Source organism: Hevea brasiliensis, chromosome 9 (assembly GCF_030052815.1).
Source record: "Hevea brasiliensis isolate MT/VB/25A 57/8 chromosome 9, ASM3005281v1, whole genome shotgun sequence".
NCBI classification, from domain to species: domain Eukaryota; kingdom Viridiplantae; phylum Streptophyta; class Magnoliopsida; order Malpighiales; family Euphorbiaceae; genus Hevea; species Hevea brasiliensis.
This window is the reverse complement of record NC_079501.1, coordinates 97,444,596-97,516,684: the sequence shown is the minus strand read 5'-3', so window position 1 is coordinate 97,516,684 and position 72,089 is coordinate 97,444,596. Positions and strand designations below refer to the sequence as shown.

At 33.5% G+C, this 72,089-nt stretch overlaps 4 protein-coding genes and 1 pseudogene across 6 annotated transcripts in view; 3 read left to right on the top strand and 2 right to left on the bottom strand.

Moving 5' to 3' along the window:
• Window positions 1–18,996: 18,996 nt before the first annotated feature.
• On the bottom strand, window positions 18,997–37,885 carry LOC110639345 (vacuolar protein sorting-associated protein 53 A). The gene is made up of 24 exons (XM_021790248.2): window positions 37,613–37,885; window positions 36,740–36,834; window positions 35,991–36,047; window positions 35,650–35,800; window positions 33,649–33,719; window positions 32,749–32,873; window positions 31,012–31,172; window positions 30,769–30,910; window positions 29,952–30,015; window positions 28,813–28,992; window positions 28,676–28,717; window positions 26,147–26,251; window positions 26,006–26,065; window positions 25,690–25,767; window positions 25,064–25,171; window positions 24,902–24,967; window positions 24,314–24,391; window positions 24,091–24,224; window positions 23,910–24,003; window positions 23,530–23,607; window positions 21,641–21,703; window positions 20,977–21,045; window positions 20,795–20,890; window positions 18,997–19,453 (listed from the first exon to the last, which is right to left on the bottom strand). The coding sequence occupies exons 1-24, from the start codon at window positions 37,659–37,661 to the stop codon at window positions 19,172–19,174; spliced, it is 2,448 nt and encodes an 815-aa protein (XP_021645940.2). The 5' UTR covers window positions 37,662–37,885; the 3' UTR covers window positions 18,997–19,171.
• A 3,649-nt stretch (window positions 37,886–41,534) lies between these two features.
• Window positions 41,535–53,147, top strand: LOC110639346 (vacuolar protein sorting-associated protein 26A). 2 transcript variants are annotated; one of them, XM_021790249.2, is made up of 12 exons: window positions 41,535–41,705; window positions 42,128–42,193; window positions 42,298–42,372; window positions 42,704–42,778; window positions 42,879–42,951; window positions 44,985–45,029; window positions 46,234–46,345; window positions 47,321–47,387; window positions 48,895–48,939; window positions 49,845–49,900; window positions 52,271–52,446; window positions 52,714–53,147. In XM_021790249.2, exons 2-12 carry the CDS (start codon window positions 42,191–42,193, stop codon window positions 52,890–52,892), a joined length of 906 nt encoding a protein of 301 aa, XP_021645941.2. In that variant the 5' UTR covers window positions 41,535–41,705; window positions 42,128–42,190; the 3' UTR covers window positions 52,893–53,147. The 2 variants fall into 2 exon arrangements, with proteins under 2 accessions (XP_021645941.2, XP_021645942.2); XM_021790250.2 differs by having other exon boundaries at window positions 41,697–41,844.
• A 1,000-nt stretch (window positions 53,148–54,147) lies between these two features.
• LOC110639353 (uncharacterized) lies at window positions 54,148–63,577 on the top strand (annotated as a pseudogene).
• An 8-nt stretch (window positions 63,578–63,585) lies between these two features.
• Window positions 63,586–65,312, bottom strand: LOC110639352 (rhodanese-like domain-containing protein 14, chloroplastic). The gene is made up of 5 exons (XM_021790261.2): window positions 64,868–65,312; window positions 64,627–64,766; window positions 64,290–64,428; window positions 64,112–64,214; window positions 63,586–63,930 (listed from the first exon to the last, which is right to left on the bottom strand). Exons 1-5 carry the CDS (start codon window positions 65,091–65,093, stop codon window positions 63,816–63,818), a joined length of 723 nt encoding a protein of 240 aa, XP_021645953.2. The 5' UTR covers window positions 65,094–65,312; the 3' UTR covers window positions 63,586–63,815.
• Window positions 65,313–70,104: 4,792 nt separating this feature from the next.
• Window positions 70,105–72,089, top strand: part of LOC110642016 (uncharacterized) — a 4,052-nt gene continuing 2,067 nt past the window's right edge. Inside the window, exons 1-4 of one of the 2 annotated variants that reach the window (XM_058154067.1) lie at window positions 70,111–70,171; window positions 70,202–70,414; window positions 71,418–71,562; window positions 71,646–71,814. In XM_058154067.1, the coding sequence (XP_058010050.1) occupies window positions 70,264–70,414; window positions 71,418–71,562; window positions 71,646–71,814 (465 nt within the window). In that variant the 5' untranslated portion in view covers window positions 70,111–70,171; window positions 70,202–70,263. Of the gene's footprint in view, window positions 70,415–71,417; window positions 71,563–71,645; window positions 71,815–72,089 lie in introns of both variants that reach the window. The other variant, XM_021793939.2, reaches the window with a different exon arrangement.

Sequence of the window (72,089 nt, the reverse complement as noted above, 5' to 3'; positions counted from 1 at the left end):
ATAGCATGCCATGGCCACCCAATTAGTAATAAGATTTACCTTAAATGAACCTATAATCATATGTTACCATGCACTAGAATTTCTCTGTTGCAAAATCCCAACTCAAGCTGGAGTCATGGTTTATGTCAAACTCCATTTGCTATGAATATTATGTTCTCTTTTAATTCCAGTTCTTGATTAAAAAGATTTTTCTCATCGTAAACTCTTTCAATAAATCTATCTGTCTCCGGCCAGAACTTGAAACATCAAGAACAATTAAATGAACATAGGATTTTATCTCTATTTACTTAGAGGAACAGATTCCATCTTGATCAACACCTACCTCCATATATAACTAGCAAGAGCCAACACATGCCCATATACCCATACATAGTACAAGTATGAAAGCAGTATCAAACTCAAACTACCTATATACAAGATAATCGTGCTATCTCAGGTCTAAAGATTATATGCACTGATATGATTTATGACAAAACATTGACAAGAGTAAACTCCATGTGCTTGTCATAAGTGTCACTGGTTCGGCCTACTTATCATTTATAAGTGCCTATCATGTTTGTTATGTGGCATGAGACTCACCATTCCATCTTATTTATATCTCATATAAATAACTTGGGAACAAACATGAATACAATCTTTCTGGATAAGTCATGTCCTTATTATGAAGTATCCTCGATTGTGAACCTATTTATGATACTTTGTGCTAGAAATATTGTCACTCATATTCTTAACACTTAAGAATAATATTTCTAACAAAATATCAATGGACCTTTTCTATTACACATAAATATATTATGTAAACGGAAAAGTGGAAATGCCTTTTATTAATAAAATTATGTACAAGATATATACTAAATGATATGCTCTAGGGCATACTACTAACATTAACTGTGGAGGAAGCGAACATTTCGCTAAGGATTGCACTAGTCCGCGCCGGTCTGGATCTTTTGCTACATCGGAAGGATCAGACCAAGTCTCTGCACCTAGAGGGTCACTGTCAGCTGCTAGAGGTAGAGGCAGAGGTAGGGTCCCGTAGCACTCTGGGAAGTCGAGCACCGTTAACTGCCAGATCTAGTGGCGCACCAGTCAGAGTGTATACTATGCGTCAGAGGGAGGAAGCTGAAACATCAGATGTAGTAGCTGGTATTTTCTCCATCCTTGGCCAAGATGTATATGTGTTATTTGATCCTGGCTCCACACATTCGTATGTTAGTGCTAGTGTGAGGTGCTCTACTGCTATTCAGTGTGTACCAATGGACTATGATGTGCTAGTAACTAGTCCATTAGGCCAGGAGGTTAGGGTAAATAGGCTATATAGGGATTGTCCTTTGGTGATCCAAGGACACACTTTTTTGTCTGATTTAATTGAAATGCCCTTAAGAGATTATGACATTATCTTTGGCATGGATTGGTTAGCCAGGCATCACGCCATGATTGACTGTAGATTGAAGACAGTCACTTTTGGTCTTCCTCAGTATGGTGATGTAGTAATACATGGGGAGAGGCAGTTATTGCCTTCAAACATCATTTCACCAGACCGCCGTAAAGATGATTAGAAAAGGGTGTGAGGCGTACTTGGCACATGTGATAGACACCCAAGTGGGGAGTCCAGCACTGAGGGACATTCCTACTATATGTGACTTTCCGGATGTGTTTCCTGATGAATTGCCAAGATTACCTCCAGAAAGAGTGTCACACCTTATCCCTCCGTAAGGCATAACATGATCCCGTAGAATACTTAATGAACTACAAAACTTCACATACCGATAACTCATTAAGTACTCTACAAGGGATTTTAAAATAATTTTCTTACATTTTGGAAGTGGTGAGCATTTTAGTGGGAATTAAAAACCATTTATTCAAGTTTAAATACTAGTAAAAAATTTTGTCCATTTTAAATTTTACCGCAAATTTTATAAAAATTTTGACAGAGTTCCCTCTGTATTTTGAGAAACCAGTTCTTCAAAGACCTGTAAAAAGCACTTCCAAAAGTTTTCCACAACTCCCAATCTCCAATAAAACTCAAATCAACCCAATTCAAATCACTTCAAAGCAATTTCCACAATTTAATCAAATTTGGTCATCACAAAATTTTTAATACTTCATTAACAAGGCATAAAGCAGAAAATTCATATTTACAAATATTAAATTTACAGAAGCAACCCAAAATAATATTATTACAATTTATTTACAACTACTCAATTTACATTGATACTTATGACATTACAGTATTTACATCAAAATAACCATAAGGGTATAAAACAATACCCGTACAAAAGGGATCAAGAAGTTCTTGTCAATCCCGTAGCTCACTCTGCTGCTTTCTCCTTGCTCTTATATGCGACAATAAATTAAACTATCGCTGAGTATAAACATACTCAGTGGTGCACAATAAAAATTTAAAATGCGATACATAAATCATTTATTGATGAAACATAATTTGAATATTTCACAATCACATTTCACAAATATCAAAGCTCATAACAACTCATTTTGTCAAATAATATATTAAACACAGTTTAGTCAAACAATTTCATAAACACAGTGTTGCCAAAATCATACACAACTTAAGCCATGACACAAAATTTCAGATCAATGCCGCGTTGTACACCACGACAAAGCAATCTCAACCCCATTAATCGAAATCAATGAGGGAGGTGGCTAGCTAGCTAATGAGTACTCATCCGATCTACAACCTCAACTGGCAAGCCAGAGAGGGAGGAAAATAAACGATCTCAACCCCATAAATGAAGGAGGAAATGTGATACTGTCATGCTAAGTGTGAATCCAAAATCAATTTAAAACAATTATTTTCAATAATTTATGAGAGATCCCAAACAATTTTCAAAGTCATTTTTGTATTCACAAAGTGGCAACACAATTCATAAATAACACAGCGATTTCATAAAGTATAGCAACTCAAATTTTCAATTGAAAAACAATTACATAAATTTATTGTGCACAAACCTAACTGGAGTCGCCTCTAGGCCTTGACTCAGTCTCTCCGAGCTTCCAAGTCTTTTTCAGCTGAGACACACAATTTCATAGTATTTCAGTACCATAACTTAACGTAAGTCCAAAAATAAATTTAACTTCACTTTAACTAGCTCTATTGCGTTAAATTCGACGTTCTCAAAGTTTTTGTGTTTCGGGTTACTATTCACTACACTATTCAAGTCAAATTGTTGACTTTTTAAGGATTAATAGGTATGGAAACTCCAACTTCACCCACATACCACATTTTGGTCACCAAACTTGTTGGTTTTGGTCATTTTCTCAAAGCTTATGTCATTTTGGCAAAATTGCCAATTTTCGGTTTTGGTGCTCCGAAGTTGCACTGTTCCATTGGTCGATCTACTGTTGGAATTTGACAAAACGTCCTTTATAGAAAATGTTCCTTATTGTCTTAAGTATATTCTCATTTTTGGATCACCTCAATCGGAGTTTTTTAGCTCAAGTTATGGCCAAAATAAGTTTACTGTTCACGTTCACTGTTCATACTGGTATCTTGGGTTCTGGCAGATTTTGATCAAACTTTGGTCAGTAATTTGATCAAGTTAAGTTCATAATTTGGTCTAACTTTCTTCATATGAAATGTTCTACTATGTCTTATGTTTCCATCGGTTCAAGAATCGCCTAAATCCGAGTTTTGTAGAGAGAGTTATAACCCTTCAAACATTGCTGCTCAATGAAATTTCTGCAGAGTTGCAGGTTTGGTAACTTAACTTTGCTCAATAATTTGAATGGGTTAATGGCATAATTTGGGGTGGTGTTCTTCATGACAGTTTTAGATCTATGTCTTATCTAATTGCTGGTAAAATTTCAGGTCATTTTGACCCTCCTAACTCGAGTTATGACCAAATGAACAGTTACTGTTCATTTGGTCAGTTTGGTGCAAGAGTACCGCTCTCATTTCACTTTGGTCAATTGTTTCACCAAGTTTTAGTCAGTTTTTGGCCATGGTTCCTTAATGAAAATTGTGCTATTTTATGTCTATTTTCATCTCCAATTGGTGGCATATCAATTGGACTTGTAAAATTTGAGTTTTGGTCCTTCAAAGTGGGTTTGGTCATGCTGTCAGCAGCATGACCATTGGACCTACGAATTTGGTTTTTATTCCAACAATTCCCACACAACTTATTTGGTCATAATTGACCATTATTTCATTTCACAATAGGTCAAACATGCCATTTATGCATTTCTCCAAATTTTGGTTCATAAACCCTAGCATTGAAACCCTAATCTCATTAACTCTTGCATTTAACCATTTCAATGCCTTTAACTAACATCACTTAACTCATTAAGGTTCATATTCCTATCCAAGCCAATCAAGCCATGCAAATCACACTCTTCACAATGCTAGCCAAAAATTCAGTTTGTCCTTCCCCCATATTTTTATTTCATTTCCTTAATCCTAAGTTCATTTCAACCATTAATCATGCATTTAAGTGAAGAAATAAGAAGTTTAACATACTAACCTTAACTTAAATGCCAATTCTTCACTTTCTCTTTTCCTTTCCTCCTTCTTTCTTGTTCCTAGGTTGAGATTGCAAGGTCTAATGAAGTTTTTAGGGGAGTTATGTGGATTGGGTGAAGAAATTCAAGCTTAAAAGTAAGCTTAAATGGAAGAAGCTTTCATGGAGATGAGAGGAAGAAATGGGGCGGCAAAGAGAGAAGAAGAAGAAAGGAATTTTTTGTTTTTTTTTCTTTATTTTCTTTCATCTTTATCCCTTTTAGAAGACCAAAAATTCCAATTTAATAATTCACTTAATTAATTTGTTTATGACATCATTCATGATGTCATCAACTTTGACTTTTCCATCTTTTTCTTTTTTTTATTTATTTTTTTCTATTAGTTCTTTAATTTAATTCTCGATTCTGAAATTTTCTTTTCTTCGATTTTATTGGACAGTTAGGTCGAGTCGCCTCTGGTCAATTGACCAAATTGCCCTCGCGGCTCATCCCGGTTTGCAAATAATCCAATATTTCTTCCGGCTCCTCGACCTAATTATTTGACCGGCTTAACAGCTTATTTTTCGTGATTTTCTTTTCCATCGTGTTCATAAGGGTCCTAAGGACAGCGTCACTTTTTACGGTTCAAATTTGAGTTTAAAATGACTTGCAGCTGCTTCAGGAGGTCACTCATCGCTGTGACTCTCGGCTCGTTTAACCTCTTATGTTCTGTTTTTCTTATTTATAGTTAACTAATTAAACATTACTAATTATTTGTGTTTATGGCTTTTCAAATTGTCTTAAGTGTGGCCCTAATCCCATTAATTGTCCGGACCGACACCGGTCACCGGAACAATGAAATATACCAGGCTATGCAACGGGAGTGTTACAAAGAGAAGTGCAGTTTGAAATTGATGTTATGCCTGGTGTGGACCCAATCTCCATAACACCATATAGAATGGCACCTGCAGAACTAAAAGAATTGAAAGTGCAGTTGCAAGAGCTGCTTGATAAGGGCTTCATTCGCCCTAGTGTGTCACCTTGGGGAGCACCAGTATTGTTTGTAAAGAAGAAGGATGGCACTCTCCGGTTATGCATTGACTATCGGCAGTTGAATAAGGTGATGATAAAGAACAGATACCCATTGCTCCGTATTGATGATTTGTTTGATCAGTTGAGGGGTGCAGCTGTATTCTCCAAAATTGACCTGAGATCAAGTTATTATCAGTTGAAAGTACAAGAGCAGAGTATTCCTAAAACTGCCTTCAGAACCCGCTATGGCCATTATGAGTTCTTGGTCATGCCATTCGGGTTAACTAATGCTTCAGCTGCTTTTATGGATCTGATGAACACTATCTTCAGACCATACCTCGATCAGTTTGTTGTGGTATTTATTGATGATATATTGGTCTATTCGAGGAATGCAGAAGAGCATGATAGACATCCATGATTGTATCGCAGACTTTGAGAGAGAAACAAATATATGCCAAATTTTCAAGTGTGAATTTTGGTTGAAGGAGATATCCTTTTGGGGCACATAGTATCGCAGAGGGTATTAAGGTAGATCCTAGCAAGATTGAAGTCGTCCTTAATTGGAAGCCACCGTAACTGTCACAGAGATTCGTAGTTTTCTGGGGTTAGCTGGATACTACCGTCGATTTGTGAAGGGATTCTCCATGTTGGCATCTCCATTGACCAAGCTACTTAGAAAGGATGTGAAATTTCAGTGGACGGACAAATGCCAGCAAAGTTTTGATGAATTGAAAAGATGTTTGACTGAGGCTCCAGTCCTGACTTTACCTACACCGGGTAAAGAATATACAATTTACAGCGATGCTTCTCACAATGGGTTAGGTTGTGTGTTGATGCAAGATCGAAATGTTATTGCCTATGCATCACGCCAACTAAAACCGCATGAGAGGAATTATCCGACACATGATTTGGAGCTTGCAGCCATTGTGTTTGCTCTTAAGATCTAGAGACATTATTTGTATGGGGAGAAGTGTTACATCTACACAGATCATAAGAGTTTGAAGTACTTGGGCACCCAAAAAGAGCTGAATTTGAGACAGAGGAGGTGGTTAGAGTTGATAAAAGACTATGATTGTCTGATAGACTATCAGCCAAGGAAAGCGAATGTTGTGGCTAATGCCTTAAGTCGCAAGACTATGGCAAGTCTCCAAGTTACTCCTTTGTCTTTGGTACATGAGTTAAGGTCACTGCATGCCAGCTTAGAGATTGATGATGAGGGGCAGACAGCAGTTGCATGGCATGTACAGCCAGTGTTAAATGATCAAATCAAAATAGTCGCCGTAATGATGAAAAGTATCGTGTCGTTGGAAGAAGTCAGCAGGCAAGAAACCGTAATTCTCAATCGAGATGACAACCATCACTACACGAGGCGTAATATGTGTTCCCAATGATGTTGAATTGAGGAAGATCATTTTGAAGGAAGCACATGAGTCTCCTTTTGCCATGCACCCTGGTGGCACAAAAATGTATAGGGGGCTAAAGGAGCATTACTGGTGGATGGGTATGAAACGAGATGTGGCAGAGTTTGTATCCAAATGCCTAACTTGTCAACAAGTAAAGGTAGAGCATCAAGTACCCACTGGGTTGTTACATCCACTACCAGTGCCCGAATGGAAATGGGAAAGAATAACGATTGATTTTGTGATGGGACTTCCGAGGACACAGAAGAGTCATGATGCAGTTTGGGTCATTGTTGACATACTGACTAAATCTGCTCATTTTCTGCCAGTCCGGATGGATTATAGTTTGGAAAGATTGGCCAAGGTATACATCGATGAGATTGTGAGACTGCATGGAGTGCAGAACCATCGTGTCGACAGAGATCCTAGGTTCACTTCTAGATTCTCGGGGTAGTCTTGAGAGCCCTAGGAACTAGATTGAACTTCAAAGATCGCATTCCACCCACGCATGCATGGCCAGTCTGAGAGAGTAATTCAGATCTTGGAGGACATGCTACGGGCTTGTGTGATTGAGTTTGAGGGTAGTTGGGATACACACTTGCCTTTGATTGAGTTTGCTTATAACAACAGCTACCAATCAAGCATTGGGATGCCTCCATATGAAGCTTTGTATGGCAGAAAATGTAGAACCCCATTGTGTTGGGATGACGTGGGTGAAAGAAAGATGATTGGACTCAAATCGTTCAAAGAAATCAAGAGAAAATCGGGGTGATTAGAGGTCGACTTAAGACCGCATCGCACCGTCGAAGTCCTACATTGATTTGAAAAGAAGGGATATTCGATGATGGGTGAGAAAGTTTTCCTCAAGGTTTCTCCTTGGAAGAGGATTATGAGATTCGGCACAAAGGGGAAACTGAGTCCTCGTTTCATTGGGCCATATGAGGTTCTAGAAAGAGTGGGTCCTTTGGCATATCGGTTGGCACTACCTCCAGAGTTGGAAAAGATACATAATGTCTTCCATGTGACTATGTTGAGGAGGTACCGATCAGACCCATCTCATGTATTACCAGTAGAGGAAATTAAAGTGAATCCAGACCTCACAAATGAAGAAGAACCCATAGAGATTCTGGCTTATGAGGTGAAGCAGCTACGGAACAAGCAGATACCATTGGTAAAAGTGCTGTGGAACCATCATTCGGGCCAGGAGGCTACTTGGGAACGAGAAGAGGACATGAGGAGACAGCACCCACAGCTATTCAGAGATTAGTACTAGGTAAAATTTCGGGACGAAATTTATTTAAGGGGGGGAGAATTGTAACACCCCCGTTTGCATAGCCTGGTAGATTTCACTGTTCCCGTGACCGGTGTCGGTCCGAACAATTAAGAAGATTAGAGCCACACTTAAGACAACTCGAGAAGCCATAAACACAAATAATTAGTAATGTTTAATTAGTTAACTATAAATAAGAAAAACAGAACATAAGAGGTTAAACGAGCCGAGAGTCACAGCGATGAGTAACCTCCTCGGGAACGACTGTGAAGTCGATTTAAACTCAAATTTCGAACCGTAAAATATGACGCTGCGGTCCTTAGGACCCTTATGAACACAGTGGAAAAGAGAAAATCACGAAAAAGAACTGTTAAGCCAGTCAAATAATTAGGTCAGGGAGCCGGAAGAAATATGGAATTATTTGCAAACCGGGATGAACCGGCGAGGGGCAAATTGGTCAATTGACCCCGAGAGCTGACTCCTGACCTAACTGTAAAATTAAATCGGAGAAAAGAAAATTTTGGGATCAAGAATTAAATTAAAGAACTAATAGAAAAATAGAAAAAAAAAAGAGGAAAATGAAAAAGTAAAAAGGTGATGACATCATGCATGACCTCATGCATGATGTCATAAACAAATTAATTAAATTATTTATTAAATTGGATTTTTGCTCTTCTAAAAGGGATAAAGATAAAAGAAAATAAAAAGAAAAAAAAATTTAGAATTGTCTTCTTCTTCCATCAAGTTGCCGCGTCCCTTCTCTATAAACCCTCCATGGAAACTTCTCCATTAAAGCTTGCACTCAAGCTTTAATTTCTCCACTTAGTCTTAATAACTCCCTTAAATACCTCACTAGAACTTGTAATCTCAACTTGAGAAGAAGATTGAAGGAAGAAAAGAGAACAAAAGATTGGGATTTGAGGATCTAAATAAAGGTTAGTCTCTTAACTATCAATTAGTTATTTAAATGCATCATTAGTTACTTAAATGAGTTTAGAAGTTAATGAAGTGAAATAAAAATATGTGAAGAGTACTAAACTGAAATTTTGTCCAGCTTGGAGGGAGTATGATTTTTTATGGTTTGAGGGTTTTGAATGAGTGTAGAAACCTTAATTAGTTGAATGATTAGCATTAAAACCATTAAATGTAGTTAAATACAATGATTTAGTGAGATCAGGGTTTGAATGTTAGGGTTTGTGAACCAAAATTTGGAGAAATGCATAAATGATGACTTTGACCTATTGTGAGCTGAAAAATGGTCAATAATGACCAAAGGAGATGTGTTTGAATTGTTGGAAGTGAAGCCAAATTCGGAGGTTGAATGCAGCATGACCAAGCCAATTTTGAAGGACCAAAACGGAAATTTTACAAATCCAATTGATATGCCATCAATTGGAGATGAAAATAGACATAAAATGCCACAATTTTCATTAAGGAACTATGCCCAAAAACTGACCAAAACTTAGTGAACCAATTGACCAAAGTGAAATGAGAACAGGCTGCCACTGTACAAACTGACCAAATGAACAGTATTTGTTCATTTGGTCATAACTCGAGCTAAGCAGATCAAATTGACTTGAAATTTTACCAGTAGTTAGATCACATATAGATCTAAAACTTTCATGAAGAACACAAGTCCAAATTCTGTCAGAAACCAAGCCATTTGGCCACCCCAAGTTGGTGACTCAAATCTGCCAGCACTCAACTTTGCCCAGAAAATCTGGGTTATGTTCCATCCGGCAGTCCTGATTCAAAGGGGCATAACTTGAGCTACAAAACTCCAATTGGGGTGATTCAAAAATGAGAATAAACTTAAGACAATAAGGAACATTTTCTATGAAGGAAGTTTTACCAAATTCCAACAGTAAAATTGCCAATGGAACAGTGCAACTTGGAGCACCAAAACTGAAAATTTGACAATTTGGCCAAAAGGATTTAAGCTTTGAGAAAATGACCAAAACCAACAATTTAATGACCAAAATGTGGTATGTGGGTAAAGTTGGAGTTCCCATACCTATTAAGCCTTAGAAAGTCAACAATTTGACTTGAATAGTGTAGTGAATAGTAACTCGAAACACAAAAACTTCAAAAACGTCGAATTTAACGCAATAGAACTAGTAAAATTGAAGTTAAGTTTATTTTTAGATTTATGCTAAGTTATGGTATTGAAACACTGCGAAACTGTGTGTTTCAGCTGAAAAAGACTTGGAAGCCCTTAAAGACTGAGTCAAGGCCTAGAGGCGACTCCAGTCAGGTTTGTGCACAATAAATTTATGTAATTGTTTTCCAATTGAAAATTTAAATTGCTATACTTTATGAAGTCGCTGTGTTATTTATGAATTGTGTTGCCACTTTGTGACTACAAAAATGAATTTGAAAATTGTTTGGGATCTCTCATAAATTGTTGAAAATAATTGTTTTAAATTGATTTTGGATTCACACTTAGCATGACAGTATCACATTTCCTCCTCCATTTATGGGGTTGAGATCGTTTATTTTCCTCCCTCTCTGGCTTGCCAGTTGAGGTTGTAGATCGGATGAGTACTCATTAGCTAGCTAGCCACCTCCCTCATTGGTTTTGATTAATGGGGTTGAGATTGCTTTGTCGTGGTGTACAACACGGCATTGATCGGAAATTTTGTGTCATGGCTTAAGTTGTGTATGACTTTGGCAACACTGTGTTTATGAAATTGTTTGACTAAATTGTGTTTAATAGATTATTTGACAAGATGATGTTATTATGAACTTTAATATTTGTGAAATGTGATTGAGAAACATTTAAATTGTGTTTGGCAATGAATGATTTATTTATTGCATTTTAAATTTTTATTGTGCACCACTGAGTATTTTTATACTCAGCGATAGCTTATTTTGCTGTCGCAGATAAGAGCAAGGAGAAAGCAGCAGAGTGAGCTGCTACTGAGTTGAAGATCACATCAAGCTTTTGTACGGGTATTATTTTATACCATTGTAGATAATTTTGATGTAAATATGGAAATGTTGTATGTATCAATGTAGTTGAGCAGTTGTAAATAAATTGTAATAATATTATTTTGGATTTTCTATGGTAATTTAATATTTGTACATATGAATTTCCTACATTATATTTTGTTAATGAAGATATTAAATATTTTGAGATGAGAAACCTTGATTTGTATTGTGAAATTATTTTGAAGTGCATTGAATTGAGATGATTGAGTTATTGAAGATTGGAAGTTGTGAAAATATTTTTGGAGGTGTTTTTTTTAGGTATTTGAAGAACGGTTTTCTCCAAAAACAAACAGAACTCTGTCAAAATTTTTATAAAATTTGTGGTAAAATTTAAAATGGATAAAAGTTTTTACTAGTATTTAAACTTAAATAAATGATTTTTAATTCTCATTAAAATTCTCACCACTTCCAAAATGTAAGAAAATCGTTTTAAAATCCCTTGTAGGGTACTTAATGAGTTATCGGTAGGTGAAGTTCGGTAGTTCATTAAGTATTCTACGGGATCATGTTATGCCTTACGGAGGGGTAAGGTGTGACATAGCCGAGCAAGAAGTGTCACATTCGGTGTCAGAGCACCCTATCTTGTCTTCTCATGTCTATTGTAAATTTTAATGTCATTTAGATCAGGTAATTTATGTGTATAATTTTTTTTTTATATATCTTATTTCTGTGGAGACCCGGACAGATCCTTTTCTGTTTTATTAGCATCTAGCGGGTTCCACTATCACCTGTTAACATATTTCCATATCATATTCTCTTTTATCATATCATTCACAACTATTTATGGGATCTCAAAATGAAGTGTCATCTATTACATTCATATAGAAATTCATAGATAATAAATTATAAGTTTTCATTTCAAGTCTAAAATGAAATACATCATAAACTAGTAATTACATCATGACTAAACATAATGAACCAAAATACTAGTCTATACATGGACCCTACCAAAATGCAAAAGACTGGTGAGGTGACTTTGGACAATAGCAGATCCGATCGCACTCGCTGCACTATCGGTGCCGCCGCGCGGCCGGGACCGATCTCCGCACCTACTGATAGAAAACCAACGCGCTAAGTATAACGCTTAGTGGTGCATAATTTATAATAATAATAATTTAACATTTGAAATAATATCTTCAACTCATAATTTCTGGGTCTTTTATATTTTTGTTACTCTTTGGAAACAATTAACATTATCGGGATCTTTTATGATTACTTATTGTATTTTAAGTCTTAATTAATTTTTATCAGTGCCCAAGAAACCTATAACAAATTATAAAAGCTGGATGCACGGGTGTATACTGGTTAAACAGCCATATGTCTATCCAATATACGCTGCCGTGCACAAGGCTATCGGGCACGAGACTCACGTCGCTTGTAAAGCCAGAAATAAAGTAGGCACAATGGCCAGTAAGTAGGCATATAGCCTGTAGAACAATCATACCAAACATATATTATCAGTTCATGATTTTCTCGGTAGGCAGTACTGCTATCTATAGTCCCTAATTGGTATATCAATTTATCCAAACTAAATAAATAAGTCTAGGTATACTATGGGCAATTAAACATTTTTAATTAATTTAGTACTATTCACTATTACTATTTTCTAATACTGCTCATTGGTACCATTAATTTCATATTAATAGGACATTAGTCCTAATTTACATATTCATATCATTTTTAATATTAAATTTTCCTTATGAGTATTTTAATTTTCCTATATAGCATTTTTCCCATGAACCTTTCTTTAGGTTCATGTTGATGTGTTATCTTTATCTAGGAATTTGACTAGGTTAGGATATCTATTTAGTCACACTTCCTTCATGACAATTTCTCCTCTATGTTTAAACTTGAATTTCAGTTTTTGAATCACTGAATTTGGGGTTATAGAGCTCAAGTTATGGTCAAAATACCAAAGGAATAGTATTTTAGGACAATTTTTGGGTTGGCAGTTTTAGTGACTAAACTTTTACTAATAATTTGAATTGTTTAAAGGCAAAACTGGATTAAGTGGTCTTCATGAAAAGTGTAGCCCTATGTCTAAACTTTCCATGGGTGAAATTTTAGGTCATTTGGACTAGTATAGAGAGAGTTATTGGTCATTTTCTGGGTTGGCAGTTTCAGTGACCCAAATTGTGCTAACAATTTGAATTGGTTAAAGGCAAAACTGGGTTAAGTGGTCTTCATGAAAAGTGTATCCCTATGTCTAAACTTTCCATTGGTGAAATTTTAGGTCATTTGGACCAGTATAGAGAGAGTTATGACCAAATGAACACGTACTGTTCATTTAGTCATTTTCTGGGTTGGCAGTTTCAGTGACCCAACTTGTACTAACAATTTGAATTAGTTAAAGGCAAAACTGGATTAAGTGGTCTTCATGAAAAGTGTAGCCCTATGTATAAACTTTCCATTGGTGAAATTTTAGGTCATTTAGACTACTATAGAGAGAGTTATAACCAAATGAACACGTACTGTTCATTTGGTCATTTTCTGGGTTTGGTGCAGGGTAGTCCGAATTTGGGCAGTATTTAGGTCAAGTTTTGGACAGAATTTGGGCATGGTTTCTTCATGGAAAATGAGCTATTTTGGGTCTAGTTTCACCTCCAATTAGCCTCATACCAATTGGGGTCACATAGTTTCATTTATGGCCTAAAATGTATACTGCCCTCAACAAACACACCCTACAGAAAATAGCACTTCCAATAATTCATTTCTCCCCCAACTTCCTTACTTCAATTTGACATTCAAGGAACTTCTAAATATCATCAACACATCTCAACAATCTCAATTGCATGGTATAATACAAAAATACCAAAGTTAGGTCAAACCCTAACTCACAATTTCAACCTCATAAAATCTCAATGTAAATCAACTTCTAATACTTATAAATGCATCAACCAACATCATTAAATCACTTTATATACATCATAGTCATCAAAAACCATCACTCACCATGGGTACCAAAAATTCACTCCCCTCATAACTCACCTATTTTTTTTAATTTCTTACAAATTTCACTTCATTTAAACTTTTAACTCAAGGATTAATAAAGGAAAAAAGGAAGATTAGGCACTAACCTCTTGTGACCCACTTCAAACTTTAACCTTTCTTCTTTTTATGGGTATCTAAAGCTTCCTTATGGTGTGAGCTAAATTTTTTGTGAAGTGAGCTATGGGTTTTGGGTGGATTAAGCTTGAGAAATCAAGCTTGGAAGCTTGAATATCAATGGAGGAAATGAAGACCAAGGGTGTCGGCACAATGGAGAAAAAAAAAAGAAGAAGATGGAGAGAAAATGTTGGTAGGTTTTGTCATCTTATGATATATATATATTCTATTTGTGTACTTTAATTTTTTTTTTTTAATTTTTCAAAATCCATTTTTTTCTTTTCTTTTCTTTTTCTTTCTTTTCTTTTCTTTTCTTTTCTTTTCTTCTTCTTTATCTCCACATTTCCCTAATTCAAATTCACAAAAATATTTTATGTTAATTATTTTATTTGTCAAAAATTTAAATTTGACATTTAGGTCAAAATTCACCTCTGGGGGTAAAATGACTAAAATGCCCTTCATGGTGCATATCGGTTTATTTTTATTATTTTATTTTCTCAAAAAATTTTTTTCTATAATTTCTTAACATTTATTTCATCAATTTATGCCTCCTCACTATAGTCTAAGCGTAGTTTCAGACATTTTTGAGTGTCCGAACAGACATTGGTTGTCGGAATAGTAAAATGTACGGACTACCTATGGTGAGGGCGTTACATGATCTTCTTTTAACTGCTGCTCGAGCCATTAACACTTCAATTCCACTCTTGAATCTTCCACTAGTAGTCTCCTTGCAAACTTTTTTCTTTCGACCATGAGGATCACCTTTATTGAACGGTGTGAGAGTATTAGTAGGCTGAATATCTGTTATCTCATCCAAGTCTCCTCTAGAACATTTGACGTTCATCTTGTCACTCTCTTCACCTATGAGCATTTGACTTTCCATCGTTAAAGCTTTCGCAAGTGTCATCTTCAAATCATTAATAATGATTTTGTAAATCTCCTTTTATCTTTCAGCAAGATGAGACAATTGATTCATATAGCGGTAACATGTATACTTTGCAAAACTCCTATCACATGATTCTCCCCCCTAGAAATAAATCCATCGTCACAAATCTTCATGCCCTTGTTTGCTTCCTTAGTCCAACGCTGTAAAATGTAGTAATCTGGGATTTCCACAATGTTTTTGAATTGAAAAATTGCCAATAAATGCCTGCACAAAATACCCATAAACTCAAAATATTGGCATTGACAATTGCCAATTTTTGAGTTTAAATCCAAATAGACAATAAAAGTGTCACGAGAATCAAAAGAATTTGATACTTTATATTGAAGACAGGCACCATTCTTTTCAATCCTCTCTTTAGTGAAGTGATTGCTCTTCACCAATTGCTCTTGAAACAAATTAAAAATGTTTCTGGTGTAAATCGATGCTGCATGATGTTCTATCTTTGACCCAATCTTCAGAATGCGTGACTTATTTTTTGACTCAAAATCTTCTCTTCTTTCTTTTTCATAATGGCTATCCACTGCTTTATCATACTTTATCACAAACTCTTGCAATGAAGTCTTTGCATCAACAAAAGAATAAAAAAAAAAAAAACATTTATGCTCTCACTTCTTTGGGTTGTATTCATTCCTGCAAAAAAAGTGTTCATGTTGTAGACAAGAATCCATGACTCTCGAATATTGTGCAATGTTTCAAGCCATTCATTTTTCTCCAAGCCATATCTGACAATCAAATCTCGCCAATCCTCTTCAAATCGATTCACTGTAGTTTATTCACGAATGCATTTCTTTAATTCATGCTTGAAGGCTGAATTTTTGTGATATATATGTGCAAGTTTTTCAGGAAACTTCTTTTTGATATGCCATAGACATAGGCGATGACGAGCTGTAGGGAAAACTTTTTTCACAGTTGCTCCAATAGCTAAATCTTGATATGTGATAATAGATATTGGTCTTTTCCCATACATCGCCTCAAGCCATGTTTCAAATAACCAAATAAAAGATTGTTCTGATTCATCTTGTAATAAAGCACAACCAAACAAAATAGATTGACAATGATGGTTCAATCCTGTGAATGGGGCAAATGGCATGGCATATTTGTTGGTCTTGTAAGTGGTATCAAAAGTAATAACATCCCCAAAATATTGATAAGCTAATCGTGAGCGTGCATCCACCCAAAAAAAATTTACCATTCGCACATCATCGTCACATTGAATTGCATAAAAGAAATTAGGATTCTCAACTTGTCTTTTCTTACAAAAACTCAAGACAGCCTGAGCATCTCCAACATCTAAGTTCTTTTTTCTTAAATTCCTAAGGTGATTCCAACAATCTCTATTAGAAAATTGTTGGTCATCACCACTAAACATTGTTGTCACTTTTCCTGTTGGAATTCCTTCTTCATTAAATTTTTCAACAAGATTCTTTGTAGCTGCAGACATCTTTTTATGACATCTAAGGTAAGTTACACTCCTAGGACTTATCATCACATGATTATGATCATTGTTAAATGATTTCACTACCCAAGACTTCATTTCTTTCCCCTTTGAAACCTTAAACATTGCTCCACAACCCGTTCTTAAAGTAGAGCATCTTTTTCTGAGATTTATTCCCTCATTTTTGCTCTCTTCTTTATAGTGACTTTCATTACAACATACATAAGTACGACTTATTACTTCATTGCTTCGAGAGCCTATAACACTTGATCGAATACGAATTCAAAAAACTTTTTCCTTTGCAAATGATTTATAAAATAGTTCAGCAACATCCAAAGAATCAAATTCCATTCCCACATAAGGCAGAGATATGATTTCACTAACCTCTCTACCTCGATCATCATTATTAACATAAATACTTTGGGAAGATGTATTTTTCATGTCCACAAGTGAAGATTCAATGTCAACCTAATAAAAATTAAACAAAATTAGTATCTTTTTCTGTATCTAATCATATAATAGTTATTAAAAATTAGAAAAAAAAAACAAATAAGCAAATTTATACTCACCTAAAACTATGGCAAAAAATAGTATAAATTACTCACAACTTCATCAATTCAATTTAAATATTATAAATGCAAAGTATAAATAAACTTTAATAAAAGAAATTGGCTTACCACATAATGAACTCCATCATTATTTTCCTCCTCCATTGAAAAAATTGGATTTGTAAGAGTTTCTTTTTATCAAGGATATGAAAAGCCAAAAAGAAGAGAAAGGAATAATGAAATAGGATCCAATCAACAGAAAATTTGCTTATAGGTATTATAATCACGTTGCCATCATAAGAGAGGATTGGCATTTTTTGTAATTAGAGATAAATATAAATTTCAATAAAATCATGAACTTGACCAAAAACCCCATGGGGGGACGGAAAACATTTTGAATGAAAAATTAGAGAAACATTTTATTGATTTATAATTTAAGTTATATTTGTAAAAATATTTTAATTTTTCTTAGAAATCTTTTAATCAAAATAAAATAAGAATAAAAAGAATAAAATTAACTTATTTTTAAGAAAAATTTAATAAGCAAAGACTTGAACTTATTAAAAACTAGAGATGAAATTAATTTTAAAAAAAATTAGAAAAAGGTGCATGAACTTAATTTTGCCTATGTATCCCTTTAGGATTTAGATGAATCAAAATTTTTAATTATAGGTTGAGAGAAGGGAGATTGAGGTGGTTTGGTAATGTGAAGCATAGATATAGGAAAATTCTAGTTAGATATGTAGAGCACATTGAGTTAGAAAATAGAAAGAAAAGAATAGGTAGACCTAAACTAACTTAAAGGAGAATAGTACAACATGACCTAAAAGTATTAAGTGGAGAAAGAGAATCCATATAGCCAATAAATTTTTGGGATAAAAGCTTAGTTGAATTGAGTTGAGTTGAGTATTACTTGCCCTTTTTTAAAAAATTATATGATAATTGATAATTAAAAAAATATAAAAGAAAAAAAAATCAAAATAGAGGGTATTGAAAATTTTATTGAATATATAAAATAATAACAGAGTAATTGATATAGTATATAAAATAATAAAGTAGGAGAATTATGAAAGTATTGAGAATTAAAAAAAATAATTATTTAGAAAATTTGAGAGAAATTAAAAGAGTATTGAGAATTAAAGAGAGTGTAGAAAATAATTGTGTAGAGAATTAATGATATATATATATATATATATATATAAATGAATTAGGAGTGGAGTGAGGTATTTATTGAATTTTTTTGTATTTAAATCACTAGAAAAATATGAACCTGAACCAAACGTAAAAAGGGCGGTTTTTTGACTAAATATAATTAATGATGTTATAAATAGGAGAGAGAAGATACATTAGTGTATAAATTAATTCTGCATATAAATCATTAGATCTGATTCAAATCAATGGCTGAAAAAATGTGTAAAACTTTTAATTTTACACGTGTAATTAGATTCTATCTCAATTTTTAATGTTTAAATAAATAAAAAAATTTATTTATTTTTCATAAATAAATTTTACTAATACTGCTTAAAAAAATATATAGAAAGAGAAAACTTTTTTTTTTATTATACTAATGTAAATATACATTTTACAATTGCATTAAGAAAATATTAATTTTTAACTATCGTAAACATTAATCAACTAATTATAAATAAAATAAACATATAAAATTAACGATAGCTGATTAAAAAAAAATGAAAAATTTAAGAATTCATGTTTACATTTTAACAAAATACTAGCTTTTTTAAGTTGTTTAGTGCAATTAAAAATGAAAAATTACCAACCAAAAAAAAAATCCCAAGGGAACTATGGGGGGCAAGCAGTTGTAAAAGTAGCCTAAAGGGCAACTATTTGATCATTGAATTATTTTATATTTTGGAATTGTTGTACAAAATTTTTTTCCTGGTTATTGACATTGTAATATAAAGTCAAGAAGAAACCCATCTGCTTTCAAATGAATAAAGAACCAGCACATAAGATTACATTAATATGCACATCTCAAGCATTGAAGAGTTTTCTAAAAGGTCCATCCTTCCTGTCCTTAGCAGCTTCTGTTAGAGCAAGGAACCTCTTGAACCCAGTCGTTGCAGCACCTCGTCCAAGTGCAGCTGCTCTGGTAAGCACATCTTCTCGGGAAGCAATAAATCCAACCGTCTGATTTGTAATTGCAGGAGCTGGAGCAGCAGGTACAACTGATGGTGCAATCGAAGGCTGTGTAATTGCTGGCCCATGTTTGTTGAAGTCATCCAGTATACTCTGCTGATCTGCCTTTTTAAGACCCTGAGCAAGTGATCAAGTCGCAACAGTTAAAAGCGCAGAAACATGTGTAAAATATATATGTTTGTGTCAAAAGTTCAACTCATAAATGTTTCAGAAACCTAAAATTGATCTTCACAAGCATTAGCATTTGAACCTATTTGATTGTTATTGAATATTCATACCAATGTGGAACAGGTTAACACATTTAAATAGGTTTCTCAATCAGTCTAATGAATACATTTTCCTTAGGAGTAATGCAATTGCACTCGATATCTCCACTATTATTATTATTTCAGTTGCATAAAAAGTGATGCTGAAGACTAGGTCATCATACAATTTCATTGTAGGTTCAATGTAGGTAAAGATGAAAAAACAGTCAACACATACATTGGGATGAACTCATTCTGCGCCTGATGACACTTCCATAAGAATGTGATTTCACAGAAAGTATTCAATTAAATTTCTTTTAAAGACACTTTACTAGGCCTTTGTTTGATTCCTTAATTGTGCAATGGAAATGAAAGGAAATTCTTTTCTTCTCTTTTCCATTCACTTCCCTCAAAACAAACAAAAGCATAAAGGTAATCAGTTCATCTATACGCCAACCTAAACTACTAAAGCAGAAAAATTGAATTCAATGCTTAGCAAACCTAATTCCAAACCACATGGAGCATCAAGCATGTACAAAAAGTAGCTGAACATGGCCAACGTATCTATGATAAAGATGATGAAGGGTGACAAAAATTCATGCTTAATTGAAACAAATGATAGGGAGAGTTGGTAAAGCCAAGAATCAAGCACAAAAACCATTTGGTGCAAGTTGTAAAATTTGGAACAAAAAGTTTATAGAATCATGGTCTATATTTTAAACAAGGCTTACTTTCTTGTTCTTTTATAGGCTATACATATGCTTATTGCCCGTCTGGTATTTTGTAACTTTAAGATTCCCAAGTATTTGGGTATTTTATAGCTTTGCTGGAATGGGCTGGTGGTGATGTATTGCAATCTTATTTAAGTCGTCTACTTTTAATTTTATTTATAGCACAAGAGTGATTTAGTAATTATTTAACCTTATTTTGCATTTAGAAAAAAAGGTGACTTGTTAGAAAATAAAAAGTACTAGCAACTTTTTTTTTTTTTATGAAATAGTATTCAAAAATTATTTTTGCATTGGAACAGGCAATTTATTTTCATTGTTAGTTCTGCGAACGACGGCAAGCAGTTGAATATTCTGTAAGAGTTAGTCTTAAAAAATCAGAGTGTTTTAGTTGTTTTGCTTGTTCTAAATGCAAAATTAGCAGAAACTGACTTGTTAGAAAAGAAATCTTAAACCAACAGAAAGAAAAGGAGAAAAGCAATAACCTTAAGCTCCAGAATACGCTGAAACTCCATTGGTGTTCCCTCTGGTAGCAATGCCCTATATGTATCTGCCACAGAATCTATGGGGGAGAGTATAACCTGTAGAAACAAAATGATGCTGCCTCAGAAAAGGTAACCTGTACTAAGCAAGACAAATTGAAGCCTAAAAATAACATAATCAAGACCTTCAAAAGTGCTTCAGCTTTACTCATTTCCCGGCTTACAAACTTTGAATAGCTAGCAGCACCTGATGTCTGTTTCAGTTTTCAGTAAAATAAAATAAAATTGTTAAAAAGATTACTTTGGGTAATGATAAAGAAATCAAAAGGAGATCAGATTTCATATAGGAAATAATAATATAATAACTGAAACTTGTTCTTGAAATACTTTGTTGCCGGACAAGCATTAATTGGCTTTTCTTGCCTCTCCAAGAAAATATAACATGTGCCCAAAGTCATCAATACTGGCTACTGTAACACACCAGCTTTGTATACCATTACCATATCAGTGGCAGGTAAGTTTATATGGGCCAAATCCAACAGTTAAGCTACCTTGAGCTCGCTTCTCTTGACTTAAGCAGGCCATATGGGCTTCGGCTGTTACAGTAATCCATAAATCACACTTGCATATAATTCCATATATGGCAGGCATTTCACTAACTACTATGAGACCAGGTGTGGGGCACAAATAAAAGCTTCGCTGATCCAAGGAACAAGTTCCAAAAATCAGCTTCATTTCAAACACTATTCAAGTGTAAGAGAGTTATTTTTGACTGAGAATGAGAAAGAAAGTAAATATTATTCCACGATATTTGATCACTTGAATAGGTATTTGCAAGCATCGACTCACCTGCCGACCGAGGGAAGGAATCTCTAGAAGAATCGTCTTTACAGCTTGAGTATCTAAAAGCATCTGCAATAACATTAAGCCATTTGTTATCTCCAAGCTACACGAAACAACCACAAACAACAGTTCCAAGGAGAATGCAAATATATAGAGCTCTTATATTCAAATTTATAATAATTATTTGCTTGCTTTCATCAATGTAAAATTGTGAATTGTTTAAGGTCATTTTCAAACTCAACTAAAACAAAAAAAGTTTTCTACACCTAATTGCATCTCAAAGTTTTAGATGTAAATATTATTATAGCAATTTTGATACTTCAAGTACATCAGCAAAGCCGTAACCATGTCATGAAATGATACTTAGACATTACAAAATAATGTAGTGCTAAACAGTTAAAAATTTTCAACAATTTTTTTTTTTTTTTTATCAGTGATAGAAAAGGAGAAGGCTTATGATAGTGTTCCAAGAGAGGTCTTATGGAATGCGTTAGAACAAAAGAGGGTATCTATTAGGTATATACAAGTATTGAAAGATATGTATGGAAGGAAGCACTACTATTATTTGGCGGGGAGGGGAGAGGAGATTTCCGATCTTTCCGGATTTTTTTCAATTACCAAGGATCAGCCCCCACTTTACTTTTTTTTTTTTTTTAGATGAAAACACTTACAATACAGATAAAGAGAGAGCATTCCTTGATTGTGGATGATGATATTGTTCTGATGATAGATGAGACACGAGAGAAGGAAGGGAAGGAAGAACTTAGAGAAGTAGTAGTCTAGAGTTCAAAGTTTTAAGTTAAGAGAAGAAAGCATTACATGCATTGCAAGTTCAAAAAGGTGATAGGGAAGGCCAGGGAAGGAGTTAGGTTTGAAGGGGGGGGTAGCCCAAAGTAAATCTTCTTAAATCATAGGGCTCACTTCAGGGGATGGGGAGGATGAGGAGAGGATGAGGAGGGAGGATGGGATTAGATGGGAGATGTGAGGTTGCCGGAGAGTGATGAGTGATTCCCAATAAATTAAAAAATAAAATAAAAATTAAAAGAAAAATTTTACCCGGCCGATGCATATGCTATATGGTGTTGATGGTAGTAGTGCTGATGCAAAAGAGAAGAGTAGAAGAGAGAGAGAGAGAGAGAGAGATGAGGATGTGTGGTGATGAGTGGATAAAGTCTACTAGATAGAGTAAGTGAAAAAAGTATGAAAGGAGGGAAGAGGTGGAAGATGTGTGAGTTGGAGAGAGAAGGAGAGAGGTGGGTCATTGGAGGTTGTACATACGAGGCTCTCAGAGAGAGGAGTAGAGCACATTAGGCTAGAGAGAGCAGAAAAAAAAAAAAAAAAAAAAAAAAGAAAGGAGTAAAGTGGAGAGTGTTCAGAGTGTAGTATTAGAAGATTACAGCATTATACATTTATAAAATGAAAAAAAAAGCAAAAAAAAAATCAAACATAAAATTTTTTTTTTTTTGGAGTTGAGTTGAGTGATAGAAAAGGAAATAGCCAACCAAATGAACAAATTGCAGGCTAGCAGCTTCAGAATAACCAGTATCACGGAATTTTCACATGGGTTGCATGCTTACAAATTTCTAATATAGATGCACAAAAAAAAAAAACAGGATTTTAATATTTTGAAGTACAAACGATAATTTTCTTTGTGCATGAGACTTAAATCAACACAAGGAAAGCCTCATGAAAGAAATCATGCGAAAAAGGATCAATTTACACTTTCATACATGATTTAGCAATTTTAATTCAAAGTAGTGTTTTAATAATCTGTACCTTAGTAAATGTCATTTAAACACACCTTAGATGCCATTCATTTGACTTACCAGTTGATTTTTCTTTAACCAAACACAATTATTTAAGAAAGAACAAAAGAAAAAAATGGCATTTCCTACTTGTTGGGCTCCAGTTTCTGATATGTGCTTGCATTTGAAAATGTTGGCATAAAATCGTGGACCAAGAGAGGATGCCAGCTGCACAAGGTAAGAAAAAAAAAGAAAGGCACAATAAGGTATATGCTATTAAAGCATTTGAACCAGTTTGGCTCAGAATTCCAAATTTTAATGCAAGCAAAGAAAGTATGTAAATGGTGCCATGGCTCAAATAATGATGGGCAATTAGATATTTACATTGGTTATTAAAAAAAAATGATTGCATTGATAAAGAAAAGAAATTGAATGTTAGTTCAGCAACTTTTTAGGTCCAAGATCTACATCTGGAAGCAAACGATTAGCCCTACTCAACCCCCATGGGCTAAGATCATCTTTGTAATCACCTTGTCCAAAAAGTACTGGAAATGAACTGGAGATAAAAGACTTCCGAGTACAGGAATGCTGCTTGTAAGTATCATATTTATGCCGTTAACATACCTGCAAGAAGATGATTATGGTTACTTTATGGTATTTACATCAGACCCTAGTATCCATGACTAGATTGTTAACAAAGATATATCTTACTCTGATTGGTCACCAACACTTTCAAGTGTACCCCATGGAACACGTGTCATCGTTACCATTTCAGAATCAAATTTAGTCTCCAGGCCATGCACTAGGGTCATTAATGCTTCTGTAATAAGGCCTGAAAACTCCTCCTGCAAAATTGCATGACTCTCAAAGATATATAAACAGAAGAATAGAAGAATTTTTTTGACATTAATCTACTGAATAAAAATGATTGTACCTCAACAGCTGACATATCCACCCCTGCTGCTAATTGAGGATCAATTATTTTGGATACACTTTCTGCCAGTTCACCTGACTGTCAGAAAATTGAACCAAGTTTGCAAATACGTCATGTAAGTGTATTACCATTAGCAATGATGTTTATCAAAAAGTGTATGGCTAACTAAATTATAATGTTTCACCTCCCACAGCCTCATATAGTGCTAATAAAACATTGTGTAATAAATAATGTAAAAAAATTTATCCACATATATATAAAAAGCAAGACTAAACACAAAATCAAATTGCCAGTTATCCAAGGATAAGGATCACACTTATTTTAAATGTAACAAAAAGGGTGCTTTGGAGTTAAAACATATCTTCTGTCATTCTCCATAAGATGCTGATCAATTCAGCTGCAAATAGGCACAACACTATAGACAAGGAATCCTAGAGACCAAAGTTCCTTAAGAAATTCAAATATGGGACACAAATCTGACTTATTTAAAATTACTGCTAACCACTTGACAAGGAAATAGCCTAACATACACACAAATCAAGCAAGTATTAATTACAGAAAATTTCATATATAGAGAATCCAACTGACCGTTTTTCGGCAGTATTCAGCTGAATTGATAATATAGCAAATCACCCTTTCATCTCTGTCAGACATCTGCCCAAAATTGCCATATAATTAGCACATATTGAATTATAGTCAGCTTAGAGGCAACTTTAGTTCTTTAGACAGAAGAAATAGCCATGCTGATACCTTTATTTGTCCATCCATGCCTGTAGCAGCAGCAACAATACCCACACCACCCTTTGGTAGTCTTGCTTTAAGCTTCGCAACATATGCTTTGAGAATTCTTTCAAATACCTAATAATAGAATAGAGCATATGGTAAGACTCTGAGCTTGGTTCATATACCTGTAGCACTGTAGTCAGATAATCAACTTGACGATCCATTGAGCACATCACATTACGTTGTCATTTATTTCGTCATTTATTTGAAATCACCTGTCAATATAGTGCCTACAGGCAAAAATAACAACTACAATAACAATATTGCTACTCCTACTCCTGCTGCTATTGCTAGTACAAATAAAACTTTAAAGGGACCATTCTTTACTGGGTAATGTCCTTTTTCTATGTTAGAAAAGATTCTTCCAATAGTCCAGAGTCTAAAAATTAAAAATGAATTTCTATCCTTAACTTATGTGCCTGACATTTATTTCCCTCATCCAACACTAATCACTGTAGCAATGCACTACCATGCATTATGTTGAAAAGAATTCAGGTTATTCAGGTAAGCCTCATAAAATATCAAGATATGAGGAAATGCTGCAGGAAGTCCAACCAAAAACAAAGATTTAAATATATTTTAGAAAAAGGTACCTTAAACAAATTAAATAATGTCTGGTTCTTTGTCAGGGCACTGCACCTCTTTAAGCTCCGCTTGATTATAAGAAACAACTAACACCACAAGAAAGGACATTATCATTCCAATGAACATACCGCAACAATTATGATATAAAGAACCAAGCTTTGCTTAAATCTCAAGCAGACATGTGACATGTGCAATAGTGCTGGTTTAAGCGCCAAGATAACTATTTCCTCTCAAGCCAGGTGGGGGGCCTCCATGGGACCCTTCCTCCGAGAACCTAATAACAATGGTGATGATGCAGAATAAGATGCACATCCAGTTTCTCACCTGCATGCTACTGGATAAAACATTATTCTGACTGCCCTCCTCAATATCCCATGTTTCCTCCTGTTGAAAAGAAATTACAGTTTATGGGACAATTAGCATAAAAATAAATGCAAATGTTGAGGATTTAGAGACACATACTACCTGAACAAGTTTGTCGAGATTCTCCATCAGAGTTTTCTGTTCCAACTCAACATAAATTGTCAAGTGAGGCTCAAAGCAAGATGAAATAATTCCGCGGAAGTTGAACTGCAAAACCAGTGAGCTCAAATAATTACCAACAACTGATATTAGGTCTATAAACAAGAAGCCTGAAACAAGATGAAACCATCACTAAAAATCAAAATCCAATAAAAAGGCCATAAGAACCCTCTAGTAAAATATATATATATATATATATATTCTTCAGAACAGCATGATGCGTCCACGCATAAAGAATCATTCTGTCATTCTGTTGGAGCTTAATAAAAGGTTAATCCACAAAGTCCTAAAAAGCAATGCAACAAGTAATGCAGAATGGGAAGCTTAGAATTTTATTTAAAAATTTTAATTATTATAGAATTAAGAAATTTAAAGAGTTTTTATTGTTTAAGAATTTTATCATTATTAGGTCTATTATTTCTTAATTTATCTTATTTAGTATTCTTAATTAGAGTTGAATTAAGATTTCTATTGCTAATTTGATTAGGGTTGTAAGCTCTATAAATAGAGCTAATTTTCTATTATTCAATAGCTTTGGATTATGATTATTATTGAGATTAAATAAAATTACTGAGAATTAGTTCTCTTTTTCAAGGATTAGTCGTTATTTTGTTCTTTGTTCTTGGCTGTTTTACATCAATTTTGGTATCAGAGCCTAAATTCAATCCAAATTTTCACAGATTCCACAAACTTTCAAAAACCTTTCAACCTGTGTTCTAACCTCTTTCAAAATTTTCATTCAACCTTCAAAACATATACCGCCTAGTTTACTGTTTATTAAAAAAAAAAAAAATCCAAAAGCCAAAAACAGATTTTCCTGCCATCTGACTCCCAAGCCCTTCTCCGACAGCCGATCTACCCATCCCTGTTGTCGGAAGTACCGTCAGCGCCAATTCCTTTCAGGTCGGGTCAGATCCAACTCCTGAACCCGCCACAACTTGAAGTAGATCTCACGCAACTTACTCTAAGTTGTGTTGCACTGAATTCCATTCTCTGTTGCTCCCTTCCCTTTGCCTCTCACATCACTCTCCAACAGCAAATCGTGTCACAACTAAAAGGAAAAGTTGGGAGTTTTCTTGAATGAGGTATGCTTCTTTAATTTGAATACCATGTGGTGGACCGACAATGAAGGACTACATAATGAAATTACTGATTCTATGGTACAATCAGATGAATTATGGTATACAATTCAAAGAATACAAGCTGAAATCGATAACTATTATGAACAACTTAATGAAATATCTTATTTGATAGATTTATTTGGTAGTCCTAATTATGTTCCTTACAGTTTATTTGATGGGTATCAAGATATACAAATAATCTTACAAAATAGGGAGAGAGCACTTGAAGAAAGTAAGAATGAGTATCATGGTCGATAGACTCATCAACAAGTTAAGGATAAAGAAGTTCAACGTTTTGAAGCATGGAAAGAAGTACAATTGTTTCAATTGAGAGAACAGTTGGATACAATAAAAAGTACTGAAAATATAAATGCAAAAAGTCTTCAAAAAGCAAGGCAACACAAGAAGAACAACAAGAGAAGCTTGAATTGGAAAAGCAACTTGAGGTTGAAGATGAAATTGAGAAAGAACAACTTGACGATTCTAAAATTGAAGAATCTGAAAATTTGAGTATTGAACATACACCTATTGAAGAGCCTATTCTAAAGCAAGAAACTAATTAGGCTATTCAAGCCATGAAAACTTTAATGGAGATTGAAGAAAATCAAATTACTAATGATTTGAAGAGCTTTTCAACTATTAATAAGCTTGATTTTATTTGTCCAGATCCTTTTAGAGATGCAAAGGAAAGCATGAAGTGCTTGATTTCAAGCTTGTTACTAGCATACAAGAACGAAGAGTTGATTGTTCTCCTAATGCAGATTCTTATTCTCTCGCACTTCAAGACTCGAGATCGAGTTTTTTCCAACCAGGGGAAAATAATGCAGAACAGGAAACTTAGAATTTTATTTAGGAATTTTAATTATTATAGAATTAAGAAATTTACAGAGTTTTTATTGTCTAGGAATTTTATTATTATTAGATCTATTATTTCTTAATTTATCTTATTTAGTATTCCTAATTAGAGTTGAATTAGGATTTCTATTCTTAATTTGATTAGAGTTTATAAGCTCTATAAATAGAGCTAATTTTCTATTATTCAGTAGCTTTGAATTATGATTATTATTGAGATTAAATAAAATTACTGAGAATTAGTTCTGTTTTTCAAGGATTGGTCCTTGTTTTGTTCTTCGTTCTTAGCTGTCCTACATCAACAAGGACAGGGAAATTATGATCAACCCCAATTTACAATTGATTGGAAGATTGGAAAATCAATTAATGCCCAAAAACAAGCACAACACAGGACAGATGTCCAGAAAACATACACATCAAGCAACTAAATGATATATTATATAATAAATACCATCAGTAACTGATATGAAATAAAAATATAAAAAGAGGAAAAATCTACCCCAGCTCCTGGTACTGATAAATCTTTATTTTCATCCTTCTCCTGCAAGCACAAAACCAGAAGTGGTAATTTTGACTCAAATCATATATCAATTAAGAAAATTTTTATCATTCTATCAGGAAGACTAATATACATACTTCAGGCTCTCCTTGATTAGCAGCAAGCTTTCTTTCATACTTTTTTCGAATATCTGATACACTTTGACTATTACTGTCCTTGCCAATTTCTTCTATCTCATTCCCAATCTCTCTACTACTAGAGCCGCCTCCAAATTTTTCAGCTAATTCATCCTCAAATTCTAAAGTTCGTTGTAGTGCCTGGACACAATTGTAGAAACAAAAAATAGCATTAGCAGATGTCAAACTGGTATCCAGAAATCAAAGAATTCTTGAGACAGGAAGACTAATCATACTGAACACTGAACAGTCACATATGATTAACATCACCAAAGAAAAAGTAGAGGATATTTCATAGCACAAAGGATTCTCATGGCTACTCCAATTTTACTAGGTTGAAGCTTAGTCAGACAAGTAATAAATAGCAATTACTCAAAAAAGAAAAATCCAAAAACCCAAGAGGAGTGCTAGGCACACTCCTTCGAGGGAATCCCATAATAGAAATATGCAATATGCAGAACAAAATAATGTTTAGCACAAAATCTAGAGCAATTATGCAATTGGCAACTCGGATACAATGTTGACAATGTTCCATGGGGCTCATATAATGCAATATAATTCACACACGCATGTATGCCATAGATTGTCTTACTTGACACGAGTAAATCAATTGTCCAGGTGTAAGTCAGTTTGCAAAAGTTAATAGTGAAATTAATTAAAAGAATTGATCCATTGTCATCCAATGATTTCCATAAAGGATCCTTGATCTTTAGATTAGCATGTCATGTTTCATCTTTTCATGCGCAATGAAAAACAAAAAAGTACAAATGATGAGTTGGAGAGAAATTAAACTTTTTGATGGTTGGACCAACAGAATCCAATAATTTAGGACCCACGAAAAACAAATCGCAGACAGCCAAGAGTGCACAAGTTAAGGTGATTCAAAGATATGATTTGAATTGCACTTAATCTAAATTCCAAGATCAGCAGAATGGTCAAACAGATATTCCCCTTAGATGAAGCTTCAACATATTAGACATGCAAACATAGGTTGTGTACAATTTACTGCAAGTTTCACTGCTCAAGTAGAAAGGAAGGAATAGAGTGATTAAAATATTAAATACTAAAACTCATAATAAAGGTTCTCCCAAAGTCTTTACCAACAACAAAGTTCCAACGTCCGGCTTCTCTTTGACATTATCAAGTATTCCCTCTAGTTGTTTCCTGAAAAAACAGACCATGTGAAACCTTTTGCAGCATGTACCATATCCTCCTATAGAAATTATGCTATTCATGGTCCTTCCAAAATTAATTTCTCAGATGCTAACCCGATGGCCTACACCTTTTTGGCCTTATTTTTTTCTTTTAATCTTTATAACAGAGAATATATATAATATTTTCAACTTTAACATTACGGTAACATGTATAAGCCTACTGAATATATTTAAGTTGGTACACAACCTGGATAAGATGAATCTAACATGTACAAGTCTATTGGATGTATTTAAGTTGGTGCACAACCAGGATATGATGAACATAAGGAATAAATCCAAAAGTCTCCCAAACTAAATGAATACGGAACAATTACATTTGACTTAAAAAACACATGCCAAAAATATTATAAGCACTTTGCATCAAAGAGAGTCTAAATTGATTTCTGTTAACTTCCCTATGCAAACTTAGGGGGTTAAAACCTCAATATCATCAACTCCAAAATATCTTATTTCCAAATTCTGTAACTGGTCAAAGCTAAAACACAAGTATGACTCACTAATTAAACGAATAGCACAGCATAAGATAAGTACAGACTTTAACTTCAGTAACTTGTCATGACCCAATCAATAGGCATTCAACACGGTTCTTCATTGCTTTTCATTTCTCTATTTTCTAAAATAAAAAATTTAACCTTAATCACACTGTTCAAATTATTCAATCATCCATGTAGTTCCTAGATTTCAAAAGAAATACACAACCTACCTTGTCTTCTTACAGAACTGAATACAAAGCCGATAAGGAACGTGCCACGAGGAAGGAAAAATCCTCCATATCTCCTCATTTGTTCTTATTCGACGCTTGATCCATGCATATCTTCGTTCAGTTTTGTCAAGCTTAGCTAGCTCTGTTACACAGAAATTCCAAAATTTAAAAAAGAAAACTTGTGCAATAACATAACAAAGATGCATACATATAAATAAATTAAATGAAGCAAGTATGACAAACCAGCTCCTTCAAAGATTTGTTCATATGAAGTAAGCTCCCTGCTGCAAAAATTATTTACCAACTCTTCCCTCACAGATGGCTCCAAAGCATCAACAACCAAGCATGCCTCAGATAAGTGCTGCAGTAAATTAGTTTCTTCTGTCTCTTTCCCAGTACCTAAGCTGAGATAAAATTTGAGGGATAAATTAAAAAAAAAAAAGGTTAAAACACACACACGCACACACACAGCTGGAATGTCCAAAAGAGTAAGCAGCTTAAACTAAATATCTTTGAAGTATTATTTATACATTCCTCCAAACAAGCTATCAGATACGTTGGATCATGACAATTTATTAGCAGCTTGAAATACCCACATGCTCTCCCCGCAAAATCAGATTTACTTAAGACTCTCTCTTACCTTCTTTCTAATACCCTTTTTTTTCTAGAAAACTCCAGTCAAACTTAATAAACAAATGTGTAGAACACAGATGAGTTACAAGTGAAAAATCTCAAAAACACACACAACACATAAAAAAAAAGGGGGTTTTGTAAATTTCATATATACTCTTGGTCTTCAAAGCATAAGAACCACATACATACATGTGCATGTAGTAAAATTTGATTATTAATTGAATGATCTTCTTATCAAATGTTGATATGATAAAGAAATGATAGACAACTTCAACTTAAATCAAAACATTTTTTGGCATCAGCTGTTTACCTTTAGTATTTAAAATCGATTAGTTATTATTTATTCATATCAAAATCATTTAGCAATAGGTTCATTAATATTAGAAGCCACAAGTCCTGCATATAGATATAATATTTTTCATATTTATACAGCCACATGTAAGAATAAAACTCAGATACTCATAATAGAGGTCACATAAAATTAAGGTCCCCTTAGAATGGCTTCAATAACTGGAAGAAAGATAAAAGAAATAACGCTTCAAGAAGAATTTGAATCAGAGAAGTAAGTTTGTCATCAACAAGCTTTTGGCACTGCATGTTTTGCTTGAGATATTAAGTTACAAAACATAAGAGGCAGCCTTTGCCCATGACATTGAGCTCCAGTAAAACTGGATGGTTATAAAGTTGGAGGCAAACAAAATTAAAATTTTCAGCATTGTGACTACACAAGTACTGTATTTATTTGATGAATAAAAGTTGAACAAATATCTTTCACATTGAACATTTCTATTAGGTTTCCAGCAATCAATTTGTCATAAATTAGTCTATTCATCATCCTTAAGAAATTCAAATGATAAAAATGTGAATATTCTGGATGACAATCATACCACTGGTAACATAAGGTCCAAAAACTACACGACTCTTGAATAGGTGAAAATCTTTTTTAAAATTCAAACTTTAATCACCTTTGATTACTCAATTTGTCACAAAACCCAGCAATTTGAATGATTTACAGAACTAGGATGACAAAAGCAATAACATTCTAGTTACCAATGACATCAAAAATCAACATATCAGTTAAGGTTAAGGAATTATTTCTAAGCTACCAAACAGACAGTAATATATACCGACAAAGCTACAAAAAAAATATGGCATTTTTATCCAGCATCCATAAAATCTCAAGAACTGGTGACACAAGTATACATATTCTAGCAGAAAGAATTGAGACAGCAGAAAGTACATGTAATCATAATCATTAAAAATAAAATAACCTTTACTAAGAACAAACACTAAAAATAATCTTATTGCTCTCCACAAAAACAATATGATTATTACATAAGTACGTACCTTGAGAAATCTGAAAACACATGTGACTTGAGTATTTGTTTGATATTTTTAAACTTCTCTCTGAGTTCTGTAATTTTTGGTATATCCCTATAGGCCTCAAAATGACTACATAATTGGTTCACTGCCTGGAATATATCATGAAACATCATTATTAAACAAAATGAATAGCATAATTATAACATAGTTCTACAAACACCTTCATTGAGAAAAAAATTAAAACAGAATCTAATAAAAGAACCCATATTTTAGGAAGATATTAATATTTGCTTCAGTTCTTTGGATAATTTATCATTAACAAAGAAGAAAGCACTCTACCTATAAAGTAGAAAATGAAAACAAGATAAACACACTAATGATATAAATATAATGGAATTTTCAATGGGTAAGGACTGCAATGCCATTTAAGTCCTAAAGTAGGATTTTGAATAAATCCCAGTCCATATCAAAGCAATTCAACTTGACAGAGTCAATTAAAAAATCCATACAATGAGAAGGCCCCCAAGCCTCTAGTCTCTTAAATATCACATGCAAAGCTCAGATTGAAAGTTGAGAAAAATCATTACTGATAGAGAAATAAACAACCCTTTTGACACATCTAGAACACCTTTACATTACACATGGTTCTAAAAATTCACAAATTCAGATCCAGTAATAATGAAGTTTTAAAAAAGAAGCAATTTATCATTTACAAAAGCCCTAACATAACTCATACCAGTGGCCAACAGAAATATAAAACAAAAAGGGACAGCAAAACCACAGATTACATTTTGCTTCTAATACAAAAGAAAAGGTATAACCAAACCACAAATCATTGAAAATGATATCCAAAGGATATAAAATATATTGCACACTAATCATTTAAAAAAAAAAAAAGAAAAGATCCAATAACAAATAATGCACCTCTAGCTGAGCAGCTGCCTCTTTATACTGTCGTTTAGAAGCCATTATCTGAAGTTGCTCAACAGCAGACACTGCCATAGCACAGAAAGGCATGTAGAAATTTACAAACCAAAATATACATTTAAAATAAAAAAATAAAACTTTATGTGTTTCAGATTCCAAGGCAGGATTGTCACAATAACGAATACAATAAGGGTGGATTGAGTACAATTCAAACAATATTCAATGACATTTTGATAAACAAATCACAGAAAATAATGTTAGTCTTAAGAAAATGAGCCCGGCCTAACTTACCCCAAAAGCTAGCTCAAGAGGGGAGGAGTGCCCAAGACCATATAAGGAGCATATTACCCTCTCCCAAACTAATGTGAAATCTTAACACGCCCCCCCACGCCCGGGACTGAATACCTAGAGCGTGAAATACTTATAAGAGGCCCAAACATTAGTTAAGGAGGCTCTGATACCATCTTAAGAAAATGGGCCGAGCCTAACTCATCCCCAAAAACTAGCTCAAGGGGGGAGGAGTGCCCAAGGCCATATAAGGGGTACATTCTTCCTCTCCCAAACTAATGTGGGATCTTAACAGCTAGAAACTTAGAATGCCAAAGTAACGGCCTTATAGATGAACGCTAATGACCACAAAGATTAAAGAAAAGCAATTAAACCTGACAGATAAGGAAGAAGATCAACAATTGGTATGTTCATCAAATAAATTTATTTAAGAAATCTGGTCAGAGGAATTCGAATATATAATTAAAGTAATCAATTGTGATTTCTAAGGTGCATTTACTTTGTTTTGAAGCCGTGTCAGGCTTGAAAATTAAACTAGAGAAGAGATTGCTCCAGTTAGCCAAAGTGAGGCAATAGTCACATAATTCAATTTTGATGTAAGGTCAGTTCATTGGATGTTCGCTACTTACAGCCAACTGCCCTTAGATTCTCCTTTCAAAGTCATTGTTGTTTGGGCTTATATTTTCAGTTTTGAGAAAAGATGTCCAGGATGGAAGAAATAATATGTGCTCAAGGGTGGATGATTGACTTTTACCAAAAGTGGACTTTCTAGCTTTCTTATTTGTCTCAGGTTACTGTTCTTCATTCCAATCAGCTTGGAGAAATTTTTGGGAGATAAATACAATAACGAGTTTTCCTTCACCAAATGGGACTCAGGCTCTTTTAGATAAGTAGTTGAGCACTCATGGGGATCTGCACGTCAGAGATTTTTTGAGATGGGTAACTGAAGGACGGTGCGGTGCAAGATGATGGGTATTCAGTTAGAGCAAACAGGCTGCATGGAATGGATTTATACAAGGCAATAAGGCTGGGAGCCTGGGACTGCAAAGGTTTATGCATTAAATTGTTTTCACTCTGGAAAAACAGCAGGTGGATACAGTTTTGGAAAGACAATTGATGTAGTTAAGGACTATTCCCGTATGCTCTTCCTAGTTTAATCAACATTACCAAATATAGAGAGACTGTAGCATACTTATTTTTCATGGTCAGAATAACCGTATAATTGGCATCCCAAGTTTGTTGAAGCTTTACAACATTGGGAACTGGATTCTTTCTGGGACGAAAAAAATATATAATGCATCTTCTAATGTTGGAGTGCATAAAAAAGTTGATAAACGGAAATCTTTTCAATAATCAAAGGATGCTTGAAATCAAAGTAAGGTTTGAAATGGGATCTCCAACCTAAAGACATCATGGGTTCAGAGTAGTGTCAGTTTCCCAAGTAACCCACAAATCCACCACTCATGTTTATTAAACAATTCTGCAAACAAGTTTTGCAGAAACAGGATTACCCGAAAGAAGCTTAAAATTCAATATATTCTGAACTTACAAGAATTCATATCAGAATACCTCTATCTAGAATCTTGATTACATGCTTGTCATAATGAGTTATAGAAATAAATAAATAAATAAAAAGAACTTTTGAATAGCAAGGAAAAAATAAGGTCTTAAGACATCAGCAAATGCAAACACAAAAAGAAGACAACTAACCCAACATGGTCAGACGATGAAGAGCAGTAATAGTAGTTGTTATATGCTTCTTTGCAAAGTCCAACTTCTTAATGTCACGGCATATTTCCTGAACCATTGTCTCACTCTGCTCAGCTTTGGTTTTTATTTCTCGTATCTTGTACATGAGTTCCTGTTTTCCAAGAAAAGAAAATAAATTAACTAAAGAATAGGCCTTGAGAAGCATAACTGTCATGGGCAAAAGCAGTATGATCAACCATGCAAGTCAAGCAAAATAAAAAATCAAAGCCTAAGATATGCAGAGTATCCCTGAGACCAACTTGGATGATTACATAAAAACAGCTTGCGTTATACTTGCTCACCTCTACAGCATGAGTAGCGGCAGCAAGATCTTCCTTGGCCTTGGTTCTGGAATTGCTCTGAAGCACAATAGCAGCCATCAAAGACTTAAATAAAACTATGTATTGGTATGTGTGCAAATGTCATGATTGGACAAGACACAAGCATATTTCTACTGCCTTAATTTAAACAACTTCCTGATTGATAGAAAACCACTTTTCTCAGGGGCAGCTTTTTAATATCATTAGGAGTTTGGGACTGACAGCTAAAGAGGTCTTTTAGAGAATGATTAATGGTTAAAGCTCTTAATGGCAATAAATATAGTTATAATTGTCAATGATCTCTGTGTCTCTGTGTGTGTGTGTGTGTGTGTGTGGGGGGGTGGGGGGGGGGGGGGTGGTGTGTTGGGTTGTGGTGGGTTTCTTCACGTGTTGTTCAGCTTGATTGGAGCATATCAGCGTATTACGCTTTTAGTCTTTTCTTTATGCATTTGATTATAGTTGTGTTAGGTTTCATAAGAAGAAAAGATAATAGCTGATCCTCCACAATGCAATCTCCTGTCTTTCTTTCTTAATAAAAGTTATATTTTTCTAACGAAAGAAAGAGAGAGAGAGAGAGAGTGTGTGTGTGTGTGTGTGTGTGTGTACTAGGAGAGACAAGTGATAATGCAAAACAAGACAGTGTAACATATAAATACATCCAAATTTTGCTTGGGTTGAAATTATAAAATTATTTAATTTCTACACGCATATCATGACAAAAAGATCATAACCTGTTGGCGAACAGCAGCTAGTATTCCAGCATCAACATGGCGTATCTCACTATGTATCTTTTGCATAAGTGGCTCAACGCCAGATAAAGATGCCTCTGGACATCAACCATACTTCATAGTGTCAATATGATCATAAACATCAAAATGGACATGTAAATTACTAGCAAAATTCTAGTTAGTTATAAAATAAATCTACTTCAACTCACCAAAAATCTCAAAATTGTCTACAATAATACATTTGATATTTGCACCAAATTACTAACTACACGTCTCCATAAAAATTATAACTCAAACTCACTTTTGCATAATCCCTTCTAGAATCTACAACTTTTGCCTTTCCTATTCCACTTCCAATAATAGCTGTGACATAAGGAAAAAATCCAATCCCAAAGCAATTGAATTGTTAACAAATCCAGAAACAATTATGTAATCTTTTTCTTTGGGTTCATTTGACTCCAATTGGGAATTGAACTAGAGACCTTAGAGTCCTGCATACGAGTCAGTGAGACACTAAGTGGTACAATTTTACAATCTATTGATGTTGACGCTTTTTTCATTTAATAGCCTACCCAAAGAAGGTTATAGTGTGTTTTTTTACAGCTGCTGATCTACGTGTGTATTTAGGTGTTGCCATCTTCTGCTGTAGTTGCTGTCCCTAACATCAATTCTGTTTTTTCTTCCCTCTTTCAAATCTTGACTAAAAATCACCAGTTTCCAACTACTTCTACCTTACAAGCTTCAGATCTCCCGGGAGTGCTATCTTCTAATAATTCAGTGTTTAACAAATTGGATGCAAATAAGGAATCTTCAAACTCAATACAACTAACAACAAAAAAATGGTATGAAAAATGAAAATTGAAGGCAACAACAGACCAGTAGGGAACATCTGATTGATGTACTCCAATGCGCTGGCTTTGTCCATTGCAAAGGAAAATTAAGAATGCCAATTGATAGAAAAAGATCTTGCGTCTGTTGATGGTGTAAATTTTCGGGCTCAATTGGATTCTGCTTGTGAGCGAGCGAACGAGAGCGAGAAAGAGAGAGAGAAACAGAAGCTCATCTGCTGGATTCAGACCTCTTCTTCCCCTAGCGTGAAGTAGACCGGGGCGTGAAAGAATCCGGTCCGATCAAATTCGGTTATTTGATAAAGGTGAATCGGTCGAATGGGCATGCACCAGTTTTAATGCACCTTCTAGTAAAATATATTAAATAAATTTTAATGATAAATGCAAATTTGTAATTTTTCCTATTGGTAAAGTATATTAAATAAATTCTAATGGGCAAATACATTAAATGAATTCCGACGAATGAATATTTACACTAAAAAAAAGCTAAAGATTGATTCTTATAAATTTTGGGTTTTTCTAATTTTTCCATAGGATTTTTTAATTAATTATATAAAAAATAGTTTTAATTAATATTATTAATTATAATTTTATTAACAATTAACAATACATTGTATGTAATTATTTTTATTAATAAAATTAAATTTGTAACTATTTATATTATTAATATATAATTAAAATTATATTTTTATTAATAGCTTTTAGTCATATTTTTATTTTGTTAATAATTAAAAAATTAATATCAAATAATATATAAATTATATCAAATAATTTAGTTAAATCAAATAATCAAACTCAACTATATTTGGTTATTTATTAAAATTTATTTTAATCGATTAAACTTTTTATTATTAAGAAAAAGGTAGAAATTAGATTAGCATTTTAGAAATACAAACAAAAAAAAAAACAATTAGAAATTTAGTTTAATTCGTATTCAAATTAAGTATATGCATTACATGAGAACTGAGGAAGCTTGTTTTATAAGAAGAGAAGTTAAGGAAGATAAAGCGAGCAAAATTATAAGAAAGTAAAATTTTTATGAAAAATAAAAAATATTTTTTTTTATAAAAAAGAAAATAAATGAAGTTATTTGTGTATTTTTTATATTTCGCTGAAAATAAAAATCAAGAGATAAAATTATTATATTTTTTACAATTATACCTATATTGAATAAATAAAAATATATTAAAAAGACTACATTGAATAATATGATATAAATTTATAGTTGAATAATTATTTATCATATAATTTTATAGTTGAATAATTTTTTTTATTCAATATAGTTATTTATAATATTATTTTATTTATAAATTATGTGTGTATCTCCTTTAGATTTAAAGTTGAACTCTAAATAAATAAATTTTATCGTGTGATTATTGAAAGTATTGTTAAATCGATGCAATTAAGAGTCAATGATATTATATTAAAAAGCTAAAATGTCACTGAAAAAAATCATATTTAGATTTTAGAAGTTTAACTATGTATAGAGATATTTTAAAATTAATTATTTTTTGAAATAATAATTTATAATTATTACAACAATTATAAATTAACATTTTTGACCTTATAGGGAAAAATAAATAGAAATAAATTTTAATGAAAAAATAGATTTTTTTAACTTAAATATTTAATCTATTTTCATAATAAAATGATACTAGTTGAATAATAATTTATTCTCACATCAAATTTATATTTTATTATATATATTTAAATAAATAATATAATTATGTGTAATTTTAATTAGAAATTAAAAATGAAAATAAAATAGTTTATAAATTTAAAATAAATAAATTAAAAAGGATACAGAGGAAAACATAAAAAATAATGTTGTTTTCCTTTTTGTTTCTGCCCAATTTGGACAAAAATAAAATGACTAAAAACAAATCCTCATAACTTCAATTGTCCTTCAAACAAAACAAAGGAATTTTCAAACAAACAGGGCATTAGTATTGATATGCACCTAACGCGTAAGCGTGGGACTTATTAAAAATAAATTTTATTTTGGAATGCCCAATTCACTAGCCAGCCTACACACGTACTAGCTTTTTTATAGTCATGCTGAAAACGAACCACCCAATCCTAATCCAAAAGGGCAGTAATAGAGTTAACAAGAGATTGACAACTCCTTAGAACAACAATGTCTAATAACATACTCACAACAAAGACGTTATCTCCCTCCACCAATAATTTGTGCTACCCTTCTCTCCAAAATAATTTTAACAAAACAACGAACAATGTTTGAGGCAAGTCCACCATGTAAGTGGCCATCGGCATTCCAAATTAAATCACACCAAAGGACATTACCATATAATCTTTAATAGCTTCATGAGTGTTAAGCTTACCCTAACCACAATCCAACCTATCCATCTCTCTACTTGAGTCTAAGTTACAACATCATTAGTCTCCAAAATCATAGTCAACCTAACATATTTAGAAGTATGTTAAATTATGGAGGACAAAAAGCTCTCCAACTCCACATGCATGTTAGCAAATAGGATATGATTACATTGCTTCCATATAGACCAATAGACCGATGCCCGGGGAGCATCATGAAAGCACACACCCTTAAGCCCAGGATTGAAAGGAAACCATGTAGGCACAGGCACGTTAGATGCCATTAAATTTGCATGCATGTGTGAAGGAATAAATTGGTATCACACCCCTCTAGCAAAATCAAAATCCTTAGAAAGTATGTAAAATCAATTCCACATGTCCTAAACATAGATCACAGGCTGTTGAATTACATAAATGCCTATGAAAGACTCATTATTTGTAAGGAGTTTCCTTGAAGCTGCTAGCCATAGAAAACCATAATCATTTGAAGTCCCTTCCACTTCTGGACAAAATTCCATAATGGATCCTCATTAGCACACTATCCCTCCATAATAAAATGATTAGTGAAACCAACACTAAACATACTCGAAAAAGGACTTTGCCCAGAAAAACTCCATCCTCTTCTTGGTTCATCGAAGGAGGCGCCACTGTTGATAAAAAGTATATTTCTTAAATATATTAATTAAATAATATTAAAAATTAATTAAAATTAAATTTAACACATTTTAATTGTACAATTACAAAATAACTAAATAACATAATTCAACCATATTTAAAGCATTTTCATTTTTTTTTAAAAAGCACTTTTTTTACTTGTAACTTCAAATGAAGCATACGTCATGATTGATATTAATAAAATTAGAGAATTATTTGTACTAATAATTTAAATTTTTATATTTTTTAATTTTAAAATATGAAAATAAATAATGTCTTATTTTTTTATTAATTATTTAATATTTTATTTTTTTTATATTCACTAAACTTTTTATCTATCTAACTTTTTTCTATAAAAATTTCATAATAAAAATAAATAAAATATAGTAATATAATATGAATATTGATTAAAATTATGGAATTATTTGAAATTAGTTTAATTATATATTTTTTTATCATTTTAAATATTAAAATTTTATTATGTCCTCTTAATATATTAAAAAAATATAATACATTTAAATATTATATTTACTAATATTAATATTAGCCTTAAAAATAATATTAATAATATAAAAAAGTATAAATACAATACAAAAGAAAAAAAATGCAATATATAAAATTATAGATAAATGTAATAAATATATATTAATATATTATAACATATATATACATAATTATAATTTAAAATAATTGAATAATTAATTAATAAAAAAATTAATAAAATCAAATAAATTATTATATTTTATAAATAAATCGCCGTTTGAAATAATTTCATAATTTATATGTAGCATCGGGAAAACCGTGTGCTATATATGTTTATAAAAGATAAATTTAACATTGATTAATTTTCTTGGAAGGTAATAATTTTATTTTTATTGTACTTTGTTATCCTTTTCCCAAATATCCCGAAAAATAAAACGACACACAGGGAAACACAACGACATCGCTTCGATTATATCGAATCAAACGATAACGGTCAAGGACGTGCGTTCTCCGTCAGATTCCGAAAACAGCGTAGGGATGGAGTCATGAGCAGAAAAACCACCACCGTCACGACGACCATCACACTTCTCTGCGATCGTATACTCCAATTTCTCCCCTCTCTTAACCCCAAAAAGCTCCATATTGAACAGGTTAGTTCTCTCTTCTTCGCCAAATCTCCACTCTCAGATGAGCAAGCTAGGGTTTACTTTCTTTTTTCCTTTTCTGTCCTTTCTCTCTATGCTCTGGATCTCTCTGTCCTCTGTTCTTTCTCTATGCTAATATCTGAAGGTATGGTGATCTGTTTCCTAATTCGAATTGCAATTTCAATCTAATTTCTTGATTTCCTTTGGTCACAAATTTGTTTTTCTTCTGCATCTGTGCTCATTTTCACATGATTTATCAGTAAATAATAGCTTATGATGGTAATATTTTCTATATGTGTAGTTTTAGATTATGGTTTAAATAATCTGAGCTTAGTTTTGGCTATGCAGTTGTTTTTTAATTTGAAATTTGAGTTTTGATTCTGTCATTTGCAAAACACTAACTCAGGTAATTTGTCCTTTCGTTGCAGTAATACTGAGTTTTGCAGGCGTTATCATCAGTACTTTAGGATTGGGCTTGGACATTAAACAACATGGTGAGGTCTCATTGTGTTTGTAATTATTATTTTCTTGAAATTTCTTTTTCTGGGTTTATCACAGTTTGTAAGCTGCTGATTTTTTCTTCTTTATTTTACCATAGAATTACCTTATTGGAGCTTTCAAGCCAGCCTGTAATATCTCCATCACATTTACTGATGGGAAAACTCGTAAGCAGGTAACCTACTCAATTTTTTCCTGTGCACTGTAGTTTTGTTTCATATTCAGTTGCTAATGTAGTTTGATAAAGTGAAATGAAACATAAAATAAATCTGAAAATTAATGCACTCACTGTGTAATTATGCTGTGGAATGCATGTGTAGTTTTGGGAGGAAAAAAAAATGGATTAACTTGTGGATTCTACTTAAATAAAAAATTGCAGTTGCTTTAAATGTACGGAATATTAATGTGCTGTAGAAATGGATCATGCTTCGCAATGCTTTAGGCTGTTTCTTAACGTATTTGGTTGACATTTCTAATGATGTTACTATCTTTATGTCTCTGTATAGGTTCCGATGAAGAAGGAAAATGGTCAGACTGTTATGGTTCCACTTTTCCAAAGTCAAGAAAATATTGCTGGAAAGGTGCTCTGTTTGATAGTAGTGTTGTTTATGTTATTGATTGTGGTAAAACATCAAGTTGGTATTGTTGACATGATGCTTTGAACATTTTTCATTATTTTAGATTTCAATAGAGCCACTTCAAGGGAAGAGGGTTGAACACAATGGCATCAAAGTTGAGCTTCTTGGTCAAATTGGTGAGTTTACGTTCAACTTCTCCTCATGATGAATTTCTCAGTAAAGGGATGGGCATATGGTTTCTAGAATGCTTTGCATTTTTCTCTGATATCTTGTGTAATTCATGCCTTTAATAAATTCTAGATACTTTTGGGGGAATGTATTGTTGATGAACCAATTGTGAATGTTTCCTAACACCTTCACTCTTTTAAAAAAATTTTTTTTTATTGCTCTAGTTGTGTGTGGATTGAAGTAGAATTTACTAACAGAAAGAAGGGGCATAATAATTACAAGGAGGATATTTAAAATGCATTTAAAAGAAAAAGGAAAGATAAATGAAGTAATGCTTTCTAATCTCTTTGAATATCATCAAGGGAAGCCCCTTTAAAATCCCTATATTTAAAAAGAAGTTAGAAAGATAATCCATCCCATAAATTTTGGTTAAATAGAACTTGTCATTGAAATAATCTTGCCATTCCACTATAGCAGCTTATCCAAATGACAAGAAGTTCAACATATCTTGGAGCTTTTTAGCTGCCTCTTGAAAACCCTATGATTCGTAAGTAATAAATCTCTCAAGCCTCAACGTAGCAGGGCAAAGCTTATGCTTTTCAGCAATTCCTAAAAAGTTAATTTCATATTTTCAAAGATGTGTAAAAAGAGGCAATGCTGAGACATGCTAATTCTGCAACATAAAACCCATACTTGAAGAGGATAGAGATAGTGTCTTATTAGCTCACCTCGTCTACAAAGGTGACCGCACAAAAACCTTAACTTTGGATGGTACTTTAGCCTCCCAAATAAGATTTAGCTCAAATCAATTTGACAAAGCCTTAATTCTACCCATTTGGTATTTTGGTATTAGCTATATGGACTAGGGCAGTGGCGGAGAAAGGGGGGGGGGCCCCTAAGGGGAGCCCTCCACACAAAAAAAAAAAAAAAAATCATAATTTCCTTAGATATATGCTTAAAAAAATATTTTATTTTAATTATTGGCCCCCCAAAAATAGTTTACATTGTTTTATCATGATATGTGTTGTGACATATTAGAACCATTTATTTTCCTTATGTTGGCCCCCTCAAAAAAAATTTCTGACTCTGCCTCTGGACTAGAGTGCTCACTGTTTTAGCTGAACTATGAGTAGATTTTGTAGGCTGAATCAAATTGATTTGCTCGACAAATTATTGAACTTCAACTGGTCCAAAGTCTTCAGTTAACTGATTTTACTGATCGGTTTGCCAGTTAACTGATTATGTTGCTGCTCTAGGAACGTGCCATATTCACTCAACCTAGAAAACAAGAAATTGTGCTTTCATAGTGTCTCTTGCACTTGCCCACCACTTAAAGTTACTAGAAAAATCATAATTGCATAAAGCATGCAAAAGTCATGAGTTCCGAAATAGTAATAACTAATAAGAAACTAAATTTGAAATTATGGTTCGGATTCTATTTTACAGAATCTGATTCTTTTACATCATATATTGTCTATCTATTTAGTTCTGAAATAATAATTAGAAACCAAAAGTATCAGATTCGTTTACATCCTATATTTTTTGTCTAATTTAGAAGAGACCACAAAGACAAAACAGTTGAGCCTCAACTTAATTTAACTTAATTATGCTTCTATTCCATTCTGGCTCAGATAACTGTATGAATCATTTTCCTTTATTCTACTTGGTTTAGAATTAAATCCATAAAAGATTTAATGCTGCTAGTCCTTCTTTACTAAATTCCAAGTCATCTTGGGTGACCCGGTCTTTTAAACTACCTGGAGTCTTTTATGTTAGATGAACGGTTGTTAAAATATGTTTGATCATATTCATGAATCATATTATTTTTCATTCATGAAGTGTGCGAGAATGGTTTTCAGTTTCACCAACAAAACCATCTGTGTGTGTCTAGTTGATCGAGCTGCACTATTTTTACCACAAGCAGTTGTGTTGATTATCTGCATTCAGTTTCAGTAATTATTGTTTTATTGCTTTCAAAAGATTTAAGACCATTGCGCTCTTGTGTAGTGAAAATTCATAACAACTTTATGCCACTTTGCAGAGATGTATTTTGACAGAGGCAATTTTTATGACTTTACTTCCCTTGGTGAGTATGCTATGGCTTTGCAATTGCTTTTATGATATATTTCTTTATGTTATCTATTCATTTTAGGAACTTTATTTTGACTAATTGAAATTTTTTTCGAATCCTAGACTGGATTGGCCAATTAACCAAAGAACCTGACAAACTGTGAACTGACTTTTAATCTTACTTGGGTTACTGTTTTAGTTCCTTATTAAAGCCTGGGCTATCATTTTGGCCAAGTCAGGCAGTAGCAATTAGGAAACCTTGTCAATAATTTTATGGTTTCTATTTAACATGAAATAGATTGAGCATACATTTTTATGGGCTTCAAGTTTGATCCTTCATATGCTATCTATTGGAGAAAGGGATACTAAGGCAGTGAGGCCCTATTTAGGGCTACTATTAATTGCTTTAGGTATCTTAATCCCAAAAGCTACTTGCTTTTCTTTAAAGCATTTGGGAGTTTTTCTTTTCTTTTTTTAATCTCTAACAAACCCTAAATTATAATTTTGTTTATTCTTTAATCTCTTATAATTATTATTAACTGGAAAATTGTATGCTAAATATCTTGTTGTGTTTTAGACACACACACACACACACATACACACGCACACACACACACACACACACACACACACATATATATAAAAGAACAAATCTTACCTTGAATTTCCTTTCTTTCTTTTTTCGTGTATGTCTATTTTCTCCTATTTATCTTTACAATAAAATTGATTTTTTATCACTGAAAAATGTGCATTATATACAGCTTCTTATATATTATATATAAATCTCTTACATTGTTTATTTTTCTAGAAACGATCAAGAATTTAATAAAATGTTGAATTTGGCTCTTGGTTCTTAAGTTTGTTCTTAGTTGAATTTCTAACAGCTGACCTCTGTCCTCTTTAGTTGATTGACTAGATTGATGTTTGAAAAATCAATTAGTTGTTATCATCGGGAGTGGAGGTTAGGAAAAAAGGAGGCAGCAAAAATGGCCTAAAATTTTTATTTGCTTTTGCTTATAGTTAATGACCATTGTCATTCATCATTTTTCTTTTTAGAGATCTAAACATATCCTGTTTTTGCAATTAGGAGTGAATTTAAATGTTAATTTTAGCTCCAATTGTGTTTTGAACTTAAACATTGGCAAATGTTAAGCCTATGTATTTTGCAAGAGGAAAAAATGGTTTTATTTTGGTCATGATTCTGTTTCTCTTTCTTGCAGTGCGTGAATTGGATATTCCTGGAGAAATATATGAAAGAAAAACATACCCATTTGAGTTTTCTACGGTAGAAATGCCTTACGAGACATATAACGGGGTGAATGTGAGGCTTAGGTATGCAAGTGTTTAGCTTTAATGTTTCATGGTCTCATGTTTTGTGGACCAGCTGCAGTTAGTTTGTTGTTACAAATCAGTTTATATTTGATTCTGACAGTTTGATATTACATAGAGCTAGTTTTAGATTCTTTCTGGCATCTGGATTGGCGTGAAGTTCTTCATAAACATTGTTCCTTGATTGTTAATGGTTTCTTCTGCTGTTGGCTGATTTTTTCACTCCTTCCTTGTCTAAGTAGATATCTATTGTTGAACTGTTTACTAGAAGTACCAATAAATTGTAGTAGCTGCTTTATTATTATTATTATTATTATTATTATTATTATTAAGGTCTGCAAAGTGTGATTTTATTCTGGGTATTGCATGATTTTACAGTAAAAACCTGTTTTCACTCATTGCAATAATCTAGGCCTGAAGCATATTCCAAGAATCTTTTACTTTATATGTTGGTTCTCAATTAATTCTGTCTCAATCATATTTCTATCAAATAGCTTCATTGTGCAAAGATTTTTAATTTAATTGTTTAATTTGAATTGAATTTAATTATTTAATTCAATTTCTTTTTTATTTGAAGAATATAATTCAGTTTCTAAATTTGTAAGAATTTAGAAATTGAATTGAAAATATCTTCAATCCGTTCTGTTGCTTAATCGATAATGTGTCATCTCTAAGGTTTGGTCCCTACCAGTTCCTTCTATTGTGCATTGGCATCGGTTGTAATGACATACTGGAAGGAAATCTATCTCTACTACCACTCTGTTTCTTAGCATCCTGTACATTGCAATTCATAAAGATCAATACAGCGAAAGGGGATCACTGATAAGAGTGCCCAAATAAAAATAGGAATCTTTAGCCATTTACACAGTGCTTATTTTGAAATTCTAGAATAATGAAGTCTTTTGAGATGGAAAAGGTAAATACGATGCTGTAATAGACTACTCGTGTCACAACAGTGTGTCATTCTCTTTTTAACAGGTATGTTTTGAAAGTGACCATCAGTCGTGGTTATGCAGGAAGCATCATTGAAAACCAGGACTTTATGGTAACGATTTTGCTCTCTCTCCCTCCTCGCACTTATACTCTCAATGGTTGATGCTTTTCAATTTCTGTAGCAGATGTTGGCTTGTCTTTTACAAAAAGCACAGATGAAGTTCTGCCTCATTGTTTATCAGTTGATGTGCCAGTACCTATGGAAGAGGGTACTGGTTTGGAATTTGCAGTACCATTTTGAATCATTTTAAGTAAAGAAAAAAGGCCTAAGTGAACAATAAAAACATGACCTCTGCAAATTATCAATTTTAGCAATTTTAGCAAATCCTTTTAATTTATCAATTCTACTCTCATCCTTTAAGATTGGTTGCAATTTTATCAATCAGTTTTGTAAAATTCAAAAATATATATATATTTTATTTCCGAATCAAATAAGATATTATTTATAAAAAAAATGTATATTTTTAATTAAAATTATATTTCAATCCTTTTCTCTCCTTTCTTCCTTCCTTCTCTCTATCTCTCTCTAAACTTGGCTGCCACTTTAGTAGATGAAGAGACCAACTACCACTCTCTACCCAACCCATGAATTCCCTGCACCCATCCATAAGTTTCCTTTCAATTCAAAATTCCATGGGAACTGAATTCCCAAGCTTGCTATCTCATTTTCTGTCCTCTCCAAGACACCACAACGCTGAACTCTGATCAACTCTGCCCCTCCGAAACACTACAAGATTCTCAAATCTAGCTTTGATGCCAAATCTCATCCAAGTGGCCGTCACTCTATCCGACTTCATCAGGAATCTCCTCAATCTTGGCTCTGCAACCAACCTCGGTGAGCAATGAAGATATGCTGAGGATTTTTTCATGATAAAGTATGAACTGGGAAAGTTTTATGGAAGAAGGAATGGTAGAGTGTTTTAATGAGCGGCATCTGGATCTTGATGAATTAGGCTATGGAATGGCTCTCAGGTTACAGATTTGAGGGTTGAGAGAAGGCAAATGCCCTCAGAAATAAGAACCTCAACAATTCTAATGTCATTGTGATACTTTTTCCTTTGCTTACAGAAATGATATTATTTTTGTCTGAGATGTTTCTCAGTTCACACACTCTGGAGTCCGGAGTGTGGAGTGAGGCAATCATTGGTGTATTTGATGGTATCTTAGTCTGGTCATTAGTTAAATTTTTGCTTTGGAGCTGTTGTATAATTAAATGTTGATTACTTGTAGAATGATTTTGACTAAAAAATTAATATTTTATATGATGCAATGATAAAATAACATTTTTTTTTGTCAATTTGAAATTACTTGATAAAATTGAAACCAATCCTGAAGGGTGAGGGTAGAGTTGATAGAATTAAAAGATATGGATAAAATTGATTATTCACACGAAAGTAATGGTTTTTTTCATTAATTAGTCCAAAAAAAATCCTACGTCATAGCCGTAGCTGTTGTGTGTATGTATGTTTTGAATAGAGTAGTAATTTTTTCATCCTGTTCCGCTGTCGCTACATAGCATCTCTTCTAATATTTTCCTTGACATCATTGTCATGTATCAGGTTTGCAACTATTCTCCACCTCCATCAATCAACAATAGCATCAAGGCAAGTGCAGCATTTTTATATTTGTAATGTGAACCTGGGTTGCGGTATTCATTTCTTAGTTTGCCATTGTGATGGCTATAGGTGGACAGTTTCTGAAATTTAAAAAGGAATCAACAAACTGGTATGATAAGTCCTTGGAAGATATCCTCTTGGAAACCCCATCGCGCTCTCCTATAACCATTGATCCTTCTGCCACAAAATGAACTTTAGAAGCTTGATGAAATTTCATTTCTTATTGTCATGGATTTTCCTTCATAGTCTTGTTGAATAACATTTTCGAACTTACAGCTTTAGAATCCAAACCTAGAAAAATTCTAAGCATGACAACTTGTTAAGTTGAAGTTGATTGAGGAAATTATAAGTTCCCTAAGGGAAAGTAAAAAATGTAAAAAATATATATTTTCCTCAATTTTGATTAGTTGGCTAAAATTGTAAACAGTTTCTTATATTAACATAAAATAGCAAAAATTAAAAGATCTGTTTAAAATTGAAAAAAAAAAAAATTTACAACCCTGGCCCCCCAACCATTGCCACTATAAACTGTTAGATACACTGGAATGCTAAGATATTTAGTTAAATTCATCTAATTTTTATTTTTGTTGTTTGGCTATATTTGTAGAACAATTCACAGTAGCAGTGTTCTGTTTGGTCTGATTTAATCTGCTTCCGTGACACCATTTTCAATTTTAAAACTGTTTCTGTTACTAAGATTTTTGGTCTGACTTTTGAAGTACCATATTCATGTAGAGTTGGGAAAAAGAAAAAAAGAATTGGCTATAATAGAAAAAAAATGCAGGGTTAAAATATTTTTTGGTACCCCATTGAAGTGACATATTCCCATGTAATGCAAAATAGGCAATTATTATGATATTGTTGATCTTTTTTAAATCTAATGAATTATGCAGATGGAAGTCGGAATTGAAGATTGCCTACATATTGAGTTTGAGTACAATAAAAGCAAGTAAGTCTATTAGTGAGTAGGCTTTTGACCAATCTCTTCTTGATCTTTTATGCTCTTGATTAGGCACCAGTTATCCAATTTGTGGCATATTAAGATCTGAAAGTAACAGGTCTTTTGTTTATTGGGTTATTGATGTAGAACAAACGAGAACAAAGAACAAAATGAGTACACTAATCCTTGGAAAAGAGAACTAATTCTCAACAATTTTATTAATCTCAATAATAATCATAGTCTAAAATTTGTCTAATAACAATAGAAACCCTAGTTCTTATTTATAGAATTAGGAATTCCAATCATATTAGAATTTTAGAATCCTAATTGAATTCTAATTAGGAATACTAAGTTAAACTAAAATAAATTAGGAAATAATAAAATTCTTAAATAAGAGACCTAATAAGATAAAAATTCCTAAATAATAAAACTCTTAAATTTCCTAATTTTACAATGAGAATAATTCCTAAATTTTATCTTTCCATACTTTATTATTCTCCTGTGGTTAAAAAAAACTCGTCCTCGAGTTTTGAAATGTTAAAGGATCAAGAACCAAGCAAAGAGAACACACAGTACAATCTTCGTGGATGATAGCAATAAGAATAACTTGAATAAGTTTGCTCTCTCTTTTGTTTTCTTACAAATATCTGGGCAAATAAAATCAATTAAAACAACAATTGAGACTTGATTAACTTTTTGCTCTAAAATGAACTCTTCGACAGGTGAAGGCTCAACAACCACAATTTTGGATTCTTCAATTTTTATTATCTGCTTTGTAACTTGGTCGTCTTCAATTACAAGTTGCTCTTCTTCAATTTCATTTTCAACTTGCTTTTTTTGTTCTTCAATTTCAAGTTGCTTTTCTTGCTCTTCTTGTAGTTTCTTTGCATTTTCAAGACTTCTGTGCTTTTATATTTTCAATACTTTTTCTTGTATCCAACTGCTCTCTCAATTGAAACGTGTGTGCTTCTTTCCATGCTTTAAACTCTTCAAGTCCTTTATCTTTAACTTGTAGATGAGTTTTTCGAACATGGTATTCATTCTTACGTTCTTCAAGTGTTTTCTTTGTATATTGTAAGATTATTTGTATATTTTGACTCATCAAATAAACTAAAAGGAGCATAATTAGGACCACCATATAAACCTATCAAATAAGATATTTCATCAAGCTATTCATAATATCCATCAATCTCAGTTTGTATTCCTTGAATTGTATCCCATAACTCATCTAGTTGTAACGATGAATCATTAAAGTAATTCTGTTGTCCATTATCAAACCACATTATGATTTCAATTTAAAGAAGCATACCTTATCGAAGAAAACTGAAATTTCAGCAATTTAGGAGTAATAATCTAGCAGATTCCTTTACCTGACCCAATAGATTTTTGTAGCTGTGAAGTCGGACAGCAATTTTGACAGCAAAGATAGGTAGATTAGCCACTGGAGAAGGGCCGAGGACGATCAGATGGCCAGAAAATTTGAAATTCCAGCAGGTTGATATTCGGGCTGAAATCCGCCCTAATTAGATCTGGAGTTCCGACCAATTTCTAGCTACCAGAAGGGCAACTTTGGACTTGCCATAGGCTGACGAGTATTCTCATAGTGGTGTGGAGCTGTTCTGATTGTCGGATGGTGGCTAGTGAAGGAGTAGGTTGATTGGTACTGCTTGGTTTGCTTATCGGTACTTCTTAGTTTCTTTTGAAGACTCTGTTTCTAGTTTTGTAAATTTTTTTTTCAAACAATAACTAAGGAATTTCGAGATGAAGAAGGCGAAAGCAGAAGGTTTGAATGTTTGCAGAAGCTTTAGGTTGAAGTTGGTCTCTGATACCAAAATTGACGTAGAACAAATAAGAATAAAGAACAAAATGAGCACCAATCCTTGGAAAAAAGAACTAATTCTCAATAATTTTATTAATATCAATAATAATCATAGTCTAAAACTTGTCTAATAACAATAGAAACCTTATTTCTTATTTATAGAATTAGGAATCCCAATCACATTAAGATTTTAGAACCCTAATTCAATGCTAATTAGGAATACTAAATTAAACTAAAATAAACTAGGAAATAATAAAATTCTTAAATAAGAAACCTAATGAGATAAAAATTATTAAATAATAAAACTCTTAAATTTCCTAATTTTACAATGAGAATAATTCCTAAATTCTATCTTCTCACACTGCATTAGTTATACTGGAGTTCCAGCTGCTCATGCAATCCAATGTGCCTTTATCAGAACTTGGACTTGGCATGACCTGGCTGATATAGGGTGTGTCATAAATTACCTTGGTGTGGGAAGTGCACGACTTCAGTTTTATGGTTTGTAGCTTTGGAAGGGTACATCTTTTCTGCAGCTCATTGGAAATTAAACTGTACAGGTACCATCTCAAAGATGTGATCATTGGCAAGATATATTTTCTTCTTGTAAGAATCAAGATAAAGAATATGGATCTTGAGATAAGGCGCCGAGAATCAACAGGAGCAGGGGCCAATACACATGTTGAAACAGAGACACTAGCAAAATTTGAGTTGATGGACGGAGCTCCAGTCAGAGGTAAGTTTGGCATTCCTACTGACATTTATTGAATAACCTAACCAAAAGTACAACTGTATATGCAAATCAAAGAAATTCATTATGTTACATTGTATGCCCTTAATTAGTTTATATAGATCCCAAGATGGTACAGGTCCCAATTTTCAAATAAATTTTGATTATTTTTAATTTGAGTAGTCTGGTTGCATGCATTGAAAAATAGATGGGATGTATCCTTGATTTCCATAGCAATGCAGCAGCCTTACTAGCATTTGCCCATTGGCACAGGTGAATCAATTCCAATCAGACTCTTCCTTAGCCCTTATGAACTGACACCAACACACCGCAACATTAACAACAAATTCAGTGTGAAGTATTATTTAAACCTTGTCCTGGTTGATGAAGAGGATCGACGCTACTTTAAGCAGCAAGAAATTACAATATACAGGTTGCAGGACAATTCCTGATTAAGCATATCATCCCATTCCCATGAGAAGAGTCTAGAAGATAATTGCATTGTGACACATTGTAAAATCTTAAAGATTAAAGATTTAAATTGTTGGAGCAAGGGTCCTGTTTCTTGGATCGGTCTCGAATGTCTTTGTATACTTGCACAGTCATTGCCTTGACTTTACAACTGCTGAAATTATGTAAATTCGCAAAGTATGGGTTGTGAAAGATCTGGATTTTCTTTTACGATTAAACAGCTGATTATGACTTGCCATTGCCACGTATGCCTGCTGTCCCAGCAAGGCTATGACTTGTTTTCAGCTTTAAGACATGATTACAGTTTTTACCTGTTTTTATTGCCCATCTGATATTTTTCATGTTGTCCTGGATTTTCTTTGTCCCTGAAACATTGTCATGAATTGAGATATGCAAATCAATTGCCAAATAATGGGTCTTGTCTGCATTATAAAATGATACCTGTTGGTTTTTTTTTTTTTTTCTTTTTTTTTTCTTTTTTTTCTTTTTTCTTTTGCATCTATCTGCAAATATATGCTGCTGATTACAAAATCCAACAGGTGTGGATGTTAGACCTGGCCAGCAGATCGGTTTTGGTCTTTGGAACTAGGAGTTTGGGATCGTTACTGATTTGGTTTTGGTTTTGGTTTTAATTTTAGTTTCAATTTGGTCTTGATTTCGATTTGATTTTAATTTCAGTGTTTTTTTTGTTTGCTTTGAAGTTTGAAACAACTGAGTTGTTGAATTTTTCTTTTCAAAATTTCTTTCTTAAAAAAAAAAAATCCAATTTGAACTAGATTAAACTGATAGAGAAAATAGTCTATTTTAATTATTCATAAAATTTTGGGTCAATTTCAATTTAATTCAAATAAATCATTTGGAATTTATAAAATTTTAACAAACAATTATTAGAAAAATTCTTGTCATTTTATAAAATTACATTCTAATTAATATATATATATTTTTAATTTTAATCAATTTTATGTAACTGATCAAATTGGTTAAAATTGAAATAATTTTTTTTTATTATTATTATTTTTCTCTTTGAACTACGAACCACCAAGTGAAAATGTTGGAGAGTAAATGAAATTCTCACTCATTTTTCTATTAACTTTTTTTCTATTAACTTTCGATTGTAGGGAAGTTATATATTTCTAAGAAGAGAAATCAAGAATGTTAAATATCAAAACGGCATCGTTTTCGTATTAAAGCCTTTCCTTTCCTTTCCTTTCCTTTCAATTTTATGCGGGGCGGTAACCAAGGGAAAGAAAGTCCTCTTATCACTGCGCTCTGAGCGCAGACGCGAGGGAGAGGGAAAAACATGTTAGCGGTGCGCGAGGCTTAAGCCAGAACCTCAAGCTCTCCATTCTCTACAAACATCGTCCCTTAACAACATTATCTGCAGCAAAGCGAGTGGGCACTCACGATGGCACCTTTCACTGCGACGAAGCTCTCGCCTGCTCCATCCTTCGCCTCACTAATGCCTTCTCCAATGCTCAAATCGTCAGTACAAGGGACCCCCAGGTATTCTTTTCTGTTTCATTTTCATTATCTATTTGGTTCCTGAGAAAACGTTCCATTTTCTCATTCCTTCTTTTTTTTTTTCCAATTTTTTTATTTAACTTTGTTAGAAATTTTTCAGGTGCTGGACTCGCTTGATGCGGTGCTTGATGTTGGAGGCATGTATGATCCAAGTCCACATCGTTTTGATCATTACCAGAATGGATTTGAACAGGTGTTTGGCCATGGCTTCACCACTAAACTTAGTACTGCTGGCCTTGTCTATAAGGTGATTGACTCTGTTCCGCTCTTCTGTAACCAAAGAACGCAAGACAAAAAAAAATGCAATCTTTTTTGGGTTTTCTTCAAACTTTTATTTATCAAATAAACATGGCTTGGAAGATGAAAAAGGGGTTATGATATTATAATTTACTGTGTACTTCTCTAGTATCCAAAAGGAGAAACAGGTTTCAAATTACTGGATAAAAATTCTCTCTTTTTATTTTACAAATTTTTAGAAGGTTCACAAGTATTTAGTGTTGCTATGAAACTTAAATGTTACAAGTTACCAGATTCGCTCAAACCCCCTGGGAACCGCGATCTGGTTCTCCAAAATGGAGGTTCCAGCGAGAATAAAAAGGAGAAAGGAAGGAAGAGAGAAAGAAAGAAGAAAAATCAAAAGGCATGCACATGTGTAAGCAATAGGCACAAGAAGAAGAAGAAGAAGAAGAAGAAGAAGAAGAAGATAAGTCGCAGAAACGAAGAAGAAGATGAAGAAGAAGGAAAAAAGATATGCGTTTAGAGAGACTAAATTTTGTAGGTGGAAGACTTGTCAGTGGGTTGGTAATGTTAGGTGTCAGTATATTCTTTATTTTTGGATTGTAAATGAATAGTTTATTGAGAAAAAATTAAAATTACTTCCATAAATAATTATTATTAATTATTTATTATATTAATTATTTAAAATTGTATTATTTTAATATAATAATAATTAAATAACTTTTCTTAAAAAAATAAATGAATAATTTTGAATTTTATAAAAATATATATTATGTTAAAAAATTATCATATTAAATTAACATTTTAATTTATAAATGTAATATGTTAAATAAAATTAAAAAATAAGTTATTTATTAAATAAATATAATTAGAATATCTTAAGTCAAATTGACATATCAAATAAACGAATTGGGAATCGAATTAGCGTACCAATTAAGATTATTCCTTACGAATTCTATATTTCGTTTAGTGGGGGTATCGTGTACCAAGCACCCGTACCACGTGTCACAGCGGAATTGTTTCACTACCCCAAAACTACTCACAATCGTGCGGCACTTGTCCACCACAAGTCAGCCTCTTAAAGTCCCTAGGACCACGGTAACAAGTTTTCTCACCCAAAACTCACAATGGCCGAATCACAACACAAGCAACCAAAGCACAAATAACACCCAACACAAACACGCACAACATGCACAGGTAAAAAAAAGGTAGAAGGAGAGAAAGATGATGCAAATGACTCTTGTATTGCACTTCAAACGGCTGTACAATTACAAATGGTGCATCTTTCGCAAATCTCTTTCATGTGTTTACTCTCACCTCTCACCTCTCACCTCTCTACATAAAATGGGACCAAGTCCCTTTATATATAAGAATCGGCTGCCTATCATGATGCCCAATGTGTAGCCAGCTTTGAAGCAATTCAAAATATTTCAAATTACAACAATAAAATAATCAAAGGAGAGGGAGTAGGTAGTGTGATGGACATGAGGAATCGGCTGGAGTTGCCACATCACCAGCGGCAATTGCATTTGAATTGGTGGGAGGGAATTCTTGGCGCCTCACCATTGGTCCTACATGGCTGGCCCACTCCACACACCTCACATGGGTGGCACTCCTCCAAGCTTAACGCTGCATGGTTTTGGCCTCCCTTCATGCACGTAAATGTGCTTTGTCCCATTAGCCGCTTCACATGCACACCACTTAGTGCTTAGGTCATCAAGGTGCACTCCATGTCCATGTAAGTGTTGGCTCTTCTTGCTGTTGCACATGGTTCCCACTTGGTAGCTTCATGGCCCATTTTTAGTGGCTCATTTCCACGTCCATGCATGTATGCCTTACGTCTCACTCACAAGACTTCACATGCTCTCCACTTCGGCCATTGTGGTCACCATAGTGCGTCCTCATTGGTGCACTTCCCATGCACATGCAAACAGCCTCACATCCTCCTCTCCAATGTTTCGACTAGCTTTAGTCCCATGCACAAAAATTGGTCTCATGTGGGCAACCTTCAAGCAGAAAATTATTGGACATTCGGGAGTAAGAATTTTAGGGGTGACACTCTCCTCCATTCAACCTGGCAACACCCCCGTTGCCTCAAGTTGGTACTGTCTTACAATCTCCTCATGCTGCCACAATTTCAACTCATGTTTCCAGTTAGTTTCCTCAGCTCCACGCCCCTTCCATCTCACCAAATATTCTATGTCAGCGTGGTATGGGTTTAGGAGACTAACATGGAACACTGAATGACACTCCAAATGTGCGGGCAGTTTCACACGGTAGGCAACATTTCCGACCCGTTGCTCTACTGAAAAATGTCCCTCATACTTCTTCAAAAGTCCCTTATGCCGCTTGCCATGAGTGTGGTGGAACATCCTCACTGACACCAAGTCGACTTGTTGAAATTCTAAGTGCCTTCTCTTGGTGTCGGCCCACTTCTTCTTCTTCGTAGCCCTAGCCAATGAGGTCTTTGCAAGCTTCACCTTTTCTTTCCAATCCTTAGCAAACCTGAAAGTAGTAGGGTTATGACCTTTATAAGGGATCATTATCGTGTGTGGTGTGAGGGGCTACTGTCCCATAGCAACCTCAAATGGGCTTGCTCCTGTTGCCTCACTCCTTTGCAAATTGTAGGAGAATTGGGCTGTTCGGTAGGGCACACCTGCGGGTGGTTTGGCACTGGGCAACAACTCAATGGGGTGGTCCACTTCCCTCTTGGGCGGCATTTGTTTGGGCAACTCCTTAGGCATGACATCCTTGAATTCTTGCAATACATTCTGAACCTCATGAGGCACCTCCACGGCATGAACACTCTCTTCAGCTTGCAAGGCCACTAAGTAGGTTGGTTCAGCCCTCTTCACAACTCTTGCTAATTGTAGGGCAAACAGTGTGCTACTCCTAGCATTTTCTCTCTTCAATGGAATGGTAAATGCTCCCCCATCTTCAACTATACACAAGCTGTTTGCAAATGGTATTGGGATAGCCTTCACCCTATCCATGAAGTTCATCCCCAAAACACATGCATAGTCATCCATAGAAACAATAGAGAAGTCAATGGAACCAGTCCACTCACTAATTCTCACAGCAACCTTGTTGGCTACGCCATGCGTGGGAGTAGGTTGAGAATTTATTGCCTTCAACCAACCAACCTGCTTGTGGTAAGCAATGCTAAGCCTTTACGCCTCCTCCAGCTTCAAAAAGTTGTCCGAAGCCCCAGTATCAACTAGAGCTTGAACTTCATTCTGCCCTATCTTGAGCTGCGCAAACAATTTGCCCTTGTTGGCCCTCTTATTCTTCACTTGCTTGCCCTTAGTCAATGCTGCCAATTGCAAAGAACCCATGCCATCAGCCGCGTTCTCTAGATAGAATTGTTTCTTCAATTCCCTTTTGAATTCATCTCACGTTTTAATGTTGCAAGTAACCTTCTCCATGTCGGTCATTCTTCTCCTCCACCAAACCATGTTACTCTTGGCCAAATAAAGTGGAGCATGGTCCACTTTGGGCACATCATCCTCAACTCCAAGTGCTCTAAAGTATTGTTCCAGCCCCCAAAGGAAATTGTCAATTTCCCTAGCGCTTCTTGCACCCTTGAATGCGCTTGGCTTGGGTATTTCAACCCTTTCCATAGGGATAGTGAGAGTGGGGTGGGGGTTGGTTCCAACTCCTTGAGCCACCAACCTCCTAAGCAACACCATCTCGCCCCTAACATCTTTCTTCTCCCCATTCATATTTTCTACCTCTTCTTTAAGTAGCCGGTTTTCCTCCCTCATGGTGGACACTTCCTCGGCATGGGCAATTCTTAGGGCTTCACTCTCATTAGCCACCTTGTTAAGGGCTTCGTTGAGGGCAGCTTGTAACACATCTCGGGTCTCATCCATCCCTTCGACAAGCTCCAACAATCGGTTCTCCAACTCTTCGAACCTTTCATCCCTGTTGACTAAGTGAAGTTCAACCTTGGCCAACCTAGTCTCAACATCCCCTATCTCTTCTCTCGCCCGAGAGGGGTCTCTAAACTTAGCCCGTTCCTTCCTTCTTGTACCAGCTGCTTGTCCCTCCATCACCGAAGTACCAGCCTCATGCACTTGGTCACCCGAATCAGCCATTTTGCCGAAACACTCCACAATGCTTTGATACCAACTGTCAACTGCCCACAAGGGCTTCATTGAGGGCAGCTTGTAACTCATCCCGGGTCTCATCCATCCCTTCGACAAGCTCCAACAACCGGTTCTCCAACTCTTTGAACCTTTCATCCCCGTTGACTAAGTGAAGTTCAACCTTGGCCAATCTAGTCTCAACATCCCCCATCTCTTCTCTCGCCCGAGAGGGGTCTCTAAACTTGGCCCGCCCCTTCCTTCTTGCACCAGCCGCTTGTCCCTCCATCACCGAAGTACCAGCCTCATGCACTTGGTCATCCGAATCAGCCATTTTGCCGAGACACTCCACAATGCTCTGATACCAACTGTCACGGCGGAATTGTTTCACTACCCCAAAACTCCTCCCAACCGTGCGGCACTTGTCCACCACAAGTCAGCTTCTCAAATTCCCTAGGACCACGGCAACAAGTTTTCTCACCTAAAACTCACAATGGCCGAATCACAACACAAGCAACCAAAGCACAAACAACACCCAACACAAACATGCACACATAAAAGAAAGGTAGGAGGGAAAGATGATGCAAATGACTTCTTGTATTGCACTTCAAACGGCTGTACAATTACAAATGGTGTATCTCTCTCAAATCTCTCTCAAGTGTTTACTCTCACCTCTCACCTCTCTACATAAAATGGGACCAAGTCCCTTTATATACAAGAATCGGCTGCCTATCATGATGCCCAACGTGTGGCCAGCTTTGAAGCAATTCAAAATATTTCAAATTACAACAATAAAATAATCAAAGGAGAGGGAGCAGGTGGCGTGATGGACATGAGGAACCGGCTGGAGTTGCCACATCACCACCAGCCATTGCATTTGAATTGGTGGGAGGGAATTCTTGGCGCCTTACCATTGGTCCCACATGGCTGGCCCACTCCACACGCCTCACATGGGTGGCACTCCTCCAAGCTTTACGCTGTATGGTTTTGGCCTCCCTTCATGCACGTAAATGTGCTTTGCCCCATTAGCCGCTTCACATGCGCACCACTTAGTGCTTAGGTCATCAAGGTGCGCTCCATGTCATGTAAGTGCTGGCTCCACTTGCCGTTGCACATGGTTCCCACTTGGTAGCTTCATAGCCCATTTTTAGTGGCTCATTCCCACGTCCATGCATGCATGCCTTACGTCCCACTCACAAGACTTCACATGCTCTCCACTTCGGCCATTGTGGTCACCATAGTGCACCCTCATTGGTGCACTTCCCATGCACATGCAAACAGCCTCACGTCCTCCTCTCCAATGCTTTGGCCAGCTTTAGTCCTATGCACACAAATTGGTCTCATGTGGGCAACCTTCAAGCAGAAAATTGTTGGACATTCGGGAGCAAGAATTTTAGGGGTGACACACGACTCGCGAGTATCACGTTCCTAGTAACTTGTCGGTGGAAGTAAAAGAGTTGATTGCTTTTATTGTGTTGGCATTTTGCACTTGTCCCACTGTTTTTTGTGGTGTGATGAGTGACAACTTTAAAGTATGTCAATCTTGTGTTTTTCTTGCAATCTAATGAATCCTTATTCCCCTTCAGCATTATGGGTTGGAGACAGTCGCGAAAGAGCTTCAACTGGATGAGAGACACCCAAATGTGCATCGGTTATTTCTAGCAGTCTATAAAAACTTTGTGGAGGTAGCACATGATTTATTACTTTCTGAACTGCACAAGTTGAATATTATTTGTCCCTTGAGTATGAACAAATAAATGATGAAATTTTTTTTGGGTTCATGTTCCAAATGTGGCTCCCTTTGTCTTAGTTTGATGACAAATTCATTCACATAAGATAAATGAGAGGGGGAAGAGTTGATGAATCTGTGATTGTTGGGCTAAGGGTGCTGGAATGGTGGGTATAAAGATAGTAACAGGCAGACTGTAAAGCTGTAGGTTGTGCTTAATGTGGTCAAGTTGGTGGCATTATTAGTGATTGGACAAGATCTAATGTGGTGAGTACATCATATTTAGATTCAATAATTTTGTAAGCCTTTTTTTTTAAATGAATAATATCTGAAGGTTTCATAATGATTTCAGAGTTCTATTAAAAAATGAGAGAAAGGAAGAATTGAAAAAAGCTGTAAGCCTCTAATCCTATGATTTAGGACCATTAGTTTCTGTTTTCTGGCTTTACAGTTTTAACCCAGCAACAAGCTTATGTTGATTCCCTCTTGCTTATCTAAGAACATGGTCAGTATTTGTAATAATTCATATCTGCCGAGAGCCACTCAATTACAAGAAAAAGGAAATAAATGATCAATCTGCTATCCGTTAATGATATACAGTGAAAACTGAAATCAGAATTTTATGGTTAAATGTGTTTGGGTAAAGGTGGAATCTTTTCAGAGAAACACTTGGTGATGGGACAGGAAATTATCCCTTTTACCAAGTTTAAAGTGTAGTAGTGATGGACATGGACATTTGGCAACCCAAATAAGATAAGAAGACAAATACAAAAGAATGAAGTTATCAACAATGTGTAGTGGGGAATTTTGCTTGTCTTAATAGCAAATTTGCTAGTTTACATGCTACCTGTAATAACTGAAATAAAGCTTTGAATCTTTTGATTTTTTTAGCCATGATAGTGTTCAGAATTCTGTGTGCTCAAAATTTTCTCAGTTTCTTACGTTTTGAAATAACATAAATCAACAGTTTTTATTGTTTAAGGACTTCTAAAATGTGTGGCATATAAAATGCATAATCCGTCCCCACAGTCTTATGCCCATGCTCACATTCTTCATATGCTCTTAATCTGATTTCTTTTTTATTTTATTTTATTTGACTTCATCGTTGATGTGGCAATGCATGTCTTGGAAAGTCTGTTTGAAGTTTTCTTTTGTTATCAAGTGTGTTTACCTAATTTTATTCAAATTTTGCTTGCTGTATCAGGCAGTTGATGCTATTGATAATGGAATTAGTCAATATTACTCAAATCAACCTCCTAGATATGTGAATAATACAAGTTTATCTTCTAGAGTGGGAAGATTAAATCTGGCTGGATAGATTCTAATCAGTCTTCAGAGAGAGAGGATGAAGCCTTTGAACATGCAATGGAACTTGCCAGCCATGAATTTCTGGAGGTTTGATATTTACAATGTGCTATATTTACTTTGGTTATGTTGTGGCGAAATTCTTTAATTCCCAATCTTGCTGCCAGCTTACCAGGAAGAGAGTTTAGCATACTTCTGATGGAGAAATAAAGAAATTGATTATATGAATGCATCAAACATATGTTATTAAGATCTTCTTAACAATGTTGATGTCACAGAGTATTAATTTTCATGCAAACTCGTGGTTACCAGCTCGGCCAATTATTATGGAATGTCTTGCATCAAGAGAAGATATTGACCACAGTGGAGAGATCATGGTGCTGACTAGGTCTTGCCCTGTAAGAGAATATTGACCATATTGTTAGCTTCATTGATAGCCTCATTGTGTATCTGTGAGATTTTATGAACAGATGTCTCAAAACTGAATATCCTTACATATCCAACATTTTTATGCTGAGCCTCAGTACCAAAATAATTGGATAGTATATATGTGCTATGGCCAATTTTTCTTTGGAAGAGAAGAAAGAAAGAAAACTCGGATTTTGACCTTTGTATATTTAATATAAATTAGACAAGACATAATATATAGCTCAAATAGACTATTTAATTGTTTCGTAGTCACTGATTAGAAGTTTAATTGCATTGAATCTTTCTGACAGTGGAAGCTCCATATATTTGAGCTTGAAGAAGAAATGAAGATTGATCCTTCAATCAAATATGTTATTTACCAGGTACCTATCCTCCACTTTTATCTTTTTGTTGCCAATGCCATCAGATGCAGGTGAGGCCACGTGTGAATAAAGCACCAATTATTGTACTCATTGAAACCCGCTTAATGCTGAGCTTCTCAAACCAAAATTCTCAGATATTCACTTGACATTTTTCCTTGCAATAGAGGTGCTCATTTTTGTTATGCATGAGTCTTGGTTACTTGGTTATCTTCTGGCCTTTTCAACATGTTTTGTTTTGAATACTTGTACCATCTGCTGGATGACAGGAGTGAAAATTGGCGACTACAAGCAGTGGCAGTCTCACCTGATAAGTTTGAGAGTAGGAAACCTCTACCACTTGCTTGGAGAGGTTTAGTAGATGATGAACTTTCTGAGGTGACCGGGATACCTGGCTGTGTTTTTGTCCATATGAGTGGATTCACTGGTGGAAATCGAAGTTACGGAGGTGCTCTTGCAATGGCAAGGGCTTCTTTAAAGATTTAAAGCACACAGCAGTCATTATCATTGTGAGAAAGTACTGCTACATTGACTATCTGGAAGCATTAAATGGTGTGCCTCCAAGACCTGCCATGATGAATTTGAATTGCTTCTTGGACCTGCCTGCACTTTTCAAATATGATTTTATGGACAATTTGGTGGGAATATTGGCAGATCTATCTCATGTAAATCTTCTCTGGAAGCCGTGCATAATGTCACTCCTTAAATTGTTTTGAAGAGATACTTTTTCGATCTTGGTAATTGATAGATTTCTAGAGCATTCGAGTGAAAATTTATTCTCTGTATCAGAGACCATATCCTTACTCTTATTGACAAGAACAGAATCAAATCAGTGTACTTGAAATAAGTGAAGCCCCCATTTTTTTTATTGCATCTCTTTTAAGAAAATGTCTTTGAAACACAATGGACAAGGTCCAGAAAAAGATCATGGAGTTGACTGTTAAACTTTTCCATTTTAATGTTTGGTTATTATGCCATCTTCAATGATATTGTTAGAATTATATTAAGGTTTTTCAATGTTACCATTTCACATGCATTCTAATTATATGCAGATAAACAATGTAAGACAAAAATTTTAACAGTCTTATGAGATATTAGCATCTCAAGAGGAGCAAAGCTCAGTCTTGATCCAAGATTGTCTCAAATCTTTGGACCAAAATTAAGTCAATGCACTAATCATCTTCACTGGGAAAGAACTTGAGTCTCTGTAGAGGCACTATCTTTAAAACTGATGATGCTTTACTCTTCAGAAACTGTTGGCAACCCCTCTTTAAACCATGAATAAAGGCCTCCTTCTAAGTGGAAGACATTTGTGTATCCATTAAGAACTAAAAGGTAGGCTGCTATCAGGGATCTGCAAGAAGTAGAAAAAGTAAAGCCTTTTTATATCCTTGAGGTTAATGCATTTAGCATCGAAGAAAGCATGTTGTGTTTACTGAAGTCATCATCAGGATTGTGAGATTATGAAATCCTAATCAGCCAAATAATAATAATAATAATAATTATAAAAAAAGGAATCAGAGAAGTGGAAGTACCTAGACTGTTGACCTTCAGGGAGACTTTGGGATGGTTTTGTTGTACCCCCAGCTGAGCAAGCCACTATTATCTTTGCATTTTTATCTATTTTTGATTCCACAACTGCAAGCATAAACTAAATCACCACTATTTCTAGACAATCATGGAAAAAAAATTTTCAACAAATTAGAAGCATACTCTGTAGAAACTCAGGGTTTTCTTCTGTGCCTGCAAAGATGCCAAAAAATGCAAATGCAGCTCTCCTAGCAATGTCCCATGCGGTCCACTCCTTTATAAGCCTATATATTTGCACATTTATAGCACCTGGTGGATGAGCCTGCAGCACAGCACGCACACACACACACACACACACACACCCATATCAAATATCTCTCTCCATGTTTATAGTAATTGAAGGTGATTTTTGCTGCAATGGGAAGGGATGGTTGCTAATTCATATGATCTAAAGGTCAAAGTTCATCAACAAGTTTTAGCTCAGTTGTACTGGAGTTGTCTTCCGGGAAAGCAGACTAACCTCTTTGAACTCTGCTTCAGGCCGGACGTCAAGAATCACAAAATTATTCTCTTTCTGAAGGCGCAGAGCTTCCTTTACATCTACACTCCTTACCTTTTTCTGCAGAAGAAGCTCTCTCTTAACCTTCCATTCTTCTTCAGCTAATCCCTCCAAGAGAAGGATAAGTAATCAAGTTAAGAAATGCCATTGGAAGTCTCTTTAAACTAAACCTGAGTTGCTTAAATTAAAGCAAATTAAGTACCTGGTGATTTTGCAGGTTTTGTTGCTGCATTCAGGACTTTCAGGCTCCTTGAAACTGTCTGGTGTGAGGACAATCTCCCCCTCACATACCCTTCTGTTCTGACAGCGAACAAATATGAACTAAGGTCTCGAACAGATTTGGAAGAGAAAATTAATGGTGATGACTGAAAATTTGGATACAAGGAAGAAGAAGAAGAAGAAGAAGAGAGTGTGCTGATTGCAGCCATTATTGTTTCTGTTTAGAAAAAACTTAAATCAGAGAAATTAGAATTAGCTGTGAAGTTCCTATTAGTTAAAAAAAAATGAAGAATGTCTGGAAAATATTGAGAGCTTGCAGAGGATATGAGTGGGACATATGCATCGGAGATTTTCATCTCCGACAAAAATCTCAACTTGTGGTTCATGTTCATGTGGGAGTCCTGTCATGTGGATTATGGATATTGAAATGGATCATTTTTGTTTTCCTCGTCTTGCAGCATAAGGAATTGTTGCAAGATACCAAGGATTTTTCTTACCGTTCCTCGCGATTTAAAATATAATTTATAAATAAATTATATAATTATATTTTAAATTTATAATATACTCAAATTAAATAAAAATTTTTTAAATGGCAAACTATTTATATTTAGGTTAAAAGAGTTTTTTTTTTTAATAATATCAATAATAAAATAATTTGAAAAATTATTTAATTATTTTGAAATTTTTATAATTAAAATATATTAAATTTAATTTTAAATTAATTTTTAATATTTAATAACTAATATATTTGAAAAATTTTTAGAGTAGTTTATGCTAATCTTATATAAGAGTGTAGTGTAATATATCTAAAAAATTAATATTATATTTAATTTAATTTAATTAAATAATTAAAAATATATCACTTACTTAATAAATCACTTTTTATTCTCTCCATCTGTTATTAAAAAATTAATATTTTAATTTAATAATAAAAAATTATTTAAAAGTAAATGTTGAGATTTCAATTTCATCCATTTACATTCACCTTATCTTAATATTAAAAAAATTAAAAATTTTACAACAAAAGTGTAATATAATTTAAATTTAAAGACTAAACTATAATAAAAATTCGCAATTTTATTATTTATCATATAATATTATACGAGATTTTTTTATTATTTATTTTTTTATAAATAATTAAAATTTAAATTTAAATTTTCATAATTTTGAAAATGATTTTAATATAAAAATTTATTTATTTTTAATAATTAATTTTTTTTTGTTGAGGCATTTTTTAATAATCAATTCTAATACTGGATAATGTATCAAATGATGATTAAAAATATAAATTAGTTTTTTAATTTCTTTCCAGATACACTTTACTCTTTTCCATAAATCAAATGAAGACAAATCATTTGCAAAATTACAATTAACTATGATAAATATTTATAGTAAATAATTTTTCTTTCTTTTTCTTTCAGATTTTTTTTTCTTTGTCTATAAATATAAATTTCATAGTAATTAAAACTTAATTACAAAATAAACAATTCCATTAATAAATTTAGTTAGAAAAATGGAATTTCATTCCTAATAATTTTAACAAGATAATCTTTAAAAACCTTAAGGCTTTTGTTCAGTCACAGAAAGTGCCTCCCTTTTCTATTTTTTTTATTAATTTTTAAATTTTCATTTCTTAAATGAAACATTGAAAATTTTGAAAAATATATTTATAATAGGGAAGGATTTGCAATGGACAGGGTATGCGTTATTAGACTATAACTAAATAATTAAATCGAATCAATAATATAAATTTAAATTATTTTGATAAGAGTAAATTTGATTTAATTTTCAATTAATAATTTTAAATTTTTCGATTTTTGATTATCGGTTCATTTATTTTTAATTTTGTAACTCAATAACTGAATTTTTATTAATTAATATATTAACTATAATTTTATTAATAATTTTAAAATTTTAATTATTCTTTTATTAATAATAAATTATATTTATTATTTTTATAAATAAAAAATAATTGTAAATATATTTCTATTAATTAATTAATGATATAATATATGCTATATTTTTTTAATTATTTAATTATAATCAAATAGTAAATCTCAAATAGTACTTAAGATGGATATCTCAAATAGTAAAGCCACTCATTTCTTAAAATAATAATAATAAAGAATTTTCAGGTTAGTTTTTATCTTTATTTTCTTTTTAATTTTGTTTTAATTCTTTAATTGTGTAATTTTTTTTTCATATTTGTCTTTTATTGAAATAATTTATTTAAAATTTTTAAAATTTTACAATATTTACCCATTTATATTTCAACCTATTTTATTTTTATTTTTTAATTATTTATAGAAATGTAACTATTTAGAATTATTATAAAAATTAAAAATAAATTACAAAATTAATTCATTTTTTATTTTGTAATAAAATATTTTTCTGTTTAGAATTATGAATAATTTAGTTATATTAAAAAAAAACCCTCAATAAAATGAAGCTATTACAAAAGAAAATGAACAAAATTTTCAAACTTATTTGTAACTTAATAAAAATAATGTTCATTAGAATTATAGATTAATTTACTTTTATAAATTTTAAAACTTATATTTTTATTACTGTTGAAGTTATTATTAATATATATATATATATATTTAAATATACTAATTAAAAAGTATCCAAAAAAAACCCTAGGTTTAAAGTCTAGCTACCAGAAACTCAACACCTTTTACAAGCCCAAAGCCCACTATAAAAAAACTTAGTTAATACGGATAACCCGGCCCAAAAAACTCTAAACCCGAAAAAACTTAACGCACAACTCCGCAAACTTGAGGATGGGAAGGAGATCAACTACAAAACGAGCTTCACTTCATTTTCAAGCTTTCACTTGCGGGAGATTAGAGCAAACTGACGCACGATTTTTGGGTTATACATGGCAGAACGCTTGACAATGAAGGTCCTAAGAGAGAGAAACCTCAGAAAAGAGTAGAGAAACTATCACTAAACAAGAGCAGAGAGGACACCATAGAACCATGGGAGCTAAGAAAACTCTCTGAATGTAGTGCATACAACGCCGATAGTAAGGAAGAAGAAGACATTACTCTTTGGTAACTCACTCGTGCCTTCTAGGCACAAAACCTTCATTGGCCACTCTACGAGTTGCCACCAACCCATAGAATCCTCCCACTAGCTTGGTTAACATAGATTTTTACAGAGCAGATGACTCAATATGGAGACCATAGCCATGGCAAAACACCTATATGCAACCACAACCTAAGCAAATCTATCCCTAAACTACTCGGAATAACTACAATAGCAGATATAAAAGACTAAAATAGGCTAAAAAAAAACTACAATCTCACATTGAAGCATTGCCCGTTAACAAATTAAAACCCAAAAAAATATGCACACTCCACTGAAAGTGAAGAAGGAGAACTCACATCCGGCGAGGAAGGCGACCCTCCCCACCCGAAGAGGCAGGAGCGAGCTGCCCAAGACGGTATATCAAAAGGATGAAACTCCATAAACTAGAGAGAAAAAATAGAAACCCTTTACTTTAACTCACTTTTGGCTCCCACATTCACGATCTTTCACTATTTAACTTTGAATATATAAATAATTTCTCTATAAATAATTTCACAATCTAATAAAAAAAATATTTTATAATTTATCATATTAATTTGTTCAGTAATGTTTCACAATTACAGTATTGAAGAGGCTCTATACAAACCGACAAATGGGGCCCACGGGATGCAAGCACAGTACCTAAGACGTGCCATATTGGAGTCCGGCACTAAGCCACGCCTGCGGAACCACCGACACTAAAAACAATATTATTTTAATCAAACAATCAAGATCTCGCCACGTGGCACATTGCCCAATGAATTTGACGTTACAATAATCGAAACCGCGTCCTTCTTTCCAGACCAGATCTGATAGAATTCCCCGCTGCTAATGCTTGTACCTTTACTCTATATTTTACCATTTCTTAATACAAGTAAAGTCAAACGTACAATCTCCATAGTTGTCCGTTCACAATATTTCCTTTTTTGGAATTTTCTTGCATAAGCGTGTAATTAATGTTACCGTTAAAATTATTGTTTAGTAAAATATTTTTTTAAATATATTAATTAAAAAATATTATAAATTAATTTAAAATTAAATTTATATATTTTAATAATAAAAATTTTAAAATAATAATATAATTTTTTTAAATTATTTTTTTCAATAATATTTAAAATATATATTTTTTTAAAAATACTTTTTTTAACTCAAAATTTCAATATCAAATAGAGTCTAAATATAAGTTCACTTTGTATAAAAAGAAATATAATAATTATTAAATTAATTTATATCTAATTAATTAAATTTATATAATTAATATACTGAACATGTTAATTTCAATATATATATAAAATAAATGAGTGTATAAATAGATTGAGTATACTCCTATTAAGTAAGTATGGCAATGAATTATATATTTGTGAGTGCTCGATCAGATTGAACACTAATAGAATAAGTTTAGGTAGTATATAATTAAATTTAAAATGAATTTATGTAATAAAAATATTAATTGAGTTTAAATTTAAGTAGAGTGTTGAATTATAATTAATAAAAAAATATGATATTATTTATTTTTTTATTAATTTATATATTATTTATTTTTTTATTAATTTATCTAACCTTGTTAGGTAAATAAACATATATAGTTCATTTGCCAATTTGTGAATTAATAATTAATTAAAGTCAATATAAAATTAAATATGGTTGTGAAATCCATGGGCAGGACAGAATTTTGGTGGCCACCAATTTAAAGTCTCTGTTGAATTACCTTTAGATTTAAGCATCACAAGTGACAATGCTTAAAAGCAACTACCAAAAATAAAGTTAATGGCAAGTGGAATTATAAGGAAAATAAAATTTTTATAATAATAATTATTTTTTTATAAAATTTTTAAATAAAAATTTATTTTTTAATAAAATAAATTATTTTTTCTTTTTTTATGATTTTTTTTTCTCATTATAAAATAAGACTTATTAAATTTAAATTTAAATTTATTTATTTATTTTAAAATTATTATTTTATATTAAGAAAAATTATCTTGATGTGTAGTTGATAAATTCTCTATTAAAAGAAATTAAATAAAATTTAAAAATTATTCTGAAAATGCAGAAATTTGGTAGGAAAAATAGCAGGGGATAGAAGCAGAGTAGTACTTTTCAATATATATATATATATATATATATATATATATGTCTCCCTCCCTCTGTGGTGGTGTACGTACGTAGGATCTCACTGTGGAGCAGTAGCATTTTCTTTATTAATAATCATCTCTCTGCGTCTCCTATAGTATCTCTCTCTCTCTCTCAAATCAAACGCGGAGAGATTGTGGAAAAGAGAATCAGAGAGGCGAAGAGGAAGAGATAGTAATGGAGGTGTTTTACTATTTGGTTTTTGGAGCACTGGGTGCAATGGTGGCAGCACTAGAGCTGAGCAAGACAACTAAAGACCGAATCAACACTTCACCTGCTTTCAATTCCTTCAAGAACAATTACCTTCTCGTTTACTCTCTCATGATGGGTAATTTCCCGTTTCTTTGTTTTTTACTTGTAGATCTCCTCTCACCTTTTAGATCTCACTCATTGCTTGTTCTTGCGTCCCTCTGCCCAGTTTTATGTGGATCTGATCTTATTTTTGTTATTTCTTTTGGAAATACGATTGGAATTTAGATGGGGATACCTTTTTAGATTGATTTTGGGTTGGTCTTGTTTGCTTTTTTCTGTATATGCAATTTTGGTTTGATTTTGTTTTACCTTGTAAAAGCTAGAAAAGTTCTGTTAATACTAAATTTCTGCAATTTGGGTTAGATGTTCTATGTGGGTGGGTGATATCCGATCTGGGGTTCACCCTGGTCAGAAATGGGTCTGAAATGTTTTGCTGTCTTAGACAGATAGCTCCTAGCCTCTTATTGTTTGGCCACTAAGTGTTAGGAACTTTTGGTATTGATTTCTTTTCAATAATAACATTTTGTATAAACTGAGCTTGATATATCTACTTAGATTGATTAGCTTTTCTGTTGTTGTAAATTTGTCATTGTTGTTGTTGTTGTTGTTGGATTTTTTGTTTTCTTGTTTTATCAACGGCATAGTGAAAGATTACTGTTATTTAACTGTGCAATTATTGGCTTTTGCTGTTTTGTACAATTGACAGTGTCCTGTTCGTTTTAAGAGTTGCCATGTAGCTTTTGCACTGGTAATTCAGGGGGCTTTTATTGTACAAATTTATGGAGTTTATATAATGATCTTTGCTTTAGTTCAAGTGGTTTTCAAGCTAACTTCATGCATCAATTGTGATTGAGTTATCAAAATTTCATGTAGTTTGAAAGATCTCTCTCTCTCTCTCTCTCTCTCTCTCTCTCTCTAGCATTTTTTATAAGAAGCTTCTTAGAACTACTTTGATTTTTGAGGCATTATCTTGCATATTAATTTATATATGTTTATTCTAGTGTTGATTCAACTATTCCTTTACGTGTTGGTATTTTTTTGATTTCTTCTCTGACAAATAACTGTCTTTGCGGGAACAGCTGGGGACTGGTTGCAGGGTCCATATGTGTACTTCCTCTACAGCCAGTATGGTTTTGGGAAAGGAGAGATCGGACAGCTTTTTATTGCTGGTTTTGGGTCCTCCATGTTGTTTGGTACAATTGTTGGATCTTTAGCTGACAAACAGTGAGTTTATTTCCTCTGAGTTCATTTTTTGTGATGCTTTTATTAGTTATTTTTTCTGAGACATCTGCATGCCGTGAATTCAGGGGTCGAAAGAGGGCATGCATTACTTATTGCATAACCTATATATTGAGCTGTATTACCAAGCATTCCCCTCAATACAAAGTTTTGATGATAGGCCGTGTTTTGGGAGGCATTGCCACTTCTCTCCTATTTTCAGCATTTGAGTCATGGCTGGTTGCAGAGCACAATAAGGTAAAGGATCACATTTATGTTGTTTGTTTTAGTGTGATTGCTGGCTGCAAAATATAAGGTACTACAATTGATTTTGTGGTGTGGTTCTCAAACCAGAACCAAGAGTGCTTGACAGTTTCTTCGCATTCCTGTCTTCTTGTGTACTTGAAAATGCTGTTTGTGAGGCTTGTATTCAAGTTTTTCTCCAATTGTTTCAAAACTGTTTCTGCATGTCAATTTGTTGTACTATTCTTATTTCTTCTCTGTGTTTATATATATGTCAACTTTCTTTAAGT

Coding starts and splice junctions, on each gene's coding strand:
- LOC110639345 (XM_021790248.2), bottom strand. CDS start 37,661: ATGGACAAAGCCAGCGCATTGGAGTACATCAATCAGATGTTCCCTACT. Junction 30,911..31,011: donor ACAAATCTTTGAAGGAGCTG/GTTTGTCATACT, acceptor TCTGTGTAACAG/AGCTAGCTAAGCTTGACAAA. Junction 24,392..24,901: donor CTGAATACTGCCGAAAAACG/GTCAGTTGGATT, acceptor ATTTTCTGACAG/TCAGGTGAACTGGCAGAAAG.
- LOC110639346 (XM_021790249.2), top strand. Junction 42,373..42,703: donor ATGGGAAAACTCGTAAGCAG/GTAACCTACTCA, acceptor GTCTCTGTATAG/GTTCCGATGAAGAAGGAAAA. Junction 46,346..47,320: donor GGGGTGAATGTGAGGCTTAG/GTATGCAAGTGT, acceptor TCTTTTTAACAG/GTATGTTTTGAAAGTGACCA.
- LOC110639352 (XM_021790261.2), bottom strand. CDS start 65,093: ATGGCTGCAATCAGCACACTCTCTTCTTCTTCTTCTTCTTCTTCCTTG. Junction 64,767..64,867: donor AAAACCTGCAAAATCACCAG/GTACTTAATTTG, acceptor TGGAGGGATTAG/CTGAAGAAGAATGGAAGGTT. Junction 64,429..64,626: donor CTGAAGCAGAGTTCAAAGAG/GTTAGTCTGCTT, acceptor GCTGTGCTGCAG/GCTCATCCACCAGGTGCTAT.